The sequence below is a fragment of the Drosophila suzukii genome, chromosome 3 (genome assembly GCF_043229965.1).
Source record: "Drosophila suzukii chromosome 3, CBGP_Dsuzu_IsoJpt1.0, whole genome shotgun sequence".
NCBI classification, from domain to species: Eukaryota; Metazoa; Arthropoda; class Insecta; order Diptera; family Drosophilidae; genus Drosophila; species Drosophila suzukii.
This window is the reverse complement of record NC_092082.1, coordinates 64,281,299-64,348,747: the sequence shown is the minus strand read 5'-3', so window position 1 is coordinate 64,348,747 and position 67,449 is coordinate 64,281,299. Positions and strand designations below refer to the sequence as shown.

The window sequence follows — 67,449 nt, the reverse complement described above, 5'->3', positions numbered from 1 at the left end:
TTTTTTTCTTTTCAAACAAATATTCAAAGAATGTAAGAAGATTAATGTTTCTGACGTTTGTGTCATATAACTCAAAGTGGATTACAATCAATAAACTTTTCATAAAATGGACAAAATGGTGTTTTGTTTATAATTTTTTGAACTGAATATTTCTTAAAAGTCCTTAGATTACAGATTTCGGGCTATATTTAATGATATTTTCAGGGGTGAAAACTTCAGAAATCCTTTTCAACCAAGTATTGAAAGTAACCTAATAGTAGATAAAGAATATTTTCCTAAAATCAGACAAAATGTATTCCGAATCTCTATAGATTCTGCGACACTGACGGTTTTGGTTGGTTTGTTGGTATAAACATCCTTATCCTTATCTTACTGATCTTTGTTGTATATATGATATATATCAATCAAAGGTCGCTAGAAATGCGATCCACCGTGTAATTATGACTGGAATACTTTTCAAATTAAAGATAAAACTACAAAATAGCTAGGGCAATCAAGATTTTAACTTAACTTTTTAGCTTATTCAACACATGTAATATACTTGTAATATCGACTTTTTATTTTTAACCGACTTTAAATATAATTACTGCATTTGTTTTCTCTGTATATGGACAAAAGTGATGGACTTTAACAATTCTCTAGCTACTCAATCGAACTCAAACTCGTCCTTCCGTTTCCTTCATCACACGCCGCCTTTTGTGCGAATCGAAGGAGCCTTCTGGTATCGATTTTCGGACCACAGTCCCGAGTTTGCAGAGCTGTTTCGAAATGTTTTGACAAATGATTTTGTTTATATTTTCCATTTCATCGAAGCCTCCGATGGCGACACTTCTGCGGCGCCACCTCTTCCATCGCCCCTAACACCTCCTTCCAAAATCCCATAGATAACAATGCCAAAGTTTCGACTTTTAGCTGGCCTAGAGATCATCAACATTGATTTCAACTTTTCTGCGGGAATGATTGTCATCATCTCAGCAGCTCCACCCAGGCCAAGTTTATTTGTGGGCGTGGCTCTGGCCCAATTTACAGCGAGGAGGCCACAAAAATAAATTGTCTGTCATTACGAGCTTTAAGTTGGTCAACGAATCATTTTGCTTTCGATGAGCTTGACTCCGACCCGGACCATTTAAGTTCACCGAAGTTGTGGCAGACGGAAATTAATCTCTATAATATCGAAGCCATTTCATACAGGCGAACAGCTTTCATTGTACTCCTAATAATTGGACAATTTAAGCCTACAGTTCAGAATGGTAATATTGTACTGATTTATGTGAGCAAATATTTGTCCAATTTATTATTAACAATGGAGGTGATTACGGAATTTCGGTAGTCCATTCACCTGTTGATTTTATAAATAGTTGGGACTGACAAAGTGGATGACCTAATCGAGGGTAGTTAGTTGTTTACATTAATTGATTATCAAAATTAATTTCAATTGCTCTTAGAACTAAAAAAAACATTCATTAGAAAGGAAGAATCGATTAAAGTTAAATAGACTTAGTAAAAAGAAAGAGGCGAAAGAGGTGAAATTGATTATAAATAATAATGCATAAATTTATTTAATTTTAAATTTAAATTTAAGCAACAGTAAATCCAAAGTCAAATCATTTCCAAAGTCAGGGCTAAGCCCGGATTTGATTCTAAAATACAAAAAAAAAGGTATAATGCAATGTCATTTTGAAATTCATTTGAAATTTTACAACAAAATTCACTTTATATTGTTTTGTTACATTTTTCGAAACCATTTTTTGGTAATCCCAGAATTTATTCGGTTCAAAAGTTTTGAATCAAAACATGTGCAATAAATATAAGCGAGCTTAGAAAATTAAACACACTTCAAATGTGAACTTCCTGCCACCCTTGCCAGAAAAAAACAGCTGTGCCCAAACACATGAAAGTGAACCACTTTGCGCTAAGGATTCTGCACCACCCCAAAGATGAGTTCAAAATAATCAGTCATACACGTGCAGAGCGTTGTTTTCTCCTTTGAGAAGCTTCGATTTCCCCACTTTCGGACCTTTTTTGCCGCCGAGCGTGTCCTGATTGTTTGCGAGGGCTGGCACGTGTCAATTTATATTTAAATTTAAATGCAAAAACCGAATCAGAACCCTAGCGAAGAGAATAGAATTAAATTTCAAAAGGCGGCAGCGACAACAGAAAACAATCATATTTTCTGAAAACCATCTGACTGCTGTTAACGGGTTTGGTTTACACAATATTAATGGCTGATTAATGTGAGCGAAGGGCAGCTGCGGAAAGGAGCGTAGTTTCCTGAAGGATTCAGCCCTTTAACCGTTTCTCTCGAGGCATCTTCGAAAGGATTGACTTTCGGGCAGAATGAATCGAAATGCGTGCACATTTAAAAACTAAGAAGAATTTATTTAATGTCATTATAGCTTAATTTTGTGCACCCTTAAAATCAAATATTGCAGACAAATAAAAAAAAAATAAAAAATGATGCAAAATATACTCTTAAACAAAGTAATCCTTAATTTTCAGCATTATTTTTGACGTTGATGCACGATGAACAGTACAATCAAGTATCCCTTGCGTCCTTTTTGGAGTATGAATGAATTCACGGACATAAAAAAAGAAAACATAATAACAGACAATTAACATACATGCAGGACAAAATACGAACATTCAAGAGACGAATAATAATACTATTTAGTTGCTAGTTAAAACAATATTATTCATTTAAATATAGGCAGTGAGTCGGTAGTTGAAATTAAGTGAAGTAGTCTATTATAAACATTACAAAGTACTTGAAAAGTTTCATGCATGGCGTAATTACACCTATAATGATTTAAAACTTGTGGGCGACCTCGTTCTCGGGTCTCTCCACTTCACCATGAATACGATTCAGAATGAACGTGGTACCCAGCATAGTTCAATCTAAATTTATTTCAAAATTTTCATTTAAGCTTTGATTGTTTGCTTATAAAGTAAGCCAAATATTATCGAATGGGTTCCCAAGAAAGCCAACTGATAGTGACAATATATAAGTAAAAATGGAATTGGTACTGAAATTCTTTAAATTTATACACTTTCAGTGTGTTTTTGAGCGTGTGGTGTGGTTCGCCACCATCCTGTAGAACTTTCGTAATTGTGGCCCCATTGTTCACTTGAGTTGTATTGTGCGAGCAACAAGAGAAGTGGCAAAAGTGAAAGCGGTGCGATGGGAAATTGGGGCCCAGGAGTCGGCAACAAATTATGCAAATCCCCCTTTGAATGGCTTATCCTTCATGAATTTATATCGAAACGGAAAGCCAATGACGACGCGGCTTTGAGGCCTCGGCCATTGGAACAATAAAAGCTCATTTGTTGCTATTATCATTTCACTAACAAATAACAAATCATCGAGCAAACCGACCGTTATCCTTGGGAGTAAGGTGGCGTTTTGGGCGGGAAACCCGAAACGTGTTCACCTCAATGGCAACAACAACAGCCACGGCGGACGCACGCTGAGCCTGCAGAAACTGCTGCCAATAAATTCTGTTAATAAACCAAAAGTTGTTAATTTAAATGATTTATATCTGGAGAGGAGAAAGCCTGATGGAGAAAGGAGTCGCAGCGGAAGTGGTTATGGGGAGGCCCAGTGGGCGGGTCGAAATTCCTCCCAGAAGCCAGGCCAATGCGCTTGTTATTGCTCAGCCTCAAAAATTTTCCTAATTCGGCATAACCTTTTGGGCCGCCCAACAGGACCAGAGAGCCCTATTTGCCCCCGTTTGTTTGCTTAGGTACACAGAGAAAAAAGTTTAACATTTATTGGGAATTTAATATTTCCATTGCTGTCTTATCAGTGACAGCATAATGTTACTCTAAAAAAGCTTGACAAAATTTTAAAAATGTAAACACCATGTTGAAAATTAACTTGATTTTGATAATATATAGATTGAAATGCAGTATAAAATTGTCTTTTTACATATTTCCATTTAGCATCAAAAATTACTATATAAAAAATATTGCAAATTAAAATAAATGTACTACTAAGAAAGGAACATAGCTTATAAACATATACAACAGTTTCATTAATATCCAATTTGTTGATGGGGTTTGATAAAATGAAGGTTATTGTTTCGATGAAAGGTATTAAGCCAAGCTAGAAAGCAAAGGTCACGGGGACAAAATGATAGATATTTATGGTAAAATAATGGATGAGAATTAGGATGCCAATTTTTTGCCGTGCTTACCTCCGCACCCCGTGACCTCCGCCTGATCCCACATCCTCTGCCAGTTTTGCGTGGTGGGGCAATAGGTCAAAGTTGGTGTGCCACTGGATGCCTGGTATGCTGGGTGCTCGGAGATTGGGTGGGCTGTCCGTTGCCGTCAGCTTAAACCAATTTACGTGGCCGATGTCTTCATCGCAGGGTCTGAGTCCGGGCTCGCATCCGATTCAGAATCCGGATCCGTGAGCCGTGCGCCGAGTGCCGTGTGTCATGAATTATTGCGCCCCCCGCAAGCGGCACAACTGTGCGTATGCGTAATTTGGCTAAGCGGACTGGACCAGGCCGCCGCCCGTTTCCCTCCTGCCTGCCACGCCCCTTGTCTATGCGCCCCGCCCCCTTTGCTTATATATTATGCATAGATACGCGTACATATAGATATTTCGTGAATCAAGCATTCTTGGGCCGAAGCAAGTTTAATATATATATACACCATTAACGTATATACAAATTTATGCCCTTTTGTTTGCAGTCGAAATTATTTCATTTGTTTGTGTTTATTACGGCCAAATCTCGTCCAATGTCGGGCCACGTTTGAAGGAAACATCGTTCGTTTTCCACAGCGTTTACTTTTAATGCTTCGACTGTTTTTTCGGGGGATTTTCCACATCTTAACTTTGGCCGAGACCTACAAATATTTGATGCTCCAGAGCGCCAGTTGTTTCGGGTTTTATTGATTGGCGGTGGCGTGCCTGGTTTATGGGGCATCCTTCCTGCCGCCCCTTTTTCAGGTCCTCCCCCGTGGATTGCTGCCTTGTTTTTGCGTGGCTGTCAGGCGTGAATGTTGCGCTACATTGAAAGGGATTTCTCGGCATTTAAATGGGGATTCCCTTCGAAGGGCGTAAGTACGGAATTTGTCAGGGCATCCGATTAGAACTTAAAACATTCATTAATTGCATTTAGATTAATTGATCAGTGAGTCGTGGAAAGTTTTGAGGCCTAAGGCTTACAGAGCAAAATTAAAATACAAGGATTATCAACCAAAAAAAAGCGTTTCCCGAAAACAACTCTAAATACTGGGAATGGTTAGAAAGGACTCCCATTTGTAAAATCTATATAGATGCATTAAATTGATTGACTAGACCATGTTAGTCGCAACTAGCGCCAACATTTAAAATCATCTTTATTTAGTGTAGCGCCTTTGTGCAATATATGCTTACGTAGTTTTTATGGCGATCCTCAAAGACGTAAGCATTAAAAGGCATCTGAGTCATCTTTAAAATCAGTGTTTTTCGATCAGAGAAAAATTCCAAGAATACCAAAACCCAATATACTCTTTTGTACCATAAACATTTTCTTTGTAAATCCAGGTATAGGCAAACGGCATACTCCATATGGATTTATTAAAACATTTGTGGTAAGCCACCATTTCACATTTTGTTTCTAAACATTCTATTAATTATTTATTTATATTCTACTTCAGGGTCGACTGCTTCAGTGGCACCGGGGACAAAAATATTTGTTTAAATTTGAAAATATTTTGAAAATTTGTAAAACACAATACTTGAACAAGGGATTATCAATGTATATATGAATACTAGTAAAACTGTGCGATATTAGACAAATACTTGATTTTGAAGGGCAACATTTTAATTCGGAAACTACAGAAAACGGTATAGTCGATGGCCTCGACTATTAGATACCCGTTACTCAGCTCAAGGGAGCGCGAAAGGGATGGAGATATGCTGAAAGGAACTCTGCTTTTCTTTTACAAGCAAACCTAGCGCCACCTATCTTCTTCTTCTATAACGCCATCTAGCCTATAGCGCCACCAGGAAGCCCACGAATCCTCATGCCAAGAGCCAACACCTCTAGCTCTTATAGTTTCCGAGATCTCAGCGTTCATACGGACAGACGGACATGGATAGATCGACTCGGCTATCCTGATCAAGAATATATATGTACACTTTAGGGGCCGTCCATAAACCACGTGGACAAATTTTAAGCACTTTTTGACCCCCCCTCCCCCCCTCGTGGACAATCGTGGATTTTTAACTAAACCCGCCCCCCCCCCCCCCCCCATTTTGTCCATGTGTATTTTTTTTTCTTTTTAAAAATGATATCTATAGGGATTTTTAAAAATAGTAAATAAATAGAAGTTTAATAGTAAATTTAAAAGTGGAATAAATAACATAAAGGTTAAAATTAAATTTGTACTACGTCCACGTGGACATTTACCTCGACCCCCTCTCGTGGAAAATCGTGGACTTTTGACGATCTCCCCTCCCCCCAATACTGTCCACGTGGTTTATGGACGGCCCCTTATGGGGTCGAAAACGCTTCCTTCTACCTGTTACTTAATTTTCGGCGAATATAGTATACCCTTTATAACATCTTCCGGATCTGATTTGAATTTAGCACCATGTTTGTTTAGTTTTTCAGATTGCAAGGAGGGAAAAAACTGCTTTAACAAATACTACTTCAGAAACAAATGCCGGACTTGCAAATTGGATAGCCAAATTGGGTTGTCTAGATAGTGACGCAAAGCACCATAATGGCAGAGAAGGACTAATTATATGAATAGCGAAATAAAGTGTTTTCTACAATACAAGCAATAAAATGAAGTAAAAAATCTTCGATTGGGTTTTTCGCATTGTGAAAATGGTAACCACGTTTTAAAAATAAAATAAACATTTATAAAACTCTCTGACAACCAAGGCAGCTATTTCCAACCCTTTTTTGGGACCGATGCCTTGCTTTTTTATTAGACTTTCCGGAAAAACTCATTTAATGACAATTTTTTGTGGAAATCCGTATATTTATCTTGTGTTTCATCCTTTTATAAACAGTTTTAGTGATTTCTGTCTGTCCTCCTTTATTGACTATTTGTGTCTGAACCCCAAAATATTATTTTGTTTATGTCGAATATATTTTATTATTTAAATCGCCAAGCACATAAATGAACTACATATATTATTCTGCATAAAACTGTGTAAATAAATTGCGCAACAATGTCCCTTCTCTCAACTACTTTCCCTGACGGAAGCCTCGACTATGAGCAACTAATTTCCTTGGATGAGGCAACCGCAAATGGAAGAGCATCCTGTTGCACATGCATTAACCATGGCATTCACAACATTATGCAAACTTACACACACATTCTGTGCCGCACCACCCACATATATATCCAGGCACAAGGAGCTCATCAAGTCTTCCGGTTTGTCGAGGATGTTCACATTGTTTATGCTCCGGAATAAATGAATATAAAGCATTTAGTTTACAGCTGCCATTTGACAAGCACTCGCCCCAGTTTTTGAACAAGTGGGTTGAGGGGGGCTGAAAGGCGGGTGATATCTCGATCCGATGCTGGTTTTGCATTTTCTTTTAATAAAATACATGAATTATGCAGAATATTTGATGGGGGCCAGCGTCAGTTGTAGATAGAGACGAGTGGCTCCGAGTTGCTTTCTCAACTTTCGCCTAAGCCCCTTGACATTGACACGCAAACACACCGAGATGAAGTGGCTGAAGCAAAACAGTAGTTATCAATTAACCAGGAAACTTAATTTGTGCATAGAGGAAAATTCAATTCATTTCATAAAGATATTATGAGATTTCATAAGAAAATACAAGAGTTCCCTTACATATTATTAAAAAGAAAAGAAAATTGTTTTTATTGCAATGAATAGGGAGCTGATAATTTGATATGTATGTATTTCTATTCGTTTTACTTAAGAAACAAGATGATAGATCAAATTTTTTATATTAATGTAAGCTTCAACTCTGTTATCAATATGATACCAAACGAACCTTAAAAAGCTGTATTATAAAGCCTCTACCGTAAATCTGATTGAGGCAAATATAAGAAAATAAGTTTTGTATGCAGTCTTATTAAAAATGTAGTTTGTTTACCCGTTGATCTGTTACTGTTCTAGATAAAACCTAGTCTTTGTAAACTTATCTTGGCGAACAAAAAGTTCCTTGACTTTTCCACCTGCCCCGCAAGCAAAAACTCTTGAAGATTTTCCATTGCCAACGCGGAATTTGCAATTCAGCTCGTAAACTCACTGATTTGTTTGCCACAAAAAAGGTGGCGGGACTTGCGTGATGAGTCAAGTCCCGGCTTTCTCAGTCGATTCCAGCAAATGCAAAGTCATGGCCAGGTCAAGGCCGGAGGTGAGCGCCTGAAAAGGGTTTTTTCTGTGGGTTTGGGGGATATAAATTTGCAATTGATAGCCTGGACTCGCTCGTAATCAGTTTAAAAGGGCCGAATCTCAATTTGGCAATTGAGTTTGGCTGGCTGTGGCTGTGGCTCGACGTTCACACCCATAATCCAATCGTTTGAAGCGCTTTTATGGATTCGACATGTCAAATCGCGTGCAAATTTGTTTGAATTGGTTTTCCCCTTACTCCTAAACTCTCCATGTTCGACACTCAGAAAAAATGCAAATGCATTTAAGTAATTTGACTCGAAAAATATCATTTTAAAAACTAGATCGATTTTTAAATATTTACTCAAAATAATGCTTTGATAAGAAACTGTCAATACAAAGAATATAAGTGTGAGTGCTGTGTTGAAATGCAAAATCGTGTGTTATAGAAATTTATATAACCAACCATGACCTCGAGTTCGCTAAAAATAACTCAACTTATATATAATATACATGGGTCATTAAAAATACCACAAAATTTTATATTATAATTGGTGAAGCTTATGAGCACCTTATCTAAGTTATAATGCTTCAAATACGTGTAGCACTAGGATAATAATAAAGGTGTTTAAATTCATTCTTTTACAATTATTATAAATATAAATATTATTTAGCAAGTCTTAATTTTTATATTATTTTAAGTTATGCTTTTATGAAATTGTTTTGAGTGTAGCACCCCCTGTAATCAAATACAAAAGCCCAGGGTGCGAAAAGGCTTTCCCGTGTCCATAAGAACTTTTTTGTTGTTTGCACTAGAGTGGTAAAATACACGGGGGACCTGAAAAAAAGAGACAGCGGGAATAAAAAAACTTATTCCAGTCATGTAATTTTGGAACTTCCTTTGATATTGTACGTACATTCGCTTGTGTTTTGTATGCGCTCGGTGCAAATTGGGTTTTTTCCAATTTCATTTTATTTACTCGCGGCGACATGAGCCACCCATATTTATTGCATAATTTTCAGCATAACTCCCGCACGCACACACATGCCGAAACATTGATTGAGCAAATAAAGAAACACAAATATTGCCCAGCACTTCAACAAAGTTGTGATTTTTGCTCCCTGGGCAACTGAATTGCTTCTCCTTGGGATCGATCAATTCATTACCCAAATAATGAGCCTTTAAAGGCATATGGTTAAATTAAATTATATGAAGTACTCATCAGTAGTTAAAACTTCACCGTAACAATATAATACAAAATAAGTTATTTTACGCCAAAAACTTTAATATCAGCAATAGCTTATATATTCTTTCTAACAAAAATAACTCTTATTTTTACGAATCAAGTTCCTAAAAGAAGAGCTATAGCTAGGGTTAATAGTAGGACTACAAGTTCAGTGGGATTAAACTTGGGAATTATACAGTATGTTATATATTAAACAAAGATCTATTGAAGTGTATTGCGTCAATGAGCTTCAATTCTGATCTCGTGCGCGTCCTCGTCCTCAGTTACCATTTCCACCTTCATGTTCTCGGCCAGCATCACTGCGTTCTGGTGCAGCTTGGTCTCCTCGTGCTGACGCATGTGGTGCAGCAGGCGGAAGTCCTTGTGGCAATAATCGCATCGATACAGCTTGATGTCAGTGTGGATGAGCTCATGCTTGGTCAGCGAGTGCGCGTAAGCGAAAGCTTTGTCGCACACCTTGCAAACGTAGGGCTTGATGCCGCGGTGAACACTAAAAGAAAGTAAGCAGGTTAGTGAAACAATATAAATAAGAGGCGAGTCCTAAGCATTAAATAATATAATATTACACAAACATTAAATAATATGAAATAAGTAAAGTAAAATTAAATGAGACTTGTACTTACTTTTCATGGGACTTTAGGACACTCTCGTAGAAGAACTGACGGCTGCAGAAGCTACATTTATAGGGTTTGCTGCCTGTGTGGGAGTACATGTGCTTCCTTAGCTGCTCGCGCACTTGGAATTTGGCATCGCACAGTCTGCAAAGGTAAATGCGTTGTGTTAATTGTAAAGGATATTTAAGACTAGAATTAGTTTTTATATTTTTATAACTACACATATATATTATTGTCATAAATCAAAACAACTTTTGAGTTAATAATGCGTAGTTTGTGTAATAAATACATAGATTAAACTAAGCATTACAGAATAGTAGATTTTTGAGATAATTTGTGAGGCTTGTACAATATTTGTTTGGAATATTTTGTACTTTCTGATAAAAGCAACTGCTATGGTGTTATATTGTATGTAATTGAATATAAACATAAAATTTTGTACCATCTGAACTTACTCGCATGCATACTGGCAGATGGCGTCATGACGTCGGCGGTGCTCCATCATTCGGCCGCGCTTCTCATAGAAGTTGCCGCAGACGTCGCAGATGTAGCCGCCCTTCTCGGTGCCGTCGGATGTGGTCAGTGTGTTTAGGCCACGGCGAACGCGACTGCGGCGGGCCTTCAGGCTGGCCTTGGCGGCCTCCTGGAGCGCCAATTGCTGCGAGGGAGTCTCCTCGTACTGCTTCTCGGCCTCCAGGACCACCTCGCCCTGGTCGGGGTTCATGTCGATGGTGTAGTTTTCCTCCAGGTACTCAATGGTGTCGCCTATGCACTCCTGCTGCTCGCTGGCATCCACCTCTAGGTACTCTTCCTGCACCTTATCGTCGTTTTGTTCCTCTTCCCCAGCGGTGGTCTCCTCCAGAATATACATTTCATCGTCGCATTGCGCCTGCGTGCCCTCCTCCTCCTTGATCAGCAGCTCATCGGAATCGTCTATCCAGCCGAGCTCCCGGCAGTAGTCCTCTATCTCGGCCTGCTTGCGGAGCGCCTTCTCGCGGAACTGATAGGCCATGTTGAGCTCCACCTTGCAGGACTTGCAGATGCCGTCCGGGATCTGTTCCCTGTCGTTTAGCTGGTGGATTGGTGGTCATTCATCATTGTTATCTAGCCGGGGTGCGAGTCGCACTTACCTTGCTGTACGAGTCCCCCAGGAGTTGGATCAACATCTCGTTTGGCGTCTCCTCGCCCTCTTCACGGCATTCGTCCAGGCGCTGCAGTCGCACACTGGGCTCCAGGCAGACCCGGCAGGTGTGGGGTGTTAGTGCGCCGCGCATCCTTGGTTTCTACTCGCAATTTAATTAAAAGAACCGCTCGCACAGTATTTTAGTGTTAAAATTTGTGTTGCTAAAGTGTTGTGTAAAGCGACTGAAAAAAGAAACGCAAAGGCATCGCCATTTTATGTGCCAGGGATGCAGAAACCCAACTCGCTGCACAGTGGTTCATTTCATTGGTACGTGCTGCACAATAATGAGTTGGCAAATAATACAAAATTAAATAAATTTATATTATAAAATATATGAAACCAGTTGATTTACAAATTTTAACTCATAATCGACTTATTTATGTAAACACCTAGCTTTAATTTTATAATTCATGGGTTTTTATTAGTTATGAAATTTGCAAATCATTTAAAAATAAAACATTTAAATAATAATAAAGATTTTAAGTTCACTGTACATAACCACATTAGAAAGTTGATAAAAACTTAATGAATGGCATTTAACAACTGGAAAATATTATTTATTCAAAAATAAAATAAAATGTGTTATGAACCAGTTCATTAGTTTGGTTCCGCGAAACAGTAGCGATAACGATAACCGTAAATTCTTTGAAAAGCTCATGTAGCAGGATTATAGTTCATTAGCGAATAATTTTCGATTTAATTACGTATTTACATCTAAATAAAGACTAATTAAGCTAATTATTTATGAAAATTTGCAAATACAACACCGTGTTTACATCCGAATGTCGTGGCAAAAAAAGGTCCATATTTCACCGCGACGATCTGGCAACGCCGCATATTTTTCGAGACGCAGAACGCAAGATATTTCTTATCTCTCGTAAAAAAAATGGATTATTTCGTTTCGATCGGTGCGTATCTGGGCAAATCGCATGCTCGTTGGCAGTAGAGAAGGCCACGCTCTTTCCACGCCCTACGCCCAGCGCCCCCGCCCGAGGGGAAAATGGGAAAGCAACATTATCTGGCATCCGTATCTTCGTCCGTCGCAGCCGTCGAAATGTTCGTCGCGCCAGTTATCGACTCGGCAATCTCCATCTCCTAAAGCACACATACTCAATCGCACGCAGCCCAGTACACAGGCACGCACACACCAACGTAACCTGCCAGCGAAAGAGCACCTAATCTTGGCCAGAAACCACAGCAGCAACAACAACAGCGAAGGAGCAGCAGCAGCAGGCGGAGGGAAACGGAGGCGCCGCTAGCACTAGCACCTAACATGTCCGAGAAGCACGGCCAGCTGGGTGCGCAGTGGACGAAATCAGCGGCGCCAGCAGCATCAGCACAAGCCTCCAATTCCATCCCCATAAATCTACCTATTCCCGTAGCGCTTCCCCTCCAGAAACCCAATGTCAATCCCTATGGCAATTGCAGCTTGCAGCCAGCTGATATAGTCTACAATGCAAACCGATTTCAAGGACCTGCTATCCATGCCAAGGGCTCACCCTTGACCATTACGCCCGTGGGCCCTGGCGGAGGAGCTCCAGTCGCCGCCCAGATCTCGCCCACGAGCCACACCCATGTACCTGTACCTGTAGCCACGCCCAGCGGCTTTGTGCCGCCTCCGTTTCCCAATGCCTCCGGCGGCAGTGGTCCTGTCTCCACTTCCGTGCTCACTCCGAACCCCTTTGCCACGGCAGCTGGAAATGCTGCTGCCGGACTCGCCTTCGCCAATGCCTTCAACTTTAACACGGCCCAGCAACTGGGTCTGGGCAAGATCATGCACGCCATGGGCGGAGCCACGGGAGGAGTGTCAACGGTATCAGTACCAGTGACCACAAGTCCAGCAGCAGCTGCTCCTACGGCTCCCACAATAGCTGGCCAACGGCATCCCAATGAGGGCGTGCCCGCGGCCAGTGGAGTGATCAACTCCACCATTGCTGAGAATGTGATGAATGCTTTGGGAAGCTCCAACTCAGCGGGAGCTGCAGTGCCCAGTGAGGAGAAGATGCGAAGAGTGCAGCAAGTGATTGAGGCCAGCTTGGAGTAAGTAGTCAATGAAATCAAATAAACTGTGGTTCCCCTTCTTAATTATTGTGCCTTTTCTCTCTCAGCGACAATGCCAAGCTGCAGATCACGCAGATCCTTGAGCGTGTCTCTGGATTAAAGCCCATTGAGAAGCTATTCCTTTATCTTCGATTGCCTGGCGAGTGTGCGGACACAGATCCGTTGCGGCAGCCACAGAACCCGCTGGGAACACGCTCGGAGATTAATCACACCATCAACTGGGTGCGTTCCCATCTGGAGCACGATGCGCAGGTGTCCATACCTAAGCAGGATGTGTACAACGATTACATGTGAGTGTTCCTTTCGGAGATGGTATAAAGACATGCTAACACAAAAACATGTCTTCCAAGAACTTAACAAATTTCATGCCAATTGCTACGATTATAATAGGTTTATAGGTTTTATACTACTCCCAAAATTGATATTTTTATTAATTTTTACTTAATAAGAAATGACAAATAATTACTCTTCCCTTTTATATAGAGTTTATTGCGAACGCCTCAGCATCAAACCGCTTTCCACGGCAGATTTCGGTAAGGTGATGAAGCAGGTCTTTCCGGGCGTGCGTCCTCGGAGACTTGGAACGCGGGGCAACTCCCGCTACTGCTATGCGGCCATGCGGAAGACCACCAAGCTGACGCCCCCACAGCTCCCTCAGCTGTGCAAAACGGAGCAGATCTTAGGTGGCGATGGCCCTGCCGATTCCAGTCAACCGCCTAACGCCTCCAGCTTAGGTGGACTACAGTCGACGGGAGGCGATTCTGAATGCTGGGATGTGGTGCGCAGCTGGGCAGAAAAGTTGCTAAACACGAAACTAGAAAGCGTGGCGGATCTAAGCGCCCGCATCAGAAGCAACAATGCAACAGTTTCGTCAAAAAAATACACACCCCGTGAACCCAAGGAAAAGAGGGTTTTGGCTGTAAGTGTAAAATAATATTTGATTAGAGATCCCTTATTCTATTTGCATTTATAGGACATTGGCCCCCTGAAGAAGCGACGCAAAAAGAAACGCAAGGGCTCCACATCCTCGGAATCCAGCTGCAATCAATTAGTTACTGGTCAGGACGCGGGTAGCAGCCAGGAGGCCAGTGACGAACAGCTAATGAAGATTAAGCAGGAGATCATAGACTCACCCATTCAGCTCCAACAACCGCCTATAGGCTACCTGCAACAGGTTACGCCAATGAACCTGGCCACAGACCAGCGAAGCAGCAGCGCTGTGCGCAACCTCACGCCGAAAATCTTGGATATGGGCTCTCCGGCCATAGTGCTTACGCAGCAGGAGGCCTCTCCCACGGGTATAGTGATCAAGGACGAGGTAGAGGACTACACCTCAAACATTTTCTGCAAGAAAGTCTTGAAGGCGCAGCAGACAAAAGGGTTCTGGGTCAACTCGCCAAGCAGCGGGTCAACGGGCGGTGGTGGTCTATTGGTTCCTCCAACAATCACTACCACCTCGGCCACACCCCCGCCGCCGAGCTCTGGTAATTCCCCAGTTCCAGGTCCCGGACTTTCCATGGGACCGCCCTCGCAGATGATGAACACCAGTTCGGTGAGCCCGTCAAGCAGCGTGGACACCACTCCCAAAGTAGCCTCCCGAAACCAAATGATGATCCTGAGGGCCAAGCGCTTAATGGCAGCGGAAAATGCCGCCCTAGCAGCGGCCACCGAAGATTCAGGACTGCCCGAAAATCTAGGGTTGCCTAGAGAGCGAGTGATCAGCATCTGTAACATGGACAAGCATGAATTGGATGACTACTTTCTGCCTGGCGAGGATGAAGAGAACTCCGAGGAGCCCGACAACGAGCTGCTCCAATATTTTCAGATGGGAGACGCTGAGGAAAAACAACTGAATTCCTTGGATGCTGCCGAACAGAATAGGAATCCACAAGAGCCAACGACGATGGGCTCTGCGCCGGAGGCGATGCCTGCTCCCGGACGCGGAGCAGCTGTCGTCGCCGCTGCAGCAGCGATGCTGGCGCCGGTGCCAGCGCCTTCGATGCCGCACGGACAGGCTGCAGTGGGTTCTGCCTCAGCGTCTCTGGCCCAAATGTCAAAAAAGCATCAACAGCAGCAACAGAACCTGCACCAGCAATTGCAGCGTTCCAAGCAGCTGCCGATTATCAGCAACAACAAGAGAAAAATTAGCCTGAGCAACGCCTCCAGCAACGGTAGCAACAAGAACTGCATTTTCCTGCCCATTTCACCAAGTACCAATGGTTCAGCGGCAACAGCGGCAGCCACAGGAACGGTCAATGCCAGTCAAAACTGCTTTGCCAGTCCGGGATTGACTAGGATGAGACAAAGACCCAACTTGTTGAGCAAACAGCAATCGCTAGACTGCGACAACCGTGATCCCATGATTGGAGCTCATCGCAAGGGTCGAGGCTATGTGTACAGCTATCCGACAAGCACGTCGGCCTCCGCTCCACCGAGTCCATCGCTTCTACAGCAATGGGTAGGTGGAAACTGGTCATTGGGGGGCGGGAATACGTCCAGCTTTGCGGACAGCAGCCACAGTGCCGATCCGCTGGTCAACCAAAACTCAATGGATCTGGAGACGAGTCTTGCGCTCACGGGAGCAAATGACCTGGACACGTCAGAGATGCAACGCTCTCAATCGGTGCCGTTGTCTCAGTTGCAACGAAGGAGCAGCCAACAGTCACCTAGTTTAAATTTTTACTCGGAGAACAGCAACAGTCAGCAGTCTGCGCCGCTTAACGATGCCGGATTGCTTTACGAGGAGGTAGCCGTGGGATCGCTGCTCTCGCCCAATTTCAACAGAAAGTTCAATAGCATGACGCAACAGACGGCCACAACGTGCAGCTCCTCGGCGGGTTCATCTTCCGGCTACAGCAGCGGCGGCTCTGCAGGAATAGTTTCGCGATCGGTGCCCTCAACTCCGCTACCTCACCAGCAGCAAAATAGCCTCGCATGTCTAAATGGAGGTGCAGGTACAACAGCCGGTGGAGGAGGTGTCTTAGGAATTGGAAATGGAGGCAGTTCCGGAGCTGGAAATGGGTTTTTCACCATCTCGGACACGTTTAACTGGGAAGGATCTACGGGCAATAGTAGTCAGTTGGGCTATGGCGCACATTCTTACAGTGCCCGGAATCCTCTAGACATATCCAAGTCCATGCCAACGACTCCGATTGCAACACAACGTTTCCGCTACAGTCCTGCAGAGGTGCACCGCGATTATCTTATAAATGGTAACACCATCGATAGCTTACCTTCATCCGCCTTTGCTGCGGGTGGTGCTACGGATCCTACATTGGCTCTGAGCGCGGACACCCTCATCGATGACAGTGCGCCAAGCAGTGCCGATGTGGTCGAGGCGATGATCGGTGTCACAGGCATACTCGACGACTTTTAGAATTTGCATGAAGAGAAAGCTCAGGAGATCAAAATATCAGAACGGCAGGACCCGGATGAGGCGGAGGAGGACGAAGTCCAGTCCGCTGTAAAGGAGGACGCCAATGTAGTGGCCTGTCTGCTGCAGCATGTGGACCAATTATAGAACCTCCCATCTTCCGCTTGCTGCCGTACTGATGTCCCGTAAATTTGTTTATGTGTTATCTATTAAGTTCTTTATTGATGTTCTTGGTCCAGGTATATAGGATTTCAGTTTTGAACACACTTTTAGGTGGTATTGCCTAATTAGCATACAAAATTCAATTTAATTCTAAAAGAAAAGATGAAAAAAAATATCTGGTAGCGAAAAAACACGGCTTTAAAAAACGTGTATCAACTGATATTCGATATATTTTAAGGACTGGAAACATGAACATGTAAAAATCCTCCACACATGAGCTTTCTCTTCGTGCCACTCGCTAGCTAAGTAAAATCCAACAAAATCCTATCTTCCCTCTGTCTAAACTAATCAACAGCTTAACTGTGCCTCTAATTGGTTTCAAGAAGTGTCCAACAGCATTAGAGGTTTACGCTTGAGCCGACTTCTGTAGTCTAACATTACCCTCAGGCCCTCGTTGTATGTATGCAATTTGCATATTGTTATAATTACTAAACATTAACATTAACACACAGATGACGATGGTGGGTGCCCTTGCTGTATGTAGTTACATAGTTTTATTGTTGAACAACATTACAAATGAAACGAACTTAAAGTCTGAATGAAGGAAACGTGCGCAGCGGTTTTAAAAACGAAACAAATTTACAAAATGTAACTGTAAACGAATGTACATCTAGAACTATAGAACTAAACCTCGGCGCTCGACGAGTTTGTCTTCCTGCGACCCTCGACTGTACATATATAAGTATATATATATATATATTTCTAGAGGGATTTCCACACGGATTTTATAGAGGGTCGCAGCGAACCAGTCTCAGTTCAAAATTGTCAAATTTAGTAGTGTGTTTGTATGGTGTTGTAAGGTATCGAGAATAACGAGCTTCGTCAATTGTTCATCCACTTACTGGCCTCGTGGGCGTGGTCCTTCGATTTTACTAACCCAACCCCGATCTGCATATTCTATTTGTTAAACTCTATCTATCTTTATCTGTCTATTTTTAACGCTTTTAATTCTTCTACTAGTTGTAAGTGTTTGTTTGTTATACCTGTTTATTATTTTTGTTTAGTTCACGCTTGGTCGGTCCGATCTGCGTAAGTTACTTTAGTTTTGCTATCATTGGATTTTGTACGATGTCTGCAATTCAAGTTTTCTAATGCCTGAATTTCTAGTTGTAATGTCGTTTCTTGTGCCCAGTTTATCACAGTTTTTAGTTTCTTTCTAGCGATTTGAACAAAGTTTAGCTTTAAACCCTTCTTATTAATAATTCACATTGCAAATGAATGTTAGTTTGTTTGTAAAACAAAGTAAAACACAAGCCCCGAACCTATTTTCGTTCTAAAACAAATGATTCCGCTCCCGAAAGCAGAACATGTTTTTAAAAAATGTAAAGAACATAAATCATAAATGTGCCTCAGGCTTTATTGTAAAACAAATATATACCATAACAAAAAATATTCATACAAACATACAAAATGCATAAAAAACAAAAAAGTGAAAACAAAGAAAAAGTTAGCTACGTATACACACATAAATAGATTAATAGAACGTTATACGAGTATAATTAAATATACACTCATTTACAACAAGCAAGGATAGGGAATCAAGTGAATTTGTTAGAACACCAGATTCAACCAGTAATTCATATATAGTCAACAAGAAATGATTCAATAACCAGAACTGCACCCATAGCCTAAAGTAAACATTGTCAGCTAAATTCTAAAATAATAAGCAAACAAATTTAACAATTATTTATTTTTAAGCAGCGCCACTTACCCCGCAGTACGCTTTGAACAACAAACCACAATATACGAGTAAACAATAGCAATAGCCCTAAGTATGGTAAATAAATTAAACATATTGTCAACGGGAACACTTTAGATGAGATATATGCAATTATACAGAAACAATGCATTAAAGTTAAACGAACCAAAACTGTACTTTTTTATAAGATATTTGAATGACATAAAATACAGATAACAGAAACGAAAAATATGCTATTTTATTGGTTCGGAAAGATTGTCCGTTGGCGTTCAGAGATGTTGGAACCATTTCTTATCTTTCACTTCTTCGCTGGCAGGAAATTTTAGTTCTCGATCAGCTTATCAAATTTAAATGATAACTATAATTATCTATGGAAATTGTTATTGACATAAAAGTTCGGACTATTTTTGGGTTTGCCAGTGTCAAGTAATAAAAAATAATAATTATAGGAAGCCTCGAAATAAATCCATCATAATATACCGATCTTCGTAAATCACTTCAGGCATAATAAATGCATTAAAACAATGACCACGGCATGATGGATTGTACTTGCTTATAGTACTGTCGTGGATGATTGTCTTTCAATTTCTCACATGGATATGCATTGAGTATCTTCGTCCTCGTTTTGTTTTTGGCATTCGAAAATTCGTTCACTTCGTGATTAACTGGTAATAATGTGTATTCTTCGAAGAGGACCTGCAATTCCAAGCCATATTAAATAAACTAGCATTTGCGATAATTATACTTTAATATTTTTTATTAAACGTTTAAGTTTAAAATAATAATATGCAATTAATATTTGTTAAATATACATAATAATACCTTTAATTTTAATATGCGTGTGCTCATTTAATGTTTTTTCCGTTTTTCACTCCCCGAAAATTTTACGTTTACGTTCTTCGTTTATTGTTTTATGAATTTTACATGTAAATTTAACTATTTAATAATATTTTATTTTTTATGCATTTTACATGACATTTTTTAATAGCGCCAAAATAATATTTCATTTGCTACAACTCTTGTTTATGGCGCCACATTCGTTTCCGACTTAGCTCGGGATCAGTATAATATTTTACGTATAAAAATCATTTTGCGCCTTGATGTACATATGTACTTGTTTCATTAATATAGTTATTATTTTATTTACTCTTGTATTACTCGTATTACTCACTACGCTAATAGCACATTTGAATTTCCCTTTATTCGCTATAAGTACTGTTAATCATATAAGTTTTATAGTTCTTTATGTTTTGCTAAATATTTGTTGTTTATGCTGGTTTATTAAATGCTGTAAATCATTTATTTCTTTGTTTTCGGTTTAATTGGTTTCCTGATATTTTTAGCTCCCACCCTGCTCGCTCGTATATAATATATATATGTATATATTTTGTATATGCCTGCTATAATATAATATAATTTATAAAATTGTTGTTTATCTCGCTGAGGTGGAAAATTCATTAATTTATAAGGTTACTTGTTGTTCTGCTTCTTTTGCTGCTGTTGCGGTTGCGAATGCATGTTGCTTGTATACGTTATCTAATTTCCTCTACTTCAGTTTAGAATTATTGTTTTGCGATTAATCTGTTAAAGTATTTGTATATCCTCTGCTTGCTATTTGAGCACACTCAGTACATCAAATATTTATGTTCCTATATGCGAGCGAAAATCAGAAAAAAAAAGTATAAGCAAATCAAAAACGCCTATAAAGTTATAATTTAATAAATAATTGAAAATCGATTGTGCCATATATGAATATATTTTCTATGTCGTAAAAGTGCTGCCCAAATATTGAAATACTGTTGCAAATTCTCTAAAAGAAAAGGGAAATATTTGCAACATTGACTTTTGTTATTTTTATTTACATTCAAATAATGGAAGCAACTTTCTTTCAATCCATCTTCTTCGACTTGAAAACAGGAACGGTTTTGAAATTTAAGGGTTGGTCCCAATTCAACGTGGCGAAACTGTAACGGCATATATTTCTGGAAAAAATGTGATAAAACTAAACCAAATAAATATGAACAACGAACAAATCAAAATCGGTGTAATTAGTTTACAGTTTTATTTCAAAATAATAAAGACAAAACACTCAACTTATGGGCAAACGTAATTAAACAATAAATCAAATTAAATACATAATGATAATAATTGGTAGTCGGTAAAAAGAAGTCAGTAACATTGTTCATCAGCAGTTGGTTTGTTTTCGGTTCAACCTTATAAAGAAATACGAAAAACTTCCCTAGTCTAATTAGAATTATCAATGAAATAAAAACACACTGGTGACAAAAGAGCTGGTGGATAGCAATAATCAAATAAAACAAGGCAATTTAAGAGCTGGGCTATACAATAAGTTAGCTATGCATACACAATTCATTTAGTTAAAATTACAAAAATCTTCATTAAATACATTATAATTCACAGGATCCATTTGCGATCCATTTACAAATAATGTGGCTAAAAAGCATCAAAGCATTGCATACTTTTCTGGTTATTCCTCCGTTCCATTCAGCAAATTGAACTAAATTAGTTTACTAAATTAATTACTCGTTGTGGTGGTTGAGTTGTTGTTAATGTTCATGTTGTTATTGGGGGGCAGCAGCTCGCCAGTTTGGCTGCGACTGTCCAATGACCAGTCCCAGTCCTTGCCCTTTGGCCGGAATTTGGAGGATTTGTGGTGGTGCTGCTGCTGCTGATGATTGAAGCCGCTATGGTGCGGAGAAGATTTATCCTTGGGTGATTTTCCAGACTTGCCCAGAAGGGGTGCAGCCGCGCTCACCACATTATTGGGAGCAGCCAGGTTGGGAGGACCGTTTCCAGCCGCATCCGCTGCCGTTGGTGGTGCACTGGAGTTGGAGTAGGCCAGCAGCTCGTCGCAGTCGTACTCCCAGTTCCTTTCGCAGAACTTCTTTTTGTAGTGCTTCTCCGAACTGCTCTTCGATTTACGCTGGTACTTCAGCGGTATCCCACCCAAATCCCCGGACAGAAGTGGTCCACTGGCCAATGGCGGAGTGGCCACGCTTGCTGCACTGGGACTCGGAGTTCTAGGCAATCCAACGTCGGAGAGCGGCGGCGACTCGATGGCACTGGGATCCACCGGCGACACCGTTTTCACGGAGCTGCCAGCATGCAGCGAGGAGGATGCAGAGGACTTGATGCTACTATCGCTTAGGTGATCGGACAGGTGGTGTTGCTGCTGCTGGTGCTGCGCCGGCAACTGTTGCTGCTGCTGCGGATGGTTGCTGTTCCCACTGCCGCTGATGTTGTTGTGCTGGGCATGGTGGTTGTACAGGCTGTTGGTGCTGCTGCCGCCGCTTCCAATGGGCAGCTCCAGTTGCGAGGAGCTGGAAGATGTGGACAAAAACGTGCGCACCGCATCCGAGTTGCTGCTGCTGTGCGTTATGCCCGAATCCGGCGAAGTGTTGCAACTAATCGACGCCGGAACCGTATCGCCATCAATGCTTCGCCTGGTCTTATCCAACTCGGTGCTGGCGAAGGCCACCAGCCGGTCGAAGCCGGAGCTGACCCGATGCTGCCAGTGGGATTCATCATCGGCGGCAATAACATCATCTAGGAAAGTGAGCAAACATTGTCGTTAGATTTATCTCATTAAAGTGTGTGATAATAGTGCGAAAATTTCGATTGGGTTTGGGTGAGGTGGTGAGTTTTGGTGGATTTTTGGAAGAAATCAGTCGGAAAGGGTGGTAACGATAAAACTGGCGATAACGCGAGGTGTCCTAAGCCATTTCCATATTTAATTAATCTTCTTGGTACAGTTGCGTTGCGCTTTGCGTGCAGGAGGTTATGTTTCGTGTTCTTTTGTTTTAATGGGTGATTTCATGTGTTTGGTGTGGTATATGTTAAAACAAAGGTGTTACATAATGAAAGTAAAATAAATAAATCATAATTAAAGAAAGAAACCAATTAGGCGCAACAGAACTTACCTCATGCTCGTTAAAATTTCATAAATTTTGTTCGGGATTTTTAATTATAATTTGGTTTTTGGCATATAAATTCTGTACTTTTAGTAGGTAAATTATTAAACGCAAAAATTAAAAGTTGTCTTTTGTAGGTTTCTGATTTGAAATCTTTGTTTTCATCAGGTTTTTTGTACTCTGCTTATTATTTATGGATATTAGAAGATTGTTTCTTTCGCCCAACAACAAACATGTTTTCGGTTTTGCTTTTCGTTTGGTTTGTTTGAGGAATTTTGAGGTATGCAAGTCAATCAATTCAATTCAATTCAATTCGGTTCAATGCAAGTCAATTCAATGCAATCGATCATTGGTTATTGGGGTACTGTGGGGCAACTACTACTACTATCGGCCAGAACATATCCGTTCAGATTCTGATTACTATGGGCAGCTGATAGTTTCGTTGGGCCAGACAAAGTCGTGCGAAGGCGACGTCTGGGATCATAATTAGTTATAGTACGTTGCGTTGCCAAATCGTTAACTGTATGGAGTAGAGCATAATAGAAGGGATAATAAAGAAGGCTGGATAAGATGGGGCATAATTTGTTGGTTTGTTTGGTTGTTTTTGGTTCTTAGCATTACCAATTTGCATTTGCAGTTTTTGTTCGAATTTTAGTAAAATTGAAAATTAATTATGCATTATAATAACATTCCAGAAAGTTGCTTTTTGGGTTAATTTTGAAATAAATGTTTGCTTATGGGGGTGTGTGTGAGTGTTGTATATTTATGTATGGTTTTTACAAAAAGCTTTTTAGCTCAATATGTGTGTTTGTGTTTGCGGTGGCTCTGGGTAACATATTATATATGCAGTAGGTAGAGATGACTGATTTGGCATGACGCTGAGGATAAAATAGGAGCTAAATTACTTTCAGCATGTTGGATGTTGTTGGCTTTGATTTTGTCGATTACTTTTTGATATGATACAGTAATGTTTGTTGAGGCACGGAAAATATATAAATGATTTTAATATATATTTCACTCGCGATAAACTTAAAATGCTCTAAATATTTCCAGTTATTCTTGCGGTTTTGATTTGGCTAAATTCTTTCATGTTCGCCTTTCGTTTTTACCCTCTAAAGTTTACAAATTTCAATGTCGATGGCAAAAATATAAATACAATAAGCATCGAAAATCATAATTAAATAAAATAAAATAAAACATTCAACGCTACTGAAACGAAAGTAAGCAACAATTACAGAGTGGACTACAAGTGTAAGGGACAAACACCAAACTACGAAGAACACGCAACAATTAAAATGAGTTCAGAAGTAGAAATTAAGATGGTGCGTTTTGCATGTTGTATTTACAATAGGTAAAATGTCTAAATGATGGTATAAATGTAAGTATAATTGTATTCAGATGTATATGTGTGTGCTGTGTGTAAAAGCAAATCATGCCGAGTCAGAATTGATTAGATCCTGAGCCAGAGCCAGAGCTAGAGCTGGAACTCGACGATGAGGATCCGCAATCGGACCCTCCATCTTCGGAAACCACTGCCTTCTCCTCCGGCTCAGATTCCGTATCCGGTTCCGGCTCCTGCTCTGCTCGCTTCATGGTTAGATCTTCTGCCACCGTTTGGGCGGCTAGTCGAGTTTGGTATTTGTGCTGGTGAAGAATGTGTGGTTCTAGCGGGTATGCTACGTGTGCTGGTGGTGGTGCTTGTTGTGGTGCATATTTGGGTGCGGAAACCCTGGTCGAGCTTATGACTTGGTCTACGTATAGCTTACCATCGTCAGCGGCATTGGCATTGCGCTGTCCGCCCAAAGTTGGCGTAGTGCTGTGGCTGTGACCGTGCCCGTGCCCAAGACCGTGTCCAAGATGAGGTACCCTCAGTTGTTGCTGGGCCAGCTGCATATGTTGCTGCTGCTGCTGTTGCTGCGACTGATGGTGGTGCAGCATTTGCTGCTGCTGTGGATGGTGCGACAGCTGCAAAGGTCGCTCGTCGCCCAGCAGCGAATTGATCTCGGGACTCATCAGCAGTGGTGGATCCACAAGCAACTTGCCATTGTTGCTGTTGCTGCGACGTCCGCATGACGATGACGATGACGAGGGCGTCGGGGAAGGCGTGGTCGCATCGTGAGCTGGAGGCGGGGGAAGCACTTGCCCGTTGGCATAGAGGTGGGCATGATGTTGCTGCTGCTGCGTCGGTGGCGGCTCATAGTGGGCCAGTTTCGACGGACGCGGCGCTTGCTGATGCGGCGCTAGCGGCGAGCTGCGTTTTATTCCCACTGAAAGACCAATCAATGCTTTAGAAATGGTCGGCTTTAAAGTAATGTTTTCAGCCTGCTCTGTATGCTTACGTTCGACTTTGTGCGGTGTCCCGTTAATGCTGGCTCCATGGTGATGATAGCTGTGGGCTGGAGGCGCCTGGTGGGCATAGTGCGCTGCTAGTTCCAAGCCAGAAGGCGGTACTCCCGCTGTAGACGAAGAGGCGGCTGCTGCGGCGCGTCGTTGACGCTCCTCAGTCTCCTCCTTGTACTTTCTGGCTCGCACATGATCCTGCAGCGAGGCAGCTAGACCTTAAGACAAATAAAATAAAGATAAAGTCAATTTCGATCGTTTTAACACCCAAGACGACCTTTTTTATTAAAAAAATATTTGAAACTCGTTGACAAATACGAAATTGGTATTTAATTTAAAATGAAAAGATTGGTTTGCTCAATTTAAATGTACCTTCTAGTGGAGGATTGGCACCATTGAGACGCGGTCCTCGCAATGTGGCTGCTCCCGCCGGGCCTGCCACCTTCGACTGTTTTTGCTGCTGTTCCTCGTGGAAGTAGGCCTCGATGCTGCCCTTCAGCTCCGCACGGGGCAAGGCAACCGGCTGATAGTCCCGTCCAGATCGAGCAGCAGCGGAGTGGGTTGTTGGCGGTGCTGTTCCTGCGTTGGCTCGAGCTCCACCCTGAGTCTTCTGGACATAGGCCACTTGTGCCAATGTGGCCAGATTGCTGTTTCCACTTACTGCTGCTCCGCCAGTACCCACACTAGGTCCTCTCTCTTGCGCATAGCTGGTGGGATGTGCTTCCTGCGATTCGTCGGAGAGCGGACGCACATGAACTCTCTCCGGTCGCTGGGCATTCAAGTTAATCAGCAGACGATCGTTGGACCGCTCATTGAGGAAAGCTCGCTCCATGAAGTTGGCGCCACTAGTGCTCATGTTGACAGCTGCATTGATGATGCTCTGATGAGAGATCTCCAGAGTTCGCTCGATTTCCCCGTTAACCAAGTCGCCAATAGTCTTGCCTGAAGTTGGAGGTCCTCCGTGTCCTGGAAGGGGCGGCGTGGCCTGCGGCGTCACGTGTTGGCTGAGCTTCTCCTGCGACAGATGACGACGCAGAGCCATTTTTGCGGGTGAAACCTGAGTATAATCCGGCTGCGAGGAGTTGGAGCTTGGCCTGCTTGGCGGACGGATGCGATAGCCGCCGTAATCCGAGTTGGCGGAACTTGCTCGGGGCAGCAGCTCCAGTGGTTGCTGCTGTGGCTCCACTATTAATTGCTCCCGGCTGCCCGAACGCTGGAGATGAGCATCAGCCGGTGGTGCCTTGAACTCATTGGGATGATGCGGATGCGGATGTGGATGCTGATGCTGTACATGCTGCGGCAGACGATGTTGCTGGTGGTGTTGCTGCTGGTGATGATGCTGTTGTTGTTGCTCCTCTACCCGTATGTGCTGACGTTGTGCCGCATGAGCAGCTGCTGCCAACATGAGTTGCTGTTGCTGGAGCTGATGCTGCTGCTGCACCATGTAGTGTTCATAACTACTAGCGCTTACGGAGCTGCGCCGCCTCTGGTAGCCCAAATCCGCCGCAGTTGTCTGCTGGCCAGCTGCATACAAGGCAGCCATGTGGGAGGGAGGAGGTGGTGGTGGTGGTGGCGCCTGCCTAACCGGCGAATACTTTGGTTCTTTAGCTGCCTGATACTTTCCAGATCCAGTGGCCTTGCCCACTGCCCCGCCATATGCTCCATATGGAAGATTTGCTGGCGGGGGCGGCGCCGTGGAAGCGGTGGCTCCTGCACCTGGGCCCGGCAGCGGTGGTGTTATCGGGGATATAGTTGTATTCGCGTTCAGATGCATCAAGCCCTGCGTGGACACGGTGATGATGTTATGCAGATTGTTGGGTAGCGACTGCGCGGGGTTCATCGCTGCAGCCTGCTGCTGCTTTGATCGCTTGGGCGCCGGACTGTGGAGAGGAGAGGGAGATGGCGATGAATCCACTGCCTTGCTGCGCTGCTCCTGATCTTCGTTTAAGGCCGTGGTGATGATGCTCTTCAACCGATCCTCAAAGTTGGCAACCTTGGGTGATTCCTGCTTGCGACTGGCCGATAGCCCAGGTAGCTCGCACTTGGGCAGCTGGGAAAGAGTGACCTGTTGCTGCTGTTGTTGCTTGGGTGCTGGCATCAAAGTGCTATCTTTGTAGTGGTGGCTAGGGGAGGATTTAATGCTCACTGGAGCAGAGGGTGGAGGTGGTGGCGGTGCCTCTAAAATTGCTTTGTTCTTGCCATTAACTTGGTAAGGGGGCGCAGCTGCTCCTTGGAACTTGCCAGCTTCGATTTGACGACAGGTCTCCACAATTTTCTGTGCCAGCACTTCGGGATTGCTTTCCTGGATCTTGCCCACTTCGGGAACCTCCGGCCACTCCTGAGACCGAGCACGGTGCTCCCGACTGCGGCGAGAGTTCTTCACGGAGTTTAATTTGTTACTGGTCACTGAATTCGTAGTGATGGTTGTGGAGGAGGATGAGGAGGATGAAGATCCCGATGACACGATCATATTTGTTCCTTGCGCCAAAAGCGTCGCTGCGGTGGTTCTTTCTTCCGCTGTCTTCTGCAGCACCGTTGTCTCCTGTTCGATGGTAGACACCTGGGCGTAAAGTTTCTTGCGTTGGCTTAGCGTATTGGCAATTTCCTTTAGCACCAACTCCTGGGCAGTGGTCTCGGAAAGTTCCGGGGGCACCTCCAGCTTCACCTTTCCATTAACCGTTCCACATAGTTTCTGGTATTCGGTAAGGTTCTTTAACTGCTTGTTCAGAAGTATCTTCTGCTCTCCCTCGTAGAAGGTAACTTCGTTCCGCATCCTGCTTGCAGTGTGCTGCAGATCCTTATGCCTACCTACAATCTCCTTCGCCTGGGCGATCAGATCGTTGGGTGAATTCACATGGATGCCCAGCTCGTTCATACGCACTTTAAGTAAAGCAACACTATCATCAATCAACACCTTTATCTGCTTATCCAACTGACTGGCTCGGTTTTTAAGCCTGGCCATACGCTCCTGCTCTTGGGCAATTTGCTTCTGAACCTGGGGGACATAGGCACTGGACTTCATGTGCTCAATCATCGTCGTGTACTGCGAGCGGAATACATCCAGGAGGATCTGCAGGGCATAGGGCGTATCCTGTGGCGCCGCTGGAATATCCAACTCCGTATGAGCCATGTTTTCCGTCAGCAGAGCTGTTAGCTGTTGGTCAACGGTTCCAGGAGCTGCTGGCAGCTTCTTGGTCATGGAATCCAGGGAGGTACTCAACACCGTTTGCTTATGCAGTGCTTCTAGTCCTACGATCTTCAAGGATTTTCTGCCGCGTGCCCCCTTCTTCATGCGTCCTTTGCGACCAGGTCCAGCGCTGGCAGCCCTTGGTTGATCCTCCTTGGAGCTGGAATCCTTGCTGGCCAACGCTGCCGCCGCCGCTGCTGCCACAGCCTCCGCTTCCCTTTGGGCAGCTGCAGCCGATTTGCTGGCTATCGCAGCTTTCCTGGTCAACTTTTTGCGCTTTTTCTGGGTTGCAGCACGTGCTTGGCGGCCAACTGTTCCTCCTACCATGCTTCCCGCATTACTCCCGCCATTGCTGTTGGAGTTATTGTTCTCCTCGTCGTCCGACTGCGAACTCTTGCCCTTCGAACTGCACCAATCGGACCAAACCTTCCTGGTCATGGGGCCATTTGAGGCAGAGGTGGTGTTGGTGGCCGTGGTGGTGTTGCCACCATTGCCGTTTGTCGCCTCGCCATCGCTCTCCGTGCTGCTCTCCATGTCCAGGCTGCGTTGCTGCTGTTGTTGCTGATGCTGTTGTTGATGGTGCTGCTGTTGCAGTTGCTGGCGTGTTTTGGAGGCAGCTTGTTGCCCACTGGCAGCTGCTAGTCCCCCACCGCTGACATTGGCCGGCGACTGCGATTGATGGCGCTGCTGATGGGCGGCGGTAGCGGCAGCTCCGTTCGAGTGTTCCCGCTCCCGCTGATGGTTGTTGTTGTTGTTGGCGTGATTATTGCTGTTGTTATGGTGGTTGTTATGATGGTGCTGGCCAACATTCGCCTCTCTTTTAGCGCGATCTCGTGTGGTGCGAACAGTTCCTGAAAGACAAAAAAGATTCGTCATTTAATATAAAATAAAATCCCAAATTTATTAAAATAAGGATACTTTTGTGAACCCATCATAAAATTCTATAGCCAATTCAACGACTGTCTTAACAGTATTTTTACTATCAATAAAAATAGTTAGCCTAAGCGGGTGAAGGAAATCCTTATAAAACGGTTTCAAACTGGCATGGCTTAAAATTTATGAAGTATGCTTAAAAAAAACAATACATTTTAAGTTGATTCCGACTATGACTCTGATTTTACAATCGGAATTTAAAATAAAATCGTTTTAATATATCACGCGGACAAAAAGGATGACATTATCAGGAGTATAAAATCGTTACACACATAAACCTAATTTGAACTAATCTAAACAAGAATGTAGGGCTTTCCTCTTTAAGCCTATACTCTGATTATATGTTGTAAATTTTGCTATATCTTCCTATTAAGTTATAGAACTAACCGAACTATCATATAAGCTCTTAGTGTTGAAGAATAAGAATACCTTACTAAAAGTATTTCTTATAAACTGACTATTAAACATCTAAAAAAATTATGATTAAATTGATTTTGTGATTTATAAACAAACAAAAACTTATTTTCATTCCATAAGTGATTGATTGAGGAAATCATAACAAAAGAAAAAAATTCTTGATTTTGACAGTGATTGATTGGTTGGGAAAATTTCATGATGACGGAAATGACTGTTCTTCTTGTGTAGTGTGTCTTGGCTTGATTTCCGATTGGTGCATCCTTTAACTCCGCCGCCCATCGTCCTTCAGAACTTACCCACGCTCTCGTGATCGTTGCCACCTTTCGTTTTCAGGCGCTGAAAGTATCGCTCCAATATGGTGCGATCGATCACATGCAAATAATACGAAACGGGCTTGCAGGTCCAGGAAACGGAGCCCTTGAGTGGCGGAATCTCGCTGACGTGCATAATGGTGCCAATGTCACTAAGGTTTCTGCAATAAATTAATGTGTTACAAAATATGCCTTGCACTAGGTCATAACTCTGGTCCTAGGTTTCTAAAACTTCAACCAACCTGTCCGTGATCCGAAAGTTCAATGGACAAAACGACTTGGAGGACACGACCCGAGCTCCGTCTCGAAGGTCTGCAAATCGTTCCTTTAGCTGATGGTCCACCGTCGGGCCAAAGGCAAAGTTGTTAACAAAAACTAACGTTGAGGAGGTGATCTTCTCCCGATGCTCATCGACCAGAAAATCCCCCTTTATCAGCTTGTACTCGCAAAAGCGTTTGCCGAACCATCCCATATACTGGCGGAAGAACACGTCCATGCGTTCCGCATAGCGCGCCGGAGTGTCCGCCTTCTCGATTCCGATGCAGGTTTTCAGGGGAAAGGATCCGGCCATCTGCAGGACCACTTGTCCCACTCCCGAGCCGAGATCGATGAAGGTGTCCTCTTTGCTGACGGTGACGTGCTTAAGCATCTGCTGCACCAACTCGTAGCTCGTCTCGCCGTAAACCTCTGGCGAAAAGGGCTCATACTGGTTGAGTTTATCCGGATCGAGAACGGCAGCATTGTAAACTAATTGCAAAATATGTCTTAGAAGGCTAGGGTGAGCGAACTTATTCAGGCGCTCGGCGGGCAGTGAAGTTCCTTTTTCCTGCGAGAAGGGAGAAAAAACATCAAGCTTAGCTAAAAATGTCATACATCAATAGTAAGTATTCATTGCAAAAGAAAAATACTAAGAAAGAAACATTTATAAGGACCTTTGAAAATCGAAAAGGGTTAGTCTGGATACTCTATTAAGTTTGGAGGTAGTGTTATAAAAACCTAATTAACCTTGGCCTCAAGTTCATTAAAAATACCAAAATACCAGTTTTTCTGAAACATAATCAGTATTTAACTTTGACAACATTTTCTTAAAAATCGGAATTCATTTTGCTTTCTTAGTTTTTCTTTTCTAATAATTTTCTCTTGCTGCAAATACAATGACAATATAAAAAAGAAAGCACTCACCAATGCAACGATGCTGTCGACGGCCTTGTTGAAGCGATCGACCAGACCGGTCATAGTCTTATAGCAGGCAGTGTCAATTTGGTGGAGATTGGTCTCCTCGAAGGCCGATGACATCGATGGCAGTTCATCGCAGACGAACTTAATGGTGTCGATAATGTCGATGCCATTATCGTGCTTGTCCTGTCCGTGTCCGATCTGCAGGGGCCAGGCGAAGGAAATGACGTCGGAGGAGCCAGCGGGCGAGCGCAACACCAAGTCCTTGACTTGGGGTGTGGCCATATTTTTCCGCTTTCCTTAGCCAGCCTTTTTTATTTTTGTCTATTTTGTTGTGTGGTTTTTTTGGTGTGCGTGGTAAAAGGGGGGCGAGATCGGTGTTTTTTTTGGGGAGTTTTGTTGGATTCTAAAACAACGTCTGCTTTTTGTTGTTTTAGTTGGTAGTGTCGTTTGAGATTTTGACTTTTGATGGGGCGTCTATGTGGGTGAGTCTATGATAGGTGCTAAACGATTTGATGATCAAAAATTGGCATAGGATTTGTGTTTCTGTATTGTATCTTGTGTAGAGGCGATTGCGTTACGGTTTACGGTTACGACTATGGTCTACGTTTAGTTTTAATGGTTTCTTCTTCTGGTTGTTGTTGATGTCTTAGGAACAGTGGCAGCGTTGGGTTAATGTATTGGGCTAATAGAATAATATTATGCTTCAACTACGTTTGACGTTGCGATTCGTGGCGTTACGTTGCGTTTGCTTTAAACGTTACTGTAACTGCTGCTGCTGCTCTGCTTCCTCTCCTGCTTCTGCTTCTTCCGTTGCGACCGCTTCTCTTTCCGGTTCCGGTTCCTCTTCTCCTCACTTCCGCTCTTCCTTCAGCAGCAGCAACAAAATACAAAAGTAACTGATGATAGTTGCGTAGTTTGATATTTTGCTGGATGTTAAGAAAACGATGCATTTTCTTCAGTGTGCGGAAACAACATTTTCCAAATGTTTTCCTTTCTCCCTAGAATCTCGGTTTCGGTTTCTGCTTCGAATTCGAATTCTTCTTGCTGTTGCATTATAGATTCCCACCGTTCCGTTTCGATTCAGTGCGTTCCGTGGCACGCGCTCTTTCCCGAATACCGTTGCGCATATTGCACGCGCCTCGGCCCAGTTTTGGAAAGTGATTCAAAGGAATTCGCTGTTTTTATGGTTTTACAACACGCCTTTAATTTATGTACAGTTTTGAAAGTGTTTTCTAGATTGAGTCTGTAACAAGAAAGAAAAGAAGAGAATGGTAAAAACATAAATAAGCAACTAAATCAAAAATAAATTGGTTAAACAAAAATGCGGGGTCTAATACTTTATGATCTTTATGGTTGGCGAGTATTGAAAATGCAGTTCGATGCCTAAAAGTATGATGGTTTTTGATAATTGGGCTGAGGTAAATGTCATAAAAAAATCTTACTTTCTATAGTTACTCTAATTAATACTGGAACTATAGCTATGATATATATTCAACCAATTCAAGGAGTGATAAATATTTGGTAGTGTGTTCACTGGTTTTGCTTTTGTAAATAGCAAAGATTACTAGGTTCCCTAAATTTATTATACCCTAAAATAAGAGAGATTATTTTCTTCATCCAATGGAAGTGTAAGTAAGAAGAGATACAAAAAAAAAATTTGTAAAGTTGTTTTAGTTTTTTTTATTTTATATATATTGAACCCAGTTTATGCAATACTTTCAACGAACCTTTGGGCATATCTTGCACGTTTTCTAACTTTATCGGTAAGTGCAATTTATTCCCACACTGGGATTTCTTAGCCCTGTCACTGAGACAATTTCATCATTGATATGCAGCACCTCTTTCCCTGTTGGTCTTGCTTCATTTTTTGTGTTCAGGGTGGCTTTCGTTATATTTGTTTATTATGCTAATTAGTCATGCGAGGCACGTTTCAGGGCTTTTTTAATATACTTTTTTCACTTTGTGTTTAATGTGATGCCATTCATTTATTTGCTTCTTCTATTTTTGGTGGGCGTAGACGCAAGTCAACGACAATGTGACTTCATTAGCATAAACAGCGTTGACGACAGCTTTCCTCGAGGGGAGTCAGGGGGTGGGAAAAGCCAGCCAGGGAAAATCGATACCAACCCCAAGGCCTGCGGCTCGAATTAAAGAGTGACTGAAAATGTCCGTCACTCGGGTATTCTCTAATTAAAGCTTACTCGCCAGGGGCATTGAAAATCACCGTTGAGGCGGATTAGTACCAGGTTAAAGCTTCAATAAACCCATATGGGGTGGGAGATACTCAGTCTAGCGTTAACATTTTTGGCTAGACAAGCGCCACATTAAATTGAATGGGTTTTTGGCCGGCACTCACACTCGGACGTTAGTTATACCTATAGCTGGGTACATATGTACATTCTAGCTCGGTCTGGCAACTGCAAACAAAATTGCAGTACATTATATAAGCAAGTGCCGCTATGTGGCATCGCATGGTTGTTGTTTATGCATGCACGTGTGCGCATCCGACCAACCTCCCCACTTCGAAATATGTATCTATCTATATCCCGAGTGCGTGTGTATCCGTATCTATATATACACATGTATCTGCAACCATGACAGCCCCAACAGACGGCCAGACAAAAGCTCCATGTGGCATCTGTCTCCTCCCCGATTTTCCACCCCTCTGGCCACCGCCCTTTCCAAAAAGATATACATATATGCATGTATATCGCCCCACAGGTCGCCCATTTCGCCGGTCAAGCCGACAAACAACAACATGAGCTATAACAACGATAGCCACAGAGACAACGACGTCGACAATTTATTGTTAATCAATAACGGGCGATGAATTTTATTTTCAGTATTTAAGCGCCATCAGGCGTTTGCAGTTTAAGAGAGATGTGCGTGTGGCAATGAAAAGCTTGTGAGAAAATGTCTGGAATGTAGTCGCCCTGGAGAGAGGAGAAAGTGATGGGATCGAGTCGGCCAAAAGAAATAAATTAGAGCATATGAAGTCAGTGCATTGATGCAGTTCTTATGAATCTTTACCGACTTCCCCTTCGAAGTTTATTATTAATACATCTCTTGCAATAAAAGAAATACAAGAAAACCATAGAAATATTGCTTAAAAAATTGATGAACAAATTAAATCTTTATTAGATTCAACTTATTGTAAATCCTTATGGGCTACACAAAATAATAACATTCTGTTATTTCCTCATCCCAATAATGTACGACATCACTGAATATATAGTATAGACCCTGGGACTGAAGGCTAAAGAAAACAAGCCCATTAAACAGGCATTGAACTCACAGTCTGCCGCCAAAAATATGTGTGGTCGGTTGTTGGCTATACCCGTAAATTGCTCTTTTGCAACTGAAAATTAGAAAGTCAAAGTCATTTCCATTAGGATTCCCATTCTATGGCCTATTTCATCCATTTTGTCCCTTGGCTGATGTCTAGCCGCAATATGTGTATGTATAAATACACAAGTTCTTAATGCGAAATTCACATGAAATTCTAATGAAAACCTTTTGAATACGTCCAGACAGAATTCCAGATATTTTCAGAGACGACAGTAACACAAACTTTGTCGGCTTTTTGGTCAAACGTCTCGGTTTATATATATTTCTAAACCTTTTTATTATAGTCCTACTTGGTATACCTACATCACTTTGAAGACATTTAAAATTGAAAGCTGTAAACTGCATATATTTTCCTCCATTGATTACTATTTTTATATGTCGGGACAAAATTTGCTTAACTAATTAGACACCGCCGCGCTATTTATATCATAAACTTTTTTTTTATTCTTTTTTGCATGCCCGTGGAGGCGTGACACACATTTCGCTAACATAGTATACACAAACGTAAACTGAGAAAAGTTGACACAATTATGGGGCCCATACAATATAAAGGGGACTCAGGGGGTCCATATAGCCATCGGCACATCGCGCTTTTAATCAACTTAAAAAGCACATACACTTATCACTCTTCTCGGTTTTTATATCTTTATTGAAAAATTCCTTTAAAAACGCTTGTAACACAATTTGTTTCAGAAAAATACAAAAATAGTTAGAAGGTGGTATATAATAATGGATCATAAATATATCTTGAGGCTTTGAGCTTTGATTTTTGTTTTGTTTTATCGTTATCATTAAAGCTTTTCTTCCTGTGTAATGGCAGACAACGCCCACGCGAACCGCTATTATTATTATTCTTTTCTCTCTCTTTTTGCAATATTATTTGCGTGCTGTTTTCTGTTCGCCTTTCCTTTTTTATTTTATGACTGCCTGCCTGCCACGCTGTCTGCCTCGTTTTCAGATCGCCCCCTCAGATTTTGTGTTTGCTGATATCCCAAACTAAAATAATAAAAACAAATTACCCACTAAATGTGAGCTATGTACAACAGATCTGAAAATGAATATTTCGAGCGGGGGAGAGATGGGTGGCTAGTTTTTATTATAATGGCAATGTGTGTCAGGGTCAGTAAATTGTGGCAGCACTAAAAAATTAGTTAACTATTCGGTTACCTAACATTGTCGATTCTGTAAGCTTACAGATATAAAGAAATATCTTTAATTTGCTGTGTTGTTTTTTCGTTTTGTAATTTCTCGATTTCGCGTTTCACCAATAAACATTTTCCCATTATGTGTTTTGTATTTATTTTATTTTTATGTTTCCCTGGCTCAATGGTCACATGTTGTAATTGCTGTTGCTGCTCGAAGGTCAAATTAGTTTACGCTTTGATTTCTCGTTAATTATCGTTGTAGCAATGCACACCCAATGAATTTTTCAAGTCATTTCTGCTATTTATTTTTTTTTGTTCAAAGTGAATTTCAAAATTCTAAATTGGTAAACATTTATCTTCAATTTTATTTCCGTGTTGAAACAAGTATAAAGATCATTACACTTAAGATTTTAATGTTAACAAAGTTCTAATGAAAATCTTTCTTTGTAAAGTTCTGAAAAAAATTATTTTTGAAATAATCGTACCGTCAGGCATAAGATCAAAGTCTTACTTCTTGTTTTTCAACTGCATTGAGGTCACCTATAATCAGTTTATATGTTTACGTAAATTCATTGGAATATATTAAATGTAAATATGTATATTTCCAAGGAAAAGAAGCGCACGGTTTCGATTCACTTTTATTATTTTCTACTGATAAGATTTTTTATGTTGACTACATTCTATAAAAGCGCAACCTGCTGGCATGTGTGGCCATCAAATCAAATGTTTGTTCTATGTCCATGAATAAACAAAAAACTGATAAGATATGAAATTATTTGACCTACTTACAAATGCCTTTTATTAACGGAAGACAAATAATAAAAACTTGAAAAATAACCATGTGACATTAACCGCAATAAAGGAAGTGGCATATTTTCCCCTGCAATTTACGAAACAGGCTGCAAGTCAAACACCTGCCAGGAAGAGCAAAAAAAGAAGAAAAACAAAAGATCGCCAGTTTTTCGGTTTGGTACGTGCCAGGGGGAATTCCCCTTTTCTTTTTTTGAGCTCCCCTTTTGAGATCTCTTTGGAAGGTCATCAATCGCATTGCGTATATATAATTTCTTGTCCTGCGGTTTTTTAAAGAAACAGCTGCATATAAAAGCCACATGGCAAACGGGGAAAAGAGGGACATTCGGAGCTTTTGACATGGAAAAACGATGCAAACATGTGCAAGAAATTTACGGAGGCACTTGCCAGAGATGCCAACAAGCACTGTAATTAAATTTACATAAAAAAAGATGACTATATTTTTGTAGGTTGATTTAAATGTCAACTTATTATTGATGGCAGTATAAAATCGAAACCAATATAATTACAGTGCAATCCTATAAGCCATCAAAGCTCGGAAAAAATTCTTAAAGAAAAAACTCAAAAACCTAATTGTATTTCAAACACGCAGTACACTTTTTATACCCGTTACTCGTAGAGTAAAAGGGTATACTAGATTCGTCGGAAAGTATGTAACAGGCAGAAGGAAGCGTTTCCGACCCCATAAAGTATATATATTCTTGATCAGGATCACTAGCCGAGTCGATCTAGCCATGTCCGTCTGTCCGTCTGTCTGTCCGGATGAACGCTGAGATCTCGGAAACTATGAGAGCTAGGCTATTAAGATTTGGCGTACAGATTCCTGAGCTTCTTACGCAGCGCAAGTTTGTTTCAGTAGACTGCCACGCCCACTCTAACGCCCACAAACCGCCCAAAACTGTAACTCCTACAGTTTTGATGCTAGATAGAAAATTTTAACTGAAATGTATTGTTCTCATCAATACCTATCGATTGACCTAAAAAAAAGTTTGCCACGCCCACTTAAACGCCCACAAACCGCGAAAACCTGTGACGCCCACAATATGCATGCTAGATAACAAATTTTAACTGAAATGTATTGGTGTCGTCAATACCTATCGATTGATTCAAAAATAAATTTTCCACGCCCACTCTAACGCCCTTAACGCTTAAATCTGTCTACCGCCGGTAGGTGGCGCATTTTAATCTCGCTTTGCTGCTTGCATATCTCCATTTCCCGTTGAGTAACGGGTATCTGATAGCCGAGGTACTCGACTATAGCGTTCTTCCTTGTTTTTATTTATAAATCAACTGATGATTAAAAATTCATAATCACATAACCAAAATATGTTGAAGTCTGATAAACAGCGATATGTAAATGATGTATTAATTCAAATGTTTGCCTTAAATGGAACCCAGTCAAGAACCTTTAAGTTCCCTCATCGCATTGTTGCCAAACTTCACCCAAATACACACCATTAACGCATTTTGGAGCTGCCACACCCAGAACTTGAAATGCACAAAGAATCACCAAGAATCACCTAAAATAAAAAAGGGAACAACGGCGACCCCACCCACAAAAGTTGTTTGGTTTTCCTGCCAGCAAAGGTGAACCAAAGTTCAAAAGAAGAGCACAAATTAGACAAGAGCTCTGAGAGTAATCGATTTTAAATTACCATAAAGCACTTGCCAGGGAAAAACTTTACACTTCAAAGCCAAAAAACAGAACCGAAGTCTTAACGGACTTTTCGCTTTAAATGCTTTTAAAGTACCGCTGTAAAACGGAGGCTCGGAACGTTAAAATTGTGCAAACTTTCCTACCTTTTGCGGGGTTTAGTTGGAAAAGCCGGGGAAAACCAGTCCCTAAACTTCACCCCAAGACGCCCAAAAATGTTAAAAATGCCAAAAGCCATGACAAAAAAAAGGAATAAAAAGGCAGAGGCAATAATGAGAAATATCTAAACAAAAGTATGGGCTTTAGGAACCCGAACTTATAAAATATACTATAATGTGGACGCCTTCGAATCCTAAAATATGCAAAAAGTTGAAAACTGAACGCGATTAGGGCAGGGATATGATGTTTATGACTTTTGATAAAAATATAAAAGTGTTGGTGGCATTTCAGCCTGGCTATAACAGACTTTGCAATTTAAAAATAATCTTTTCGAATTAAAAATGTATTACTAAAATTTAAGTTCAAGCTTCTTTGGTTATGCTTGCAATCTTAAAAATGGTTTCACCATGACGAAATCTCGAATTGACAATTTTTTAATTTTAGCTGCCAAACAACTTAAAGTGCGAGTAATGCCAAATTCTTGCGTTTTAGAGGATATAAGGCAGCGAATTGGAAAGAGGAACATTCAAGCAGGATTTGGTCGTTAAATAATGCCTTCAGCATAATCAATAATGTTGGCAAGGCACACAAAAGGAAATTCCAGATAAGCCTCGAGCAAAATTTGCGCTTTGAAATTTCAAACTCAAGCAAGTGCTTTTGCATGGGCAGGAATTTTCTTCTTGAGGATGAATATTAGCTAGTAACAATGGGTAACTCAGAATATTAACGAGAAGGCAAGGAAAATGCTGTTAGCCAATAATGTTCACCAACAATTTTCCGAGAAGTGGCAAAAAGCGCAATGAAATAGTTGAAGGTTACTCAACAGTCTATTCTTAATATTTCTTAATATCAATAATGAGTAACTACACTTAAATTTAAAAAGTATTCTCACCATGCAAATTTCATTAAATTTTGTATGCCCCAACTTGATTAAAATTTACATTACGTAGGAGGGAAAAGGAGGATGATCTGAAATAAGAAAGCAAATTATCTTGTTTAAAGTCAGCAAACCGTGTTTATTAAAGCTTACGCAGTCAACTAGCCCTCATAAAAAAGCAACCCTAGTGAACAAATTATTAAAAACCATACACTCCAAAAATCTGCTGGTCAAGAAAGCAATGCAATTACAAAATCATCTTCAAAGAATTTTAAAAAGTTGGTATAATTTGTATTTTGAATTATTTGATTAAATATCAAGTATTTGTACAAATTTTCTTTCTAATTTAATATGTTGTTGAAACTAATTGAATAATTATTATTTATTACTCAAATTGACCTCAGAAGCGTACAATTAAATTAAAAGTGATACCCGACTTTCGAAGGGTATAAAATCAGAAGCAGTCAGAGATGCGGGTGGATTGAGTTTGGCTTGGGTAGGAGTATAAACCTAATGATGGGATGGTGCTGCTCTTGGCGGTTATGGGGCGGTTTATTAACACAGACGACTACTCGTCGTCTCTCCAGCTTTGGCTTTCTGGTTCTCTCCTCGACCTCTCAACCTCCATCCATCGTCATCGAAAACGTCATCATCTTGTTTATTTTTGCGCACAGGGTTGCTCGGCTGCTGATTCTCGGATTCTCGTTCCCATTCTATTGCTCGGTAGGTGGAAATTGGTGAGGCCTGCCACTCTTTTGGCATTAATTGCTTTATCGATTTTTTTCGAGCACTTCCCCCAAGCAAACACCACTACCCGAACACCCACCCACCCTCAGTTTGTTGTTGTTTTTAGCACAAGGACGTGGAAAATAAAACAAAGCTGGTGAATTCCACTCGTTTGTTGCCCTTCTCTTTCCCACCCTTTCTGTCTGCCTTGGTTACTGTGAATGAATGCAGAGAAGCACTGGAAAAAATGGGTGGCGCTGGGTGGCGACACCAGAAAAGGCCGTGGAAAACATGGAAGGAAAATGCACTCGCTGAATGGCGCTTTTGCGAAATAAAAGCGGAAAAAATGCACCTGCCGCAATTTTCAAAAGGTTCGCAAACAACATGGAGAAAAGCAAAATAAAAGCCGGGGAGCGAGCGAATGTAGGCCAACCCATTTTCCGCCCACTCGGAAAAACCAAAACAGCGACAGAGTTGCCATCCCAAAGAGAGAAAAAAAAACAGAAATGCATGCAAAATGAGTTCAACGCCGGCAGAGAAATAACAGCTACAACTACAGACCGCCAGGCGGCGCCTCAACAAAAACTTCTCTGTTAATGCACAAAAAAATAAACCAGCGAAGCAAGAAAGAATAAAAAAAAACTGCAGTAAAAGTGTGTGCAAGCAAAAGCCCCCAAAAAACGAGGTCAACTATTTCTGCAAGTGGAATGGGGCGGGAGGATTGGGGAATTGTGGGCGGGACTGGGCGGCAGTCGACTGCATTTGTTTCAGTTGCGTGCTTAGTTAGTAGGTTATGTTTATGTAAATTTGCATAATTACAAGCACCATACCGACCACTCGCCCACAAAGTAAATATAAATATTTTCCACTTTAATTTAAGCACTCGACTTGATTTAAATTTAGGTATGGCAACGCCACAGTCTAATAGAAAACAAATGGAAATGGGTCAGTAAATACTTCGTTATTAATTAATAACTTATTTTTCAGAGTAAAAAATTTAAATTCTAAAACAATTATATAAGGAATTAACAAATATAAATAAGATATTTGATAATCCTCTGCTCGATTTGAATAGATTTAAAATCTCAAATAGTAAGACAGAGCAAGCATAAAAACTATAGCGTAAAAACTTTAAAAGTAAAGTAATAATAGTAATTAAACTGTCAATTAATAAATCCAGTTCCTAATAAAGCAGTAATAATAACAATTTCTTCCCTCAATTCTTTTGAACTGCTTTTAGACTTTAAAGCAACGGGCTGAAAAGTGGCAACATCGCTGCGTGGGAGGAAACAACTGGAAGTGGGTCAGTAATTAAAACTCATCGCCTCCAGGCTTCAATTGTTAAAAACTATAAAAATCGCTAAAAGAAATGTTCACCTAATATGTCGAGGGAAAAGGAGAAAAGGATATGAATTAGACATAACTGGCACAGAAATGAAGTAGATGAAATCAAAGCAAAGCAGAAAAACTAACTAATTGAAAACTGTCTGAACGGTGGGGGGTCTTAAAGTTGAAGGAGAAATTTAATTGAATACTCTCTAATTTTAATTCGATTTTTTGAGGTACACAATTATTTGTTTTGTGGTTAATATGTTTAGAAACTACAATTTTAATTGTTTATTTGTGAAAGATTGTTTAAATATGAAATATTCGCTTACATTTAGATGAATTTAATGTGTTTTCTGGTTTAAATGTTCGCTTATTAACCCCATTACTATGTACTCAGCATTAAAATTATTTTATTTTACACGTTATTTGGAAAATGTAATAATAGCTGAAAATATATTTTCCAAATATTACCTTCACGTAACACACAATACAACATAGTAAGTAAAGTTTATTGAAGCGAAACAGAAACCCAAAGGCAACCATTGGACCCAATAACATTACTAAAACATACTGAAAATACAAAAGGGAACCCAAAGAAAATTGTAGAATGCCTTAAATAAATAAGAGAAAAGCTTGGCAAAATTACAGAGTTAAAAGAAAATAATGTAGAGCGGAATAACAAAGTGAAAAAACAAAAAACAAGAAAGAAAAGAAAATCAACAGCCCAAATCAAAAGAACAGCGACAACATACACACCCCCGGATCGAGAACAACAAAATCAAAAGGGACAACGACTGAGTTGAATGAAAAACCAAGAATAGAAAGCGATGTTGCCAATTTTCACTATTCTAAGCACAAACAGAGTTGCCCTGCCACTTTCAGAAGCTCAAACGACCGATAAAAACGGAATGAACGACGAAACAGGAAAAAGTATATAAAACAAAATAGAAATTGAAACATCCTTCCTGGGTAGCGTTTGTCAGGTCGGTGGTTGCCCAAACTACTGATGAAATTTATATAGGAAAAGCCGAACAATGGTGGTCCAAGGGGGTAGGAGAGTAACGTGCGGGGGTGAGTTTTCCCCGGCGTCAGAAGTGCAACAATTTTCCATGGTGTGTGTAGCAGAAGAACCTGCCACAAGGGTTGCCAGCCCAAAATGCCAGAGACTCCGGAGTTGTCCCCAAGGGGATGGTAATGGTTGAGGTGCAATGCTCTAATGCCAATGCAGAGAAAAATATTTCAAGGAAGATTCTTGGTATACAATTTGAGTAGCATTTTCAATTTGATTAAGTATCAAATTTTGTACATAAAGTAATCAATACCTTTTAAATATTGATTTGATAGATTAAAAATAATATTTTATTAAAATATCAACAATAGATCATCCCCAGCTCTTTGTTCTCTGTGTAAGGATATGGAAGGAGCGAGACAAATATTTCCGGATAAGTAGCAAAAGCGCCGTAATAAAATCTGTCTAACATTATTGGGTGGTTCGGGTTGAACAGACTTCAATTTTGGGTTTGGGGTTATGGGACCTGATGGTCCTACGGTCTGGAACTCAACTTAGTGGGGCGAAAAGTGGGTGGCAGCGCTCTTGAAACATTTTCCATTGTTGCTGCCTGGTGACAGCACAAAATAAAGTGGGAATAAAAGAGAAGAGGGTTGGCGTTTCCGGGAGGAATGTCAGATGAAATATGGTAAAAAATGTAAATTGAAAAAAATATTTGTTGTTTGAGGTTGAGACTGAAAATTTATGGTGAAACGCGCAAGGAGAGCCATAAACTAAAGTAAAAGAAAAGTTCGTTGTGAAAATAATAAAAATAAAATAGAGGAAGGCAAGGTACAAAGTAAGTTGAGAAAAGCGATTAAATTTCATGAATTATGGGCTAGCACACACAACTATACAATGGGAAGCTGTAAGCTGAGATGAGTTACGATAGATAAAACGTAACCGAAGAGTAGAAAGTTTAAGTATAACGCGAGTGAAGCTGTAACTAAAAATTCAAGTGAAATTTGGCAACCATTTTTAGCATTAAAGATGAGACATTTATCAACATCTTTTTTGGTCGATATTCATTTGCATTTATATATTTATTTACTAAAAATACCACACAATAAACAAAGAGAAATAATTTATATGCGAAACATTTGTGTTTGTTTTTGGCCCAAAGTGGCGGGGAATGGAACAAAAAGGGAAACATTAAAATTAAACACACAGCAGAGCAGACGTTGACAGTTTCAGTTCATTGAACCGAACTTAATTAAAAATCAAGTTGAAGGTCGCTCTCTCGTTTCAGAGTGTGTGTAAATATGGCCATAAAGAGAATATACCGACATGTTTATGCATTTAATTTGAATAAAAAACGATTTCGAGCCAAAGATCCAACGAAAATCAGCTTTACGCGATCAACAAAAATACGCTTTACAAAAAACTGGTAATTCGGCAAAGGTCAGTGAACATATTTTACAATAATAAAAATAAAAACAAAAAACCAGACACAACAAGTGAAGTCCCATGTGCGACAGAGAGGAAAGTAGAAAGGGAGGGGCTGAGAGGGGTCTATCATTCCGATCATGATCATTTCTGGGCAATGTCTCACGAGAAAACCTGTTTTAATTGAAGCCAAGATTCGGTGGCTGGCTGCTGCCTGAAGTTTGGCAACGGCGCGCACGCAACAAACGAAAAGTAAAGCAAACAAACAAACAGTTGGCAACTCTGCACCGCCGGAGGCAGAATCCCAATCAGAATTTCAAACATTTTAATATGAAAAACGTGACGCAGCAACAATGGAAAAACAAAAGAAGAACAGGAACATTTGGCAAATGAAACGCCAACAAAACAACAGCATCAAACAAAGAAGCAGCTGCTTGTGACCACAATTGTGGATAATATCAAGGTGCAATATGATCCGAAGATAATTTTATTCTTCTTTTGTAAGACATACATACATATGTATGTATGTATATGAACTAAAGTAATATAAAAGGTTGGTTTAACCTTGATTTTGACCTATTTTTGTAGTTATTTTAAAATCCATTAACAGTATTGGTATAATAATATTACAATATTAAGAATTTTATATACAAAGATCAGAAAGTTAAAAAATACGGTTTTTTTTTTTAAATCAAAAATTAGGATTCTTTTGGATATCATTTTATAAATGACCACACTATTCTCTTTCAAATAGATATTTAGCTAAGATAGTTAAAATTCAATAAAATAAAAAGTTTTTTACCAACTAATTTCAAAATTATAAAAAATTTGAGTGGTAATAAATTCAGCAATTTCTTGCAAACTGAATATTTACAAATTTACCGTAAAGGGGTAATAAATTTAACATTTTCTTGATGTATATTTTGTAAATTTTGTTGAGAAATGAGAGCTACATAACCTAGTGTTGCAACCACTGCTGTATAGAGATGCGCGTTGATAGCCCCCGGCATTAGATCGTCGTTTACACGGTGAGTTTCTGATAGAGTGGACGGGTTGAGTGTGTATTCGTGACAGGTGTTTGTTCGTGCGTGTCTGCGATGCGTCTGTATGGGTGCACTTGCGTTGGTGTCCGTGAGTGCACAGACGACGTAATAGCAGCATAACTGCATCGAGTGATAGTCACGTACGCCACACACCTCACAGTGGAACCCGAAAAAAAAGCAACCCAACAAAACCAAAACAAACCAGACCAAACAAAACCAAACGCAGGTGTTCATTTTCGTTCGAGGAGCGAAAAAATAGATAGAGAGCTTCTCAATTTCAGTGCAATTCAATGCATGCGCTGCTAACAAGTGTCACGTTAAATAAGGAAATGACAACAAGTTCTACTTGTCTACTTTGTTGGCTTTGGCTCTCGGTTATGCAATGCATTTCGCCTTGGTATTTCTATATTGCTCCGACAACCTATTATTTATAATCATTATACGGTTTCAACTCTCGCAGCGGGAATTTAAAGGTCATTGCTTGAGGCATTCGTATTCGGCAACAGCTTCTCAGTGTGCGTGTCCGCCTTAAGGCTAAATTAATTTCAGCTTTGAACTTGCAACTTCAACGGAATTTGGTTATTAACTTTGGCTTGTTGGGTTCGGGTTCTCCGCTGGCTAGAAGCTTTAGCATGAGGTAATAGCAGCAACTAGTTTTTACTCATATTCCAAGGTCTCAATCGGAGTTATTTTGTCTAATTTTAGCAGCTGAAACTTTAAATGTTTAAGAGAAAAATCACTTAAAATTCTTTAAAAAAAATGCTAAAGAAACAGGTTATTCTCATTAAACTAAAGAATTAGAATTACGTCATTACAAATACTTAGAAATTATGTCTTTAGAAACAAAATACATACATAAAGTGATATCTGGTGATTGTATTTTAAAATTCTATTTATTTGATTATTGATATCTGGTGATTGTATTTTAAAATTCTATTTATTTGATTATTATAATTTTTTAAGGAATTTTTAGGAACCCATTGACACGTTTATAGCTTTGCCCTGGATGATGGCTCATATTTCGTTGGGTTTTAAAGCCCTGCATTCCCATTCTGATATGGCCTTAAAGGCTGCCAAAGACACCCACACAAAGGTAGATTGGTCGTCTCTTTCTATCCGACTCATTCCGTCTCTTTCGCCGTCTGCGTTTTGTGGGTTTGTTGGCTTTGTCTATTCAGTGTGCTGGCGATGGAGTTGCTGTTGGTGCAGGGAACGTGTTTTTTTCAGACGACCAAAACCGACGCGGCCTATACATAGCCCAAAAGCGGCAACAACAACTGCCGACTGACAAAAACCTGCAATACATTTCGTGCCCTTAGGCTAAATACGTCGCCGTGTGTTTTGTTGCTCATCGCCAGTATTCTCTGTGTCGCTATCTCCCTTCCTCCTTCTCTGTCCCGCTCTCTGCCAACATTGTTGTTGTTGCCGCTGCTTGGCCAACGACCTTTATCACGCTCGCACACACACACAACCACCCGTATTTGGTTGCGCTTCTTCTTTTCCTGCTCGCTCACTCATTTTATAACCCAACAAATTACAGTGCAACTTCCGTAACTTCGATTTCCCGAGGCCCCAATTTACCTTTAACAAAACTTCTTTGTAGGAAATTCTAGTTCTCACTAACTAGAATTATCTCAAAGCCTCCAATAGGGCAATTTTCAAAAAGTTTGGAAGAGTTAAAGTGAAATACTCAACTTTTAAGCCAGTTTTAAAACATTTTTTTTAATTTTTCCTTTTTAGCTGGAACAGATACAACATCAGGATAATTATCATTATTATTATTAACATTTTTCTAGAAATAAAATGCAAAAAACTACTCTAAAATATAGGTGAAAAGGTACCCCTTTTGTATCTGTAAGTGAAAAGGATGGAAGTGCCATCCAAAGAAGTTATATTTTTGTTTTTAGTAGTGTTCTTCTAGGTTTTTGAGGTCCTATATTAGTTATGCTTTACTATTTCAGGTTTCATAATACGTACTTACAATTATATTTTGAATTACATTCCGAATATGTTTTTCTAACGATCTAGAAATTTTTAAATTTTAAATGAAATTTCATCAAATTCTCTTTATTAAATTTATTAAGTATCATTATAGAGTTTATTGCTCGAGCTTCAGAAGTTCGACTGTAACTTCAGCTCAGTCCGACGTTTTGGCTTCTTTCTCGACTCTGCTCTCTTTCGCCTCGTTCGCTTTTGCTCAGGGTTGCTGCCTCGCCTTCTTCGTTCGTTTTGTGCGTGACTCGGCCCCTTCTTCTACGCCCCTGTGCTGCTACGCCCCCTTTCCGCCTTGACCCCCCACACCCCCGCCCGTCTTTCTGGAGCGTCGTCTGCAATTTAATAATTTCGAGTTTGAGTCTCATTTGAGGCTCTTTTTGCACACACAAACACACGCTTAGCAACAACCTGTCTGGCACACTCGTGCTCGGTTTCTTTTTTTCGTATGCGTCGTTTCTTCAATTTTTTCTGGTTTTATTTATATTTTTCCTCTTTCCTTGGCTTGTTTTTCAATTAAAGTGCAAGCGGCAAATTTTCAGTTTCCTCTAATGCCATCTCTTTTGCACGCATAAATCACCTGTCCACGTGTGTGTATCTGTGTTGTAATAGCCGCTTACAATTACCGTTATGCGCCGGTGTAATAAAAAAAAACATCAACAACAAATGGCAGACAACAGTTGTTTTTTTATTTGTTTAAATATTTTTTTCCGCCCATTTCGCGTTTTATTTCTGCAGAACGTTTCGTGAGCGATTTTTATCGCATTTAGCACGCACACACGAAAGGCAAGTGGCGCCATCTACAGGGGCGAAACATAAAAATGCAATTTTTATACGCAACATTTTCGTATCCATTAGTTTTGGTTTTATTTTCGTACACTCGTTCGTTGCTCTTTTATTCCACCTGAACTTGGTACCGCTTTCGTGAATCACGCGTCGCTTTAAAAAGCAGGTCAACCGCTCCTTCCATCTCGTTTCCCCCTTAAATATATGAGAATGAAAAGCAACAGCTAAAAAAACAACGATAATAAAATTGTCAAGCGAAGAGAATTCGCCATAAACATGCCAAGTTTATTTGACACAGATTTTGTTTATGTGTTTAATATGTACATTTGTACAAATATTCACTTCTGTTGGACAGTGCACGCGCAACAATTTAATGTGGTGTTTTCATGATCAATTTAATAATTTTTAAAATGGGTTTTACACAAGTTACACCATATCTGTACAAACAATCGTGTGATATGAACTCCAAAGTCAAATAACTTGCTCATTCCGTGGAAACTAAATTATAAATAACATTTTTATAATCATTTTAAAGCGAAATAAGAAAGTTACCCAAAAATGACTCATCATGATTAACAATACGAATATAATAAAAAAAAACCCTTCCACTGAATTCTGTAATAAGGTATAGTATTAAACAAACTTTCTTTCCCACAATTCATTGGGTTTTATTACATTTGACTCATTTCAGGCATGGAAAATTATAAGCCCAGTATATCAATTGCAAAACCATCGACGTGAATCGGAGTAGATTCTTAGAAATCCAGACAAAATTCCATGCAATTTACTGTACGCTCATTGCTGTTCTTCTTACATAAAGTATCGCGTTATTATAGTACCCTTTACACCGTATCGATTACAACCAATTGTGGTTGATTTTGCTAGATACAATGTAAACAGAAGCAGATAGCAGCAAAAACAGCTGCGAACCACAAAAAAGTTACACAGTTGTTGCGATTGCATGGCAAATATAATGTGCAATTGGAAAGTAAGTAATTAACTCGTTAAGTCCAGTAATTATATACCCAAAACCTATTGAACTGAATCCTCTCATCGCTTGGGAAATGTATGGTATTAGTTAATGGTAAGGGCAATTCATCCAGCTGCTTCTCGCAATTATCTTTAAATCGATAGTACAGGTATTATTATAAAATATACTGTCATTATTTAGATATGGAGGGATACGCCTGTCACAATTTGAACGAATTTGATATGGAAATTGCGGGGAAAATCGAACATCTGGGAATAATGATAAAGAATTTTATAGTTTGCTCATTTGTTATGGGTTTCTTGATTGCTAGTTGGGTTTTTAGATGGTCGGGGTTATTTATTAATTAATATTAGATTACAATTCAGGCAGAACTAATAAACGCGGGTTCCTTAAAGAAATTGTAAAATTTAGTTCTGATGATAGTAAAAACATCTAACATTTTCAAAAGAAATATAATTCTTCTTATAATTTTGACAAATTGGAACATAAACAGTTCCATTTAGTTACGTTTACCTCCTTCGGAGTTTAGGAATTATATCGATTTTATTCTCATTTGTGATTTGATTTCCCCTTCAGACCTGACCTACACCTACCTCTTTATATCTCTCCCCCGCCGCTATCTCTTTCTCCCTTGACCACGGAGTTGCTCGGCGGATATTACGCAACACATGCAAAATGGAAACGAAGCACAGTCACAGCTAATAAATAATGCAAATGCATTGCAGTGGCGGAGTGGAACGGGTTTTTCAGGGGCTGCAAAAGGGGATTCGGATCCGCCAGGCAGTTGAACTTTTGCTGCAGCGACTTTCTTAAGGCAAACAGCTGTTGCTGCAGAAGAAAGAGACGGCCACAGACCAGCGGCGAAAGAGACGGAAAGAGTGCAATAACTTTTCGCTGTGTCCCGCCACATTTATTATCGCTTTATTTTTATCGCATAAATAAAAGTGCAAAAGCGTAAAAAAGGGCTTGTCAACGGCAAGTCGCGACGTCGAGTGGCATGAACTGAAATGAATGAGTTCAGCTGAGTTGAGCTGAGAGTGAGACAGGAAATAGGAGACCGAAAGAGACGGACAGCGCAGAAGTGTGGGCAAAAAGTTTAAGGACATGTTTGTCATGTTTACATTTCACTTCAAGTGCTTTGCACTTTAAGAACTTTACCTTGGAATTTTATGCGGAGAGAATGGGAGGTCAGGGGCGGTTTTTACGAAGGGTTAACTTGCGTCTTCCTGTGAGTTTTATATTTATGATGCCCGAGCACGCGACTCGCATTTTATTACACTCAGCGTGCTGCGTTTTGTTTTGAAAGAAGGTACAAAACAACCTGAACCACACCCAACTTATAGAACTGTCTGCCCGAAGACCCCCAGAACCTGGGACCTCGTTTTACCGGCTTTACCGTTTAATGGTGTTAATAGCCTTATGTCAAAAGTGGGCGTGTTCGGTAGACAGTTTCAGTTGTTAGCCTTTGTCTCATGGTGCTCTAAACAGGGGGCAACACACTCATTTAAACAGGCTAAGACGGTGCGATCTGATAAGCAAACCAGACCAGAAACCAGAGACAGCCAAGAAATTATTGGTCTGGGTTAGGATCTGCGAGTCTTTTGCAGATGGGTACTGCATTAAATGCATAAATAATAAGTTATAACCTTTCCTAGGCTAAAATTTAATCACTAGCTGAATTTAAGTTGTTAAATTAATTGAACCACTGTTTTTTTGAAAACAAGTTTATAGGTCAAGAACTTTTTATAACCTATTTACTAGACATTTTATAGTATATTGTATAGCAAGACCTAAATGGGCTAATATAACTACTAAAAACGATGTTTAACATATCATATTTAATTATCAAATCATAGTAAGTTTTAAGAGCCAGTGGAAAATCGTCGAGGTCGAAGTATTCAAATATTTCGGAGGTAAAAACGTTAATGGCTCCTGACTCAAAGATTGTAGAAAAGGGATGTGGTAAGAAAACCACTTAGCAACAAGAAGACTACTTTTTAAAGATATTGAAGAGTTAATTTTGGATCACTAGTTATTTTAAAGAAGAGAAAAGCGAACTTATTTACACAGAGAATATTCTGACGTTCTTATCTAAGTTGAAAATGTTCTTAAAAATAGAACGACATTTTTAAGTTGATAATGTTGTATTATGCTCGAATCAAATTGGCGGTATTTAAGTACATTGTATGTACAAATAAACTATTAGTTCAGTCCTTAGTGTATACTTATCAAAAAGTTGTTAAATAAACTCAACTTAACTTTTCTCTTCTCACCATTTCGTTCTAATATTGATACTAAAATGTACTTATACGGTTTTTAAGAATGAATGTTCTCAATTCAAGAACAATGTTCTTGGATACTTCTCTCTGTGTATGCTGTAACACTGTTTTTAATGCTTTTAAGACGACAATTTGGTTAAAATGAAATCCCACTTAAATATTTGTTCCACTTTTTAAAGGTCATAAAGACTAATCAAAAATGCTTTTGCTGAGTTTTGAAGAAAATTCTAGTGCAGCAAGTCAAGTTTTAAATTGCACATTAAAGCACACTTGGGAAGCATTGAAAACTCGCTCTTGTTCCGCTTTAACTATTTCATTTCCCAATTGATTGCCTCACTTTAACACACAATACGTATAAATTAAATTGGCCAGAAGCGCACACAAAATGCACCTGCACACCACACATCGATATAAATATGTATGTGCGGACACATAAACCAAAATAAAACTAGCAAAGCATTTGAAAATTAATTGCAAAAGCCATTTGGACCGGACCTCGGACAACATTTTGCATTCGGAAAGAGAGCGAGAGAGAGTGAGAGGGAGAGCGAGAGGAAAGGAAACGAGGGCGTTGGTCACTTAAACGGAAAAATTGAAAACTTAAATGCACCAAAAATGGTCGATAAACGCCACGAATTTAAATGCTGCAAAATATTTGCCGGCAAAAGATTAAAGCGCACGCATACACACTCGCAGCATGTAAATGTTTGTGTGTGTGTGCATGTGTCTGTGTATCGGGTTGAATAAAGCAATTTCAGTGAGTGGCTGGGTGGGTTAGTGGGTGGTTGGGCGGTGGGTGGTTCGTGGCTCGTGTGGGGTTAAATGCCATAAATAACGAAACAGGCGGCAGTCAGCACATAAAATACAAGCCAAGCACATAATATACAAAACAGAGAGAGGGAGAGAAGGAGGAAGGCTGAGAGAAAGGAAGAAAAGGGAGAGAGAAAGAGCCGGCCGGGGAATACACAAACACACTCACAAAAAGCTTAGCTTGTGTGCGCCGTTTTTGGGTGCGAGGAAGAGGCAGAAAATAAGAGAAACAGAGATAGACAGTGAGATGTGTGGCAAATCTAGCTATCATTAAGTTAAATCTGTCTTTTTTTATTGATTAAAATCTAGCTATTTTTAGAGTTCTAAGTAAATGGTAGTAATATAAATTAAATATGTATCTAAATAATACAAGTATACAGTAACTCGATAGTAATCTTTATTAATAGCTCTATACATTCAATAAATGAAACAGCTTAAAAAGTCGTTTTAAAAAAATAATAGTTAATCATTAGTTTATTTTTCATATCAAAAAGGTAAGATAAAAATTAGTTTATTTTCAAAGTAAGTATTCCTAGAACCTTACAATCCTAACAAATAAAACTGTATAACCTGTATTCTAAGAATAAATAATAGGCCCTGTATCAAATACAAAAGCTATTGAATTCGGCTGAAAGAGTTTCAGATAAGTAGCTCCCTAGAATAAATGCTTTCCTAACATCAATGCAATTGAAACGCTAAAAAATATGGGATTCTAAGGTTTTCCATTATTACTTTCTCAAATGCTTGGATTGGCGTTTATATCTTGGGTTTAATGAAATCCTATCCCCTTGGCTTACTTGGTAATCCACAATGGGCAGCACTAGTTTTCGAGTGGTGCTGACGTCGCTGCCAGCAGCAGAAAAAGGCCAAAGGGCGGGGGGCGGGGCGAACGAAAATCGATAAAATCAAGGGCAGACAATGCTGATGCCGCGGCCGACGTCGCTGCTCTCGAAGGCAGCGCACGTGAGGCTGCTGCTCTTCTTCTTCTGCCTCCTGTGGATGGGTGGGTGGTGGTTGGGTTGGCTTTTGTTCTGCTGGTGGCGGCAGAAGCAGCGACAGCAACCCCCAAGGCAGCATTATTGTGAAAGTTTCCGACAGCGCGAGTGTGTGTGTGTGTGAGCGAAGGCAGTAAAACGAAATGAGAAAGCATGAAAAATAATCATTTTGCGGAGTTACTCCCACAACGCCACCCACCTTCCTCCCCATTACCACCGCCCTTAAATCCCTAAGAAACTTTTTTTGGGCGGTGCCTTGCAAAATATTTCAAATTGCAGAACAGCTGAAAAAGTATAGTCCTTTGGGGTTATGGGCCCTTCTTTATACAACTGGGGTCAAGATCCTAGATTTGGGCACTTCACGAAGGGAATTTTGGGATTAATAAATCAGTCCATACCACTAAAGTATTTAATTTGCATTATTCCCAGTGTATAAGTAGCTTTTATAAATATTAGTAATGGTTTCCAATTTAGTTCTGAGTATAAAATGTATATTTATATTATCTGACTAACTCATAACCGGTTTGTAATTTGTGTTTCTTCAAAATTGAAATGCGAAAGTTTATTTCTTTTTAATGATTTAATAAAAGACTTACAGATGGCAGAGAAAAGTAGTTTTCTTGTGATTTAATCATTAATCATTGATTTATTTATAAGAGTGACCCTTTTTATATTTTACTGGGGTGTTATTGTACCTAAAGAACATTATAAAATCGAAAAACGGCAACAATAAACTTTAATTTAAAGGCTAATATAATATTAGTTTAACTGATTACAAGAATATTGTATCTTTAAAGTCCTCAGAATGTCAGGAATAAAATGTATTTCAGTGAAGTATAATACTTTTCGTCTTTAAGTTACATTATGAAAAGAATGTGAATTTGTAGTTGCTTTTTCAAATGCTATTACCTTGGCCAAAACTGTACAATGAGGAGCACACTCTCCATTTCGAGTTCTCCGTCTCTGTCTCAGTGCTGCCTTTTGGGCGCTGTCAGCGGCAGAAAGGACGAAGATGGCCAAAAAGACGAAGATGGCTGAAAGGGAGCAGCTGGAGGAGCAAGGAGAAGCGCCTTCTGTTTCGCCTGCTTTTATTTTCGGCTCGAAAAACTTTTTGGGAGCGGATAAGAGGGTGTTGTGGGTGCGGCTGTCCTGGCAGGATATTGTTTTTTGGCATACGAAGGCGCGCCATCAAATTTAATGTGTGGAGTAATAGAAAATGGCGTCTGCATTTAAATTTCCCCCAAAGCTCTTGGCAAGGACGTCAAGGCGGATTCTTTTTATTCCTTTTTCTTTCTTTGTTTAATGTGAGTTTTCGTCATTTTTGTATTAAATTAATGTGAAAATGTCAAATTTATGGATGGCTGGGGTTTCTTGGGGATTGGCTTGGAGTTTGCCCTTGTTGTTATTGGTAATGTGATACACATCGGAGGAGGGAAATGGGCGTGGCCAATTTCCTTTATTACTACTACTACTACTATACTACTTTGTGAATTACATTTTTCTGTCTAAGCTTTAAAAGGTTATTAAATGTTTATGAGTAAGTACATCAAATGTAAGTCTTTAATTCAAGAACAACAAATTCATATGTTGGTTTCAAACAAATTGACAGCTCTCTATACACTATTACTGGAATTAATTAATTGTTCAAAATAAAATAAATCAAATAAATCTTTACTTATGTATTTTATTTTAATTTTAAGCAACAACAGTTTTAAAATAATCAGCCAAATTTGTGCCATCCTAATGACCGTAATTCATTGTTTTCCCTTTTCGTTCTGTTATCTTTACAAATTATCTCAAAGCACTTAAAGTTTGTCAAAAACTTTGAAACATTTGATTTTGGGCTTTAGTATCTAAACTGACATGGGATTAAATAAGCCTAAGCAACAATTAGTGGGCAAAACTTTTATCAACCTTTCCGAAAACTTAACTAGCCTTAATAGCAACACAGAGATGAAATCAAATTGAAAATCGAGATTCCACAAAGTTAAAGTAATTTAAATTCAAGAAATGGTTTGTCCTGGAGAATGGGCAACCTTTCGCAATCTATCTTTATATTCAATGAATTAAATTATCGGCATCAAAGTGAACCAGAGCAAGATGGCTTATACGAAAAACCTTTGGAGCTTCAAGCTGGTGCACAAACAAAAATAATTCGGGAATGTGATTTCAATAAAAATGTGTAAATTATAAAGAATTTAATGAACACTTTTGGTAAGTTTACCATTTAAAAAAATGTTTTAACGTGATTGAAGACTTATAAGAATCTTAATAACTAGGCTTTTACTTGGGTTTTCAATTGTATTTCATAATTGAAGGAATAACCAAAATTGTTTAAATTTCTAAACATTTTTGAAGTGAATTTTAGAAAAATCAGTTTCATTAAATTAAATTCTCCTCTATAAAAGAAAAATTATATTTCCTGTTTTTACTCACAATATTTTTACCTTAATTATATTATTGAATTTGATGCTGTAACCTCTTTGAATCTAAGATTTCTTTTTGTGTGCGAAGTGTGGCAACAGCGCATCGTCAAGAATGCCAAAGTAAAAATGGGCGCAAAAACTAGTTACACAAACACAAACGCACAGCTACAGCTGCAGACAAGATGCCAGCCCACCCAACCGCCACCCACTGACCTGGCACGTTTCCCCCACCCCCTCACCCAACCCAACCCTCCCTTTTCCCCCGCAGCAGACAGGGCCACCCCCTTCCGCCCAAAAGTTGAGCTTGGGGCGTTGTTGCCGCATTATTTTTATCAAAAATGTTATCAAAATGTGCGTTGCCAGCTGCGGCTTCAGGGGAAGCGGGGAGGGGGTTGGGCAGGGGAAAAGGGATTTTCCGAGCGGTGGGGGGTTGAGAAAAGTGTGCTGAGCTTTTTTCACTGTGTGAATGAGGTCGAATGGTGGGTGGGGAGTGGGTGGTTTTCTGCTGGCTTAGATGGCACAAGAAAAAGTTGAAAATGAAAATAATGACAGCGTTGACTGAGAGAGAGGTGGGGAAATAGGGGAAGGGAGGGGCTTGGGTGGGAAAGGGCGATGGAAAAGTAGGGGGTGGCAAAAGTGTGGGCGGCATTCGAGCGGGCGTTTTGGGGGGTGGCAAAGTAGGTGGTGTGTTGGATTTCCAGCTTTTGTTCGTTGCTTTTTGTTTTGTTTTGTCTACGAGAAAAAGTTGCAGTTAGTGTTAGTGTGTGTGTTGGCTGTGGAATTTTGCGCATGTACAGCGAACACCAAATACATAAGTTATGTGCCTGGGTATATATACACAACGCAACGTAAATGGTTATCGATTTTCCCTGTTGCCATGTAAGAGGATGACGGCCCTAGGGGGCCGAGGGGGGATTTGGGAATATAGATGAGGTACGGCGTACATGTGTGTGCCTTGTTTATGTTTATGGCATTTTAGCATAACGGCAGCGGCTAAGTAAGTCCATCTATCTATCTATCTAGGAACGGTTACCACAGCATCTCAAAGATACACAGTTGCGTTTAAATAAATAGATATGGTAGATTGAGATTGATTATATTTAAGTTTCTAATACTTTTTTGGAGAATTTCATTAAAAACGGTTAAAATATAATTAATTTTGTTGTAAGTTTTTATTATTTTAAAGTAAATAACAAACAATTGTGTATAAATAATAAGTAAATCCAAAAAGAAACATAAATTAAGTTATTATTTTGACATATAAAATGTTATTTTACTACCCCGAATCCTTTTCAATTTATTGTAACTGCTAGGTGTCACTATGTTGTTTAAAATTTATTGTTTTTGAAATCTTTAATATCCTATAAGGGTTAAACAAATTCCAATAAATTTTAAAAATCCATTTAATAGAAGTTTTTATGGAAATAAACTTAGATATTAAGATTAATATTGGATTTATATTCTGCTATTGTCTTGACCACAACTGTGCGTGTGTTAGTTTTTACTGTTGCACGCCCTGATGGCTACAAAAACCAAGTTAAAGGCAGAGAAGCCAGTATCCGTGTATCTGCCAGAAACTTTTACCAATCTTGACTTCTCATCGGGCCACATAGCCGTGAATGAAAGAAATAATGTTATTTTATGCCACAGCTAGAAAAGGGCAAAGTTTTTCTAAGGATTCCTTATCTATCTAATTTTATTTCATATCAGCCAAACCACTAATTAAGGTTGTTTTCGAGGCGTATTTATATGCTGACATCTTGTGTATTAATCCCCCTGCCAATTGAACGTGCGAAACCCAGCGAAAATTTAATTTGTCAAGTTTTGATGACATGATTAACCGAAAGGAAGAGTTTCTCATTAGGCCAACTTAAAGCTATTGCTTAAATTTACTTTGAGGATGTGTAAGACTTCTATATTAAATGGATTCGTATCAGAAATATCTTAATATATTTTACCACAGATTGAACGCTGTTTTTTGTTCTTTTTACTTTTACCTCTAACTAAAATATATGTTAATAGTGGATCGAAAAATTGGAAAAGCTTACGTTTAACAGAGTGGATCTGCTAACTTGATGTCAGAACAACTAAGTTTTTTTTTAAATAAATGGCAATATAAATGACAAACGACAAAGATTTTTTCCACGAATAATTTACGGATAAATAATTGAAAAATCCTAGCTAAAAGCATTTTGGAAAAGATCAAGTTTAAAGAGTTTTACTGAAAACCTGTTATCAATGTAGCTTCCCAGTAACAAACAATTTGAGAAAGTTCAAGTTTAGAGAGTTGTTATCTGTTATCTTGGTATCAACAAAGCAGAACACCTATTTTTTTTTACAAAACAAATGTCAAAAATGGAGCAGCCAATTTTTTTTCTTTTACGAATAATTTAAGGATAAGTAACGGGAAATTGTCAATAAGAAAAAATGGAATATCAAAAGCAGTACTGCTAACTTAAGACATAGATATTTATACCCGTTACTCGTAGAGTAAAAGGGTATACTAGATTCGTCGGAAAGTATGTAACAGGCAGAAGGAAGCGTTTCCGACCCCATAAAGTATATATATTCTTGATCAGGATCACTAGCCGAGTCGATCTAGCCATGTCCGTCTGTCCGTCTGTCCGTCTGTCCGTCTGTCCGTCTGTCCGTCTGTCCGTCTGTCCGTATGAACGCTGAGATCTCGGAAACTATGAGAGTTACAATACTGGGATTAGGCACGCAGATTCCTGAGATTCCTGCGCAGCGCAAGTTTGTTTCAGTAGAGTGCCACGCCCACTCTAACGCCCACAAACCGCCCAAAACTGTGGCTCCTACAGTTTTGATGCTAGATAGAAAATTTTAACTGAAATGTAATGTTCTCATCAATACCTATCGATGGACCCAAAAAAAAATTTGGCACGTCCACTTTAACGCCCACAAACCGCAAAACCCTGTGACGCCCACAATTTGCATGCTAGATAAAAAATTTTAACTGAAATGTATTGGTCTCGTCAATACCTATCGATTGATCCAAAAAAAAATTTGCCACGCCCACTTTAACGCCCACAAACCGCAAAACCCTGTGACGCCCACAATTTTCATGCTAGATAAAAAATTTTAACTGAAATGTATTGGTCTCGTCAATACCTATCGATTGATCCAAAAAAAAATTTGCCACGCCCACTTTAACGCCCACAAACCGCAAAACCCTGTGACGCCCACAATTTTCATGCTAGATAAAAAATTTTAACTGAAATGTATTGGTCTCGTCAATACCTATCGATTGATCCAAAAATTTGCCACGCCCACTTTAACGCCCACAAACCGCAAAACCCTGTGACGCCCACAATTATCATGCTAGATAAAAAATTTTAACTGAAATGTATTGGTCTCGTCAATACCTATCGATTGATCCAAAAAAAAATTTGCCACGCCCATTTTAACGCCCACAAACCGCAAAACCCTGTGACGCCCACAATTTTCATGCTAGATAAAAAATTTTAACTGAAATGTATTGGTCTCGTCAATACCTATCGATTGATCCAAAAAAAAATTTGCCACGCCCACTTTAACGCCCACAAACCGCAAAACCCTGTGACGCCCACAATTTTCATGCTAGATAAAAAATTTTAACTGAAATGTATTGGTCTCGTCAATACCTATCGATTGATCCAAAAAAAAATTTGCCACGCCCACTCTAACGCCCATAACGCTTAAATCTGTATACCGCCGGTAGGTGGCGCATTTTAATCTCGCTTTGCTGCTTGCATATCTCCATTTAGCTGAGTAACGGGTATCTGATAGTCGAGGTACTCGACTATAGCGTTCTCCCTTGTTTTAGTTTCTGTTCATTTAAAAAATTATTATTCATTATCATAACTTTATTAAAATGGGGCAAAGTATCGTCACCAGGATATACTGCCCCTTGTTTCTTTTCAGTCACACTATAATCGTCATTATTCAAACAAACCCAAGCCAAAAAAGAGAACAGCAACAGCCTGTTCTGAAAAGAAGTCAAATGCCAAAATCCTTGATAAATCAGTCAATCACGCCATTTGATCAAAGATTACGGCTCGAAAATAGAAACCCAAGACGGACCTGATTTCTCACCCTGTTAATGTTGCAAGGAAAAGCTAAGAAAAACGTATATATTTGCAGTATGGGTTGGGTTCCTTGTCGTACGTGCGTGTTTCCATCAGGAAAAATGGCAGAACAGAAGGAAATAGCAAATATAGAAGGCTGAATTTCAGTGTTCAGCCAAAAAAAAAATTTGTTTGTTCAAAGTGGATTTAAATAATACCCTAAGAATTACATTTCAATGTTGTCAATAGTAGTAACTTAGGAAATAGATGCTGATGATAGTATCTTCCATCAAACAAACCTTGTTATGTCAATTAATAGTTAAAAATTATGAAAACAATTATTAAAAATTTAAAAGACCTTTTTTAAAAAAAAGGATGTTTTACTAGTTTTAGCAATGTGTAGAGAATCAGAACTTATGAAGTTTGGTTCTAGTTTCTGAATCAAATGTGTACCCAAACCGAAAAACCCTTAGGATAGGATATAAATAAACCTTTTTTGGCAGACAACAGCAAATGCCATTTTATTAGTTTCCCTAGTTCTCCCGCCTTGCCTCCTGCTTTAACCCAGGAAGGGTCTACCGGACCGGGACCCCTTAAATTTTATTTTATTTTTTCGCTTTTTTCCAGACTTTATTCACTCTGACAGGCGACGCCAGTTTGTCTTGGCTTCGCTTTCAAACACATGTTTTGCTGTTTTGGCTTTTCCTTGGCAGCTGCTGCCACAGTGGAAAATCATGGAAAGGCAGCAGGAAAATCTAGAGCAAAACAACAACAACAGAAAACAAAAAGCTGTTTGCATCCTGCAAAAGCAAAAGGTGTGGCCGAGGGAGCCAGAAAAGTAAAAATAAGAAAAAGAATTAAGCAAACATTTATCGATTTATGTGCCACAGAGAACTTAAAGCTTAAACTGGAACAGCACGAAAAACGCGCGCGTCATGCGTGCTGGAAAAACAGCGACCAAAAATTGCCAACGACCCAAAAAGGGGGGTACATGTATGATTGTTTGTATACAAACATATATAATTGTGTGTCCCTGGTTGATTCGATTTTAAGCGAAGCCCATTAAACGACGAATCAGCACGAAAAAATTGGAAAAGGGAATGAAGAGGCCGAGGACCGACCTCAATTTATGGCATTGATTGGAGCTGATTCGATGAATGAATACACATATACGAATAAACATACTTAAGACCACGTAACACCGAAGAAATTACAGTACCATTGTTACGAAGAACATTCGAAGAACCCTCCAAAACCCTCTGCCCACATCATCTCTCGAGAAATCTGAAAAAATACACCCACTTACACGAAAAACCCACTTCAAAGAGAGTGAAAATTCATTAGGCATTAGGCACACAGAAAATGAAAACAGGCAACAGCGCACCATGAGGTCTTGGAGTGGAACCAATCTTCATTTTTGGTTGTTCAAAGAAGTAAGAATAAAATGTTTTCTGTTGTAAAACTGGTTGTATCTAGGAATTATTATTAAAGCAAGCCCAACTTTGGATAAATCAAAATCATTCATACCAGAATGCCATTTTGAAAAAATGCTTATACGTTTAAGGATCAGTTTAAAAATATAACTCAAGAGATCTTGCTTTAAATATTTTTAAAAATTTTAGCGCCAACAATCAAGGAAATGAAAATAGACAACAGCGCACTATGAGGTCTTGGAATGGAACCAATCTTCATTATTGGTTTGATTCAAAAAGTAAGAATAAAGTTTTCTAAAACTGGTTGTGTTTAGGAATTATTATTAAAGCTGGCCCAATTTAAGAAAAATCACCATACCAGAATTTCATTTCTAAAAAAAATACCTATACCTTTTAAGATCAGGTTAAAAATAAAACCCAACAGATCTTACTCAAAATATTATTTTAAACTTTAGCGCCAACAATCAAAGAAATTAAATAAAACTGAACAATTTCGGGTATTTATTTTTCTAGTCTGTCCAGGAAATGTTGCCATTCCAAATACCACACTGAACCTAAACTATTTTCCATTCTGTGCTATTTGTGAGACCAAAAACCAATTCTCTGTATCTAATGTCCCATACAAAGTTGCATATCCAGCGTATCTCAACAATAAAAATAAAATATAAAGCTGCACAAAACAACAGAAAAAGAGAGGCAAAGGAAAACCAATAAAGGCAACAAACATTGCCGGCCAACAACTCCACGTAAACTTCATTTACTGTCTGGCTGTGGACCCCGATTCCCTCACCCCCTCCAACACTCTTGCCCCCTTTCCCCGCCCATGCCACCATTTATTGAAAGGCCTGCACGCAGTGTGTTTTTTGTTTTGTTTTTTCCTCTTTTTTCTAGCTTCAACACAAAATTACTTTTTGTGGCTTGACTGGTGGGGTCTCTCCATCTCGCTTGGCTGTCTTTATCCCGCTCTCGTTCTCTCTATACCTGCTCCGCTCCCTCTCACTATCTAGGTACAACGGAGGTCAAAACAATAGTAAACACTTAGGTTCGATTTTATTAAAAATATCGTAGCGATGATATTTGGTTTTCGAAAATATATCATAATGATATTTGAAAATATCATTTAAAAATATTAATATATCGATGATATTTTATATTTTTTTTTTGAAATATTTTAATTTTAATGGGAGAGGACATTTCAGCCTGCTCATTTAAAATTCACAGCGCACAGTACCCTTAATATGTTGCATTCACAAACAAGAAATAAAGAAATTCAAGTTATCGAAAAATGTTATCAAATCAATTTCACATTTTTTATTAAATACAAGAATGCTATAATGAAAGCTTAGGTTCTTTATATATTTTGATGCAATAATCACGTACTTGACAGGAAAACGGTCTTCAAGAAAAGGATTTTAAAAAATGTCCTTTTGAGAATCAACAAATTGAGTTTTCTGATTTTTCTTGAATTTATAGGGGTTCAAAAAAAAACCCGAAAACCATTAGAAAGGACCAAAATATCATTTACAAACTAAAATATTGATATTCAATATTTTGGCCCAAAAAAATAATAATTACAAATTAAACAATTAAAATGTTTGCGAAGTAGGTTTAAGAACAATATTTTTGCTTCTACAAGAAAATAAACTGTATCAATATTTTTGCAAGGTTTGAAGATTTGCTTCTAGCAAAAACGTAGTATGTGATTAACAGAATACCTGCGATACATGTAACATTTTCATAATTTTTTTTTTGATTTTTTTTTAAGTATCCATATACTATTATATTGCCCTCAGATGTAGCTTTTCGCTTATCTTGCATGCTCTTTCTGTTTGTTATTGTGTGTGATACCTTTTAGTTTTTTGTTTTTCTTCTTTCTTTTTTTAATAAATGCTTGAGTTCATTCAACTGTCAAAAAACACTATACACACACGTGGAAAGAGCCACAGATAGACAAATAAAAAGAAAGGGAATAAACATTCAAGATTCAAGCTCACGTCGTGCATACAAACGATGTGAAAAAAACTTTGGAACCTTCTTTTTTACCTGAAAGATTTTCATTATTTACGTATTTTTCATTTCCTATTTTCTATATAAGTATCTTTCCCGATTTTCCGGCAGCTGCGTTCGAACTTTTGGTTCTAAATTTAAGTTTAAATTCTGAACAGTCAACAACATTTTACAGCAGGCCATTTACCACACTCCCTCCCACCGAATCTCCACATTTTATAAACGAATTCCCTTTGCACTCGCATTCTGTAAAAGTTTTTCCTTGTTCTTTCCGAATTTATTTATCTATTTTGGTTTCAGTGGCCGTGTGTGTGTGTGTTTGTTGTATTTATGGCATTGTTTCGCTTTCGAGTTTCCGCCATGAAAGTGCAGACCTCCAAAATGCAACTATTTCTGTCCCACATAGATACACAGCCAATTCGCACGAGTGTGAGTTGATGCCATGACACAGGCAGTCGAATTGTTCATGAGGTATTTTCAAACATATATTTATAATGGAGTAAGGTAAAAAGTAAGTTTCAAATTCCCTTTGGGGAGAATTGTGGATACAAAGGGAAAACCTAAGACACAAGTCACAAATATTCTTTATAGTTGTAGTTATGGGAAGTTAGTCTAAAAAGTTAACTTTTTTCTCTCTGTGTGTTTCAAAACAGCGCCAAAAAGGAACGTTGTAATCTGTGAAAGAAGAAGATTCAACCAGGAAGAGAAGCGGAAGATAAGAGAAGAGCGGGAAGACAAGAAAAACACCCAAACAACGGTATCTCTTTTTACATAAACACATATGTACATATGCAGGCATCAAAAGCTAGCAGAAAGAAAAAGAAGAAGCAGCAGTAGGCGGAATGAAGAGCGTGCAATGGCAACAACAAAAGAAAGCAACAGCAAACTCAAGGAGATAAAGTGGGAAGCAAAAACTGTCAGTTTTTCTCATTTTATTTGTTTCTGTTTTATTTGCGACTGTGTGTGTGTATCCAATGCAGCGGCGACAAAAACTATCTAAGTACAGTAAATGTTAGATAGAGTGAACCAAAAGATTACTTCGAGTTTATTTATTTACCTAGTCAATCAATCAATTAAAAATAAAATTCATATATAACCAGCTATTTTCTTAGATTGATGAAATTGATATCCATGATTTATTTGAAATTTTTTCTAATACTCTTTTTATTTCCTTTTAGTAACTTTCAGTGTATGCAAAAAGATTCAGGACTACAAAAGAAAAACGAATCTCTTGCAACAACTTCTAATTGACAGAAAACTTGCGGTCAGGACAAACGGCTAAATGGCCAAAGACGCAGTGGCCAAATGGCACGCATATTTCCAGACCCCGCCACCCCTTCAATCACTTTAAGCCAGACAAACTAGTTGGCCATAATTGGTTTTTGGTTTTCGGGTCTTTTGCCTGCAGTCAACAAGAAAAAAGCCTCTCTAACTTGACCAGGGGCATTTTATGTTCCTTTAATTGGATTTTATAGACTGAAACTGTCAACTGCATAGCTTTTAATAGCCAAAATCAAACAACAGCAGATAAATCACTTGAACATGGACTAATCTTATTGGAGTCCCGAGTGGAAATTCAAATGGTAATAAAAATAAGCATTTCTAATCATATAATATGTCAAACTATAAGATTTTTACCTTACAGCTCGATAAGCTGCAACGAAATAATAATTTGATTTACAGATCACAACAAAAAACGTTCCTATACCAATAATAGTAATGACAATTGTACTTATCAACCCAGTCTCGAGAAACATTCAATATAATTGGAAACCCTTTTATGACACTGCTGTTAAAGCGAACGCCCACTGTCTTCCCACTGACAATTATAATTAACTGCCCCAGATTTCAAAGTATCCGGCACATGAGAAGCCGATAAATAAATACGGTTTGCTTTTCCCAAGGTCTGTTATTACACTTCCGCTCTTATCAGAGAGCGAGTATAAAATAATAAACCAGTGAACACACTTTCTTGCCTTTTGTGCAAGCTAAGACTGCTATTTTCCTACAGTTTTCGAAGAATCGCTAAAAGAATTCTGCCCTGCCTTTTCCTGGTTGTAATACTTTAGTTCTTTTTCTTTTTCGGTTTTTAAGATTACTCACATTTCGCGCACTCAGCGCTCTGCTTCTTCTTCTCTCCTTCTCTTTCCTCGTGCTTTGTCAATTTCAATTGATAAGCCGTTAGCCGACGCCTCTCTCTCTCACCGCTCTCTTCAAAGTTCTTGGTTTTTATTTTATTCCATTCGATGTTGTTGCTGTGGATTTTGGTTGTTTGGGGGCATTCCGGTTAAGAAAATGCAGAGGGGGAAGACGAAGACGTTTGAAACCGCAGTTCACTGATTAAGCAATATAATTAACCTTTCTCGTACTTTGCATTTACTAAATATTATTTTCGTTGTCAAGCGCTGCAAGAAATGTGGAAATACATGTGATTAATTTTAACACTTTTTGATGATTTGCTTTTGCTTCCTCTTATTCTTTATTTTTCATATACATTTGTATGCACACTAACACACGCGCGAAAAAAACTCGCGGCGGCTGCTGCTGCTTCTTCTTCCGCTTCTTCTTTAGGCAGCAGCCTCTTTTTTCTTCGTCGCTTTCGCTCTGCTCTTCGCTTCGTATATTTCATACAATTTTCTTTGTTGCAATTTAGGCATTTGTTTTAGCACACATGCACACTAAACACAGGCACGAACACAGAAGCATTCGCAGCGAATTATATTTTGCTGCTCTTTCCCTTTCACGCCGCACTGATTTGCCGCCTCGCTCTGGCACACACACACAGACCAACTACTCACGTAATTCAGCAGACTTTTCGTATTCTCCTTTGCGGTTAAATCGCACTATTGCCACAATCGCTTTGCCGCAAGAACAAACACTTATGTTGTATAAGTAATTAAGAATTTTTCTCCGATTTGCTGCGACCCCAAAATGTTTCAGTACACACAGACACCACACACACACGCGCGCGACGAAGAGGACGGCGCAACGACACGTCCGTTTCCAGCGAATGTTGATTGAAAACAAACGGCAACAAAACGTAAGTGTCAGCACTACGTAAGTGTCAGTAAAAAAGCGAGACAGCCTCAGCGTAAGTGTCAGATGCAAGATGGGCGAAAGAGAGAGACAAAACACAAAAGAAAGATGACAATAAGGGAAACGGAAAATCCCTAGCGGATGGCACGAAATCGCCTAACGCCTGGCTGCTATCGAATATTCGATTGATCGTTGGTTACAAGAAAAATTAAAATTAAAATTTACTTATTCATAGTGTAACCAAATTAAAATACAATTCAAAATAGTCATGTTTGACAAAAAAAATTACAAATTTAAAAATTTTCATTGTTTTCAAAATAAATATTTATATAGTTAAATTTTTTCCCTACGAAATATATGCAAATAGTTGGCTAATACTTAATTACTGTGTACAAAAATAGAATAATACAATTTAGTTGTTGCTAATGTTGATTTCTAAATTTATCACCAAACTATCGATAAGTCGAAATGTGAGCTCCATCTGGTTCCTTTTGAGGGAACTAGCTCCGCTGTCCACAAGAGTTAAAGCCTAGTACTCACATCGACGAAAACCGCGAGCTAACCATAGGAGTGAGCGAGAGGCAAATACGCGACTAACGCTTTTCATCGGGTCTGTTTTTCAGCGCGGTACTCAGATGAGCTAAGGAAATACCAGAAAAAATTACAGATTTCGGGAGTGAATTTCATGAACGCCGTTAGCCGCGGCCCCAAGAATAAGAAATTTAATCTTTGGCGGTGTTCGTGCAAAGGCGATGTGGAAACTAAATATTAAAAATGAAAGGAAACTCCCAAAATATGATGCAGGAGGTCAGTGCAGATGAAATAGAACGCCTAATCCAAGCTGTTGCCCTTTATTGCGTGATTTCACAGACAGGAAGCAAAACAACAGTGGCTAATCCGCAGAATAGTTGAAGTGCTGGAGGAGATCCACTAGAGAATCCCAGTGGGAAGGAATATGCCGAGTGGGACTTGGCTCTCTACATGGACATCCTGCCGGGCGTCTCCTCACAAAGAAAGTGATTTCCGACGACCTCTCCATTAGTACTCCGTACACCACCACCACCAGCTACTTGGCAGCTTAAACGGAGCTGGAAGACCCGCTGGCTTCTATAGAGAGGAGGAAAGCGGAGCGCCCGCTAAGGAACAGTTGGAGAAGCCTTAGCCAGCCACTGCCAATATGCTGGGCGACTTCCTGCAGCATCAGCGAATCAACCCCGTTCCCAATCCGGCTTTCACTTCCTCAAGGTCCAATATGCCTATTGGGACTCGGAGCTGGACTGCGGTGGAGCGGGAAAGATGGCGCAGCATCCGTGGGACGAGAAGGAAGCTTTAAACTACTAATTTAGATAAATAAAAAAAATCGTTGAACATTCCATTTATTTTTATTTTAATTTAATTGTGTACCAGCAGACTCCTTTTTAAATTTCAATTTTAAACCCAACTGCTTGACAGTAAGACCATGCTACATGCATTGCGGGTGAACTTTGAAAACTTCGGTCAAAGAATAAGATTTTTCGACTAGTGAAACTCTTAGCCGATCTGAGTACTAGGCTTCAGGAGGAAAATAAAATTAAAATGAGTTTTTGAGATAAGATAATTTTCAGAACTATCTGGGGAATTAATATTGTTAGAGCTACCATTGAATCTGATTTTAATGTACAATAAAGAATTAATATTATTTGCTAGTGTGATCAAAAATTTTTTATAGAAACGTAAAATAAAGTATAGCGATACACAAATCTATCTAGAAATCTGAGCGATAATAAATAAATCATAAGAATAACTTCAAAGTGAATGCGATTTTGCAGCATTCAGCTTTTGTAGCCGTAAAATTTAAGCAGCCCTGATAAGTTGGGATTTGCTTGGCGCTAAGACTTTTCCCATAATGGTGTTAGCGGCATTTTTGAAATGCATGAAATTGAGTTTCGATAAAGTTGTAGATGGTTAGAACAACTTTGCAGAACTTTTTTATGCGGTTTAAACTCTTTTTAAATATAGACTAATTATTATTATTCCTTCTTATTGGGAAGCGCCTAGGGCCTTGGGTTTCCTGTATGGATGGTGGTGTTGTTTGCTTTGCTGGTAACTGG

The 67,449-nt window shown here is 39.6% G+C and overlaps 3 protein-coding genes across 4 annotated transcripts; 1 reads left to right on the top strand and 2 right to left on the bottom strand.

The window, feature by feature from the left end:
* Nucleotides 1-9,582: 9,582 nt before the first annotated feature.
* Nucleotides 9,583-11,567, bottom strand: Zif (Zinc-finger protein). The gene is made up of 4 exons (XM_017082616.4): nucleotides 11,309-11,567; nucleotides 10,634-11,250; nucleotides 10,188-10,322; nucleotides 9,583-10,054 (listed from the first exon to the last, which is right to left on the bottom strand). The coding sequence occupies exons 1-4, from the start codon at nucleotides 11,450-11,452 to the stop codon at nucleotides 9,784-9,786; spliced, it is 1,167 nt and encodes a 388-aa protein (XP_016938105.1). The 5' UTR covers nucleotides 11,453-11,567; the 3' UTR covers nucleotides 9,583-9,783.
* A 610-nt stretch (nucleotides 11,568-12,177) lies between these two features.
* Nucleotides 12,178-18,945, top strand: LOC108016048 (DNA-binding protein RFX7). The gene is made up of 4 exons (XM_017082642.4): nucleotides 12,178-13,401; nucleotides 13,470-13,712; nucleotides 13,906-14,341; nucleotides 14,396-18,945. The coding sequence occupies exons 1-4, from the start codon at nucleotides 12,635-12,637 to the stop codon at nucleotides 16,796-16,798; spliced, it is 3,849 nt and encodes a 1,282-aa protein (XP_016938131.4). The 5' UTR covers nucleotides 12,178-12,634; the 3' UTR covers nucleotides 16,799-18,945.
* A 1,804-nt stretch (nucleotides 18,946-20,749) lies between these two features.
* On the bottom strand, nucleotides 20,750-65,349 carry gpp (DOT1 like histone lysine methyltransferase grappa). 2 transcript variants are annotated; one of them, XR_005014594.3, is made up of 10 exons: nucleotides 65,122-65,349; nucleotides 64,427-64,728; nucleotides 31,019-32,258; nucleotides 30,079-30,662; nucleotides 29,822-29,997; nucleotides 25,361-29,026; nucleotides 24,988-25,206; nucleotides 24,415-24,915; nucleotides 22,658-23,168; nucleotides 22,143-22,283 (listed from the first exon to the last, which is right to left on the bottom strand). XR_005014594.3 is itself a non-coding variant. In XM_036819031.3 (9 exons), exons 3-9 carry the CDS (start codon nucleotides 31,295-31,297, stop codon nucleotides 21,253-21,255), a joined length of 6,456 nt encoding a protein of 2,151 aa, XP_036674926.3. In that variant the 5' UTR covers nucleotides 31,298-32,258; nucleotides 64,427-64,728; nucleotides 65,122-65,349; the 3' UTR covers nucleotides 20,750-21,252. The 2 variants fall into 2 exon arrangements, 1 of the variants encoding a protein (XP_036674926.3); XM_036819031.3 differs by lacking the exon at nucleotides 22,658-23,168 and having other exon boundaries at nucleotides 20,750-22,283.
* Nucleotides 65,350-67,449: the final 2,100 nt, after the last annotated feature.

What these genes read in the sequence shown, in the direction of transcription:
- Zif (XM_017082616.4), bottom strand. Translation starts at nt 11,452, where the DNA reads ATGCGCGGCGCACTAACACCCCACACCTGCCGGGTCTGCCTGGAGCCC. An exon ending in ATCTGCCAGTATGCATGCGA is followed by an intron (nt 10,323 to 10,633) that starts GTAAGTTCAGAT and finishes TTACCTTTGCAG; the next exon opens with ACTGTGCGATGCCAAATTCC. An exon ending in GTCCTAAAGTCCCATGAAAA is followed by an intron (nt 10,055 to 10,187) that starts GTAAGTACAAGT and finishes ACTTTCTTTTAG; the next exon opens with TGTTCACCGCGGCATCAAGC.
- LOC108016048 (XM_017082642.4), top strand. Translation starts at nt 12,635, where the DNA reads ATGTCCGAGAAGCACGGCCAGCTGGGTGCGCAGTGGACGAAATCAGCG. An exon ending in GTGATTGAGGCCAGCTTGGA is followed by an intron (nt 13,402 to 13,469) that starts GTAAGTAGTCAA and finishes TTTCTCTCTCAG; the next exon opens with CGACAATGCCAAGCTGCAGA. An exon ending in GATGTGTACAACGATTACAT is followed by an intron (nt 13,713 to 13,905) that starts GTGAGTGTTCCT and finishes CCTTTTATATAG; the next exon opens with AGTTTATTGCGAACGCCTCA.
- gpp (XM_036819031.3), bottom strand. Translation starts at nt 31,297, where the DNA reads ATGGCCACACCCCAAGTCAAGGACTTGGTGTTGCGCTCGCCCGCTGGC. An exon ending in GACACCGCACAAAGTCGAAC is followed by an intron (nt 24,916 to 24,987) that starts GTAAGCATACAG and finishes TTGGTCTTTCAG; the next exon opens with TGGGAATAAAACGCAGCTCG. An exon ending in TGCCAATGCCGCTGACGATG is followed by an intron (nt 22,284 to 24,414) that starts GTAAGCTATACG and finishes TCACTTTCCTAG; the next exon opens with ATGATGTTATTGCCGCCGAT.